Below are 72,089 nucleotides of genomic sequence, written 5' to 3' on the forward strand. Positions count from 1 at the left end.
AATCAACCAATCAACCATACCAACCAACCAACCAACCAACTATACCAACCAACCAACTATACCAACCAACCAACCAACCAACCAACCAACCAAACCAACCAACCAACCATACCAACCAACCATCCAACCAATCAACCAATCAACCATACCAACCAACCAACCAACTATACCAACCAACTATACCAACCAACCAACCAATCAACTATACTAATCAACCATCCAACCAACCAACCAACCAACCAAACCAACCAACCAACTATACCAACCAACCATCCAACCAATCAACCAATCAACCATACCAACCAACCAACCAACTATACCAACCAACTATATCAACCAACCAACCAATCAACTATACTAATCAACCATCCAACCAACCAACCAACCAAACCAACCAACCAACTATACCAACCAACCAACCAATCAACTATACTAATCAACCAACCAACCAACCAACCAACTATACCAACCAACCAGCCAACCAACCAAGCAACCATCCAACCAACCAACCAACCAACCAACCAACCAACCATCCAACCAACCAACCAACTATACCAACCAACTATACAAATCAACCAACCAACCATCCAACCAACCAACCATCCAACCAACCAACCAACCAACCAACCAACCAACCAATCACCAGCTATACCAACCAACTAACCAACTAACCAACCAACATTCACTAACCTCACCTTCAGCTCTCTACCCAGCACCATTAACACTCTTTTATACCCTGTGACTGGAGCCTAATTAATCACTTATTCAATTTACAGCATCAGCCACATCCCCAGGGAAGAATTTAACATCCTCCCTGCCAACCCAATATTCCCCACACACACCCACACACCTGTACACCGGCAGAGCTTTCACCCTGCCACAGCGCCTTATAATAATGTATGATTAAAGAGTTCATTAAAGTTTTAACTGAGTGCTTGTTACCAACACATTATTGCTGATTTAACAAATATAACAGACAACGATGGTCTCGCCTTCAAATAGGGGGCAGATTCTCCTCCAGGCGGTGATGCTCCCCTGGCTGGTGTACTACCCCAGAACCTCCCTACTGCAAGGCACTTTCCATAACCATGGGCAAAAGATCTGACAGCGTATCATCAGTCTAATTAAAAAGGTAGTAAGTTAGTCAGGACTAACACCCACAGGGTTAAATGATCATTAATAAATCCGCCTCACACCTACCTCTTCTTAAGGGATAACAGCATTGCTGTGGTGTGTTATGAGGTAAGAATGGCACTCTCGACTCAATAAAGCCTGCAGAACAGAATGGAGAGAGCCATTGCTGTTGTATGATACCTCCATGATATCTTGGTATTATTGGCTTATCTACTTTATCTTACTGCGAGGTACAGCCTTTTCTTTTTGTCTTTGTTGGATCATGTGTGCTGCTCTGGGCCAGCCTGGACAAACACAATGTTCATACAATTCATAAATAAATTAAATGAATAAATATATAAGAACACAAATCACTCGGTGCATTGTTTACTAAATAACTAAGAAAAGATATATAGCAACCCCCCCCCCCCCCCCAAAAAAAAAAAAAACTAATGGCCCTTTAGAGAGGTGATGTAGTAGGGTTTAAGACACTGGAAACATTTATAAAAAGACTAGATTCTGTGCTTTTAAATGAGCTCCCCCCAGTAGGGAGAATGGTGAGCTAACAAGGGATGAGCCTTGATGGGCCGAATGGCCTTTTCTCATTCGCAAACTTTTATTTAGTTCTTATGTTCTTTCTGTGTAGCATGAAAGAAAGCTGGATCCACCTAAACCAACTGAAAGCGTGCTCATTCATAAAACTAGAAAGCGTGCGCATTTATAAAACTAGCTTCCTAGATTACTTTCACTTCCTGATTGAATTTCAATTGGATATGTTGCCACCTGGTGGCTACATTTAGTGATTCATTTCACACAACTAAAACAAACAACAGGAATTTAAGTAAAGGAGCCCTCGAGTTGTTTGTTGTATTATTTTATATTAATTACATACATATGGACACCCAGTTCTTAAAGCTGCTCATGATTATTCAGCATTTACTAAAACGAGAGAGTGTCAACGAGGGGCTGTGCACAAAGAAATAAAAACACTTCACATTATATAGTATTAAATACAAATACATGCATCTCATTCAGTACTTTTCTGAACCTGTATTCATCTAAAAGAATCCTTAAAATTGTTTTCGTTTTCTTGTAGAGGTGTATTTTAGGTAAAATACCACTTTTTTTTCTTTCTAAATGTTTTTTTTTTTATATCAGTATACTGATTTTTTTTTAAAACAGGTTATGTCTTGCAGTCCAGTGACAACACTGATACATTGTTTAATCATCGTATAAAACGCGGGGACAGACCCCCATTCCATTATTAGACAGGTGTGTTGCTCAGAAGAGGTGACCTGCATTGCGAGGCTAACTCAAACATAAAAGAAACTCCGCCAATCTAACGCTATGGAACTGGAAAACAGTAAGTATGACCGCCGGACCGATGATTATATATATTTAAAATACATGTGAATGATACGTATACGTAGGCGTTTAGTAAGACTTGACTTAATAATGACCTTACTTGTAACATTTGACACATTGTGTATGTAAATATTGTACAGTTTTCACGTTGGGTGATTTGATGGTGTGTACAATTGCGAGTAATTAAATGTGTCTTAATAATGAAAATGCGTTATACAGATTATCAGAGTTGGATTTTACACAAGTATACTAACGACACACCGCGTGTGTGCGTTTAATTATCATCTCAAAAACGACAATTATTTCGGTATTGAGTATCGCTCATGTTGTTAGTTTTTAAGATTATGAATTTATTGTCATTGCACGTTGTCTTTTGTTCATGGCGGGTTACATTATATAAAAAAACAGGGATTGGTTTTCATATTACGAGTAAAGCCAGTTTTATTAAAAAATAAAAAAATTGAACGGGCAACACCGCGACAATGGATTTGATATAAGTGATACCACAGGTGCAGAATTCAAATACATGTCGAACATTCAGAGCCTGATATATAAATCACACCGATGAGAACCGTCTTAAACCTACATTAGCTGTATTTGTTTTAAACGTATTGCAGCCGAGAGCAGGTCTCAGCATGTTTATACTGCAGGCACGCTAAACTCAAAAACAATAACAAACCACGCCCCTTTTTCATATGGTCCGATCCAACTTCAAAGGCGAGAGAATATTTAGCCGCTAAAAAGCGGGATTATGTTGACCCTTCCGTGACCTAACTGCAGCTTTCTATAAAGTCGAGAGAGGTCACGGTTAAGCAAGGTGTGTGCATGCTGCTGCTGATAAATTGTGCTGGTGATATTTAACTTTTTTTTTTTTTTAAACTGTCCCTCAGCTGTTGTTTATATGCGATTAGAGGATGTAATGTTTAGTATATAAGGAACAGTATCTCAAATGATACACGTTTTAAAAGTCCACTCCGATTCGACATCTCATATGTAAGAGAGTAAGACACTGGGCGGTTTGGTCGTTGACTTCAGCATTGAGTCACGCAACTAGACAGCAACGCCAGTAATGCCAGCGATTTCATGTTTATTATATCGAAGAAAAAACAACTTTTTTTTTTTTTTTATGGTGCCCGGTTATTAGGTGTAATTACAGACGAAACTAAACAGTTATGTGTAATTATACAGTATAACTTAATTTCGCATTTTTCAGCTTGACAAAAATTGACCCCCCCCCCCCCGTGGTTTCAGGCGGCCGTGTCTGCGACTCCCCGGACCTGGCTGTCTTTGACGAGCAGCTCGACTCGCAGGCGGCGCGGTCCGTGGGCCTCGTCCTGTCGCAGATTGGGGACCGGCTGGACTGGCATGTGAGGGAGGCACAGCAGGCTCGGCGAGCGGGGCCCAGGCTGAGCACCTCCATCGCGGCCTCACTCTTCACCTTCACCGTTCGCGCTGTCGACAGGTCAGCGGATCATCATTAAATGCTGTGTTGACTTTCTAATGAGTCTGATACTGTTCAAAACTCAGTATGTTAGCATTATTTGAAATCTATTCCAAACATAAATATACCAGGGTACCCCCTTTTCCATGCTGATAAACGCACATATTATGCATCTTGTATTATAACTTTACCTTTGTTTGTGTTGCAGGCTGATCTGGGGTTTCTGAAGACTGCAGCCTGTGGAGTTTTTTTTTTTTTTTTTACAGTGTAAATACAGTATGCAGTATGCACTTGCATAAAATTTACTTTAAAATAGAATTTACTTTAAAAACCTCTTAAGTTTTCATCAGTATTGAAATATTCGTTTTTTCACTTTGTGATTATGATTTTGTGATTTGTTTGTTGTCATTGTTGATTAATAGTTTGGTTCTTTCCAACCCGAGGCACCTGCCATAGCACTGTCAACAGAGCAGGGGCTGGCGACTCAACAGGTCTCACTGAATGATTTAGTTTCTGTATATCCTCATCAGGGCTTTATTGAATTCATTTTGATGATCACAGTCCTGTCTTGCCCTTTGGGACAAAAAACTGACTTGCAACAGGGAGATGCATCTTCTATAGAAAACACAACGCATGTCAGAGATGCCGCTTGCATAACACATCATTATTCAGTCGTTACACAAGTTTGTGCTGCATATGAAATGGGTTTCTTATATTCTGTCCTCGAAATCCGAGTACCTGTAATGCAATTCAAAAATGAAGTTTATGTTGCCATTTAAGAAAATAAAAGAGGCCACCATCAGTCTGCCAGTCTTGGAGTGGATCTGCTTCTGTGTTTGTCTGCTTCCACTGCTCAAACTCCACAAAGTGGCCCAGTGACTATTGGGACTATTGGAGTGGAGTTCCTTTTCTAGCCACTAGATGGCACTGTAGCACTGTGAGTTCACCTCAGCAAATTCCAAAGTAGCTTTAACCTTTGAAAACCTGCACACATCCACTCCCTGAGCCATAATGATTTGCATTACACGAGAGTAGATGTTAAAACTTCATGCTGATTTGAACTCAGCTCTCGCCAAGATAAGCACAAACTAAGACGTAGCTTTACAGTAAACTAATGTGATCCATCTGCGTCTCCATCCATTTGCGCTTCCTTCCATATGATGATGTAGATATCCTTCTGCGTGGTGTTAATGGCTGAAGTGTAATGCTGGCTCCAAGGATCAGCTTATTTTGCCTCCCCAGCGCATCAGCACACAATGGCTGCAATGCTGGCTCCGGGGATCAACCACAGTGCGGCCTCCCCAGCACATCAGCATGACAACCGTCTGGATTGAGCTAAGTAGGGTACATCTGTGGGGTCTTCAAGTGGGCACCTTCCATCCTCAGTGTTTCGTCGTCTAGCCCACGACACCTCAAGAGGGCTCGACGGTGATTCTGGCGTCCCAGCATCACCCCCCTCCGTCCCCCACTCAACTCAGCCCAGCTTACTTACATGTACATCAGCGTTTCTTTCTTTCTATTGTGCTTGAGATCCCCAGCCAGAATCTTTCCGTCTCAACCACAGCCAGTTGCTGCTCCTCTCTGCTGCTTCAGATAAGTTCTTCACTGTGCGATGCAACTCTTGGCCACTGAATTCGACGTCTCTGAGAAACCGGGTTGTAGACCATATTAGTACGAGATGTGTCACAGAACCTGGGAAGGCTGTGCTCTGCTAATGGCTGTGCAGTAGGGCTTCGTCAGGGTAATACACTGCAGTGATACTGGCATCTGAAAGGAATTGCACTTCTCTAACAACACTTACAGCTTGTTCAGTGTTTCCCCACAGTGCTTATATTTTGCATGTATTCTTTTAAACGATTTAATGTATTTGTGTGTTTTATTTGTCAGGGACAACATGCAGTTATAATATTGATGGCATGTTAACATGACATAAAATGCACTGTATACTAGATTCAGCCAAATGGATAATTTCCATACTAAAAACAGTCCATCAAATGTGAAGAGCATGTGATATACAATAATACACACAGTACAGCACACAGAGTGCGTACAGCACGTCCATTACACTGGGTATATACAGTGCACACTGCAGGAAGTGCAAAACTAGTAAAGCCACTATTCATCATCCATACTGTGAAACTGACTCCTCACTTTACCACAGGTATATCATGCCTTACTATACTTTGCAATGCATGCTTTTTAAATTATTATTATTATTATTATTATTTATTTCTTAGTAGACGCCCTTATCCAGGGCAACTTACAGTCTTAAACAAATACATTTCAAGAATCACAGTGCAAGTAATAATACAATTAAGAGCAAGATAAATACAATGATGAATACAATGACTGGATCAATGATGACCCTTTTCTCTTTTAATAAGACTGGGCCCTGCCAGCTGCAAGACAGTGATTCGATTGCATTGAGGCATGTGAAACTGCATGTATATATACTGGGTGTATATGAAGCCCTCTTCACAATGCTTATGTAAAGTCTGTTTCTACAGTATTAATAAAGCACAGTTTGACAGATACCCTTGACACAACACCACCGTCTAGAACAGTGTTACGAGTAACAAACTGTTTAAACACTTTTTTCTCAATAACTCTTAGGGTCCAAGCTATTTCTGCCTTTTTTTTTTTTTTTTTTACTGTTGTTAGATTTGTGGTTATAACGCTTTATAAAGGTTACAGGTACATGAAATGAAAAAAACATTTATTGCTTGTAAAATTTCTTTTAGCATGGCCACCTGAAATCTGACAGTGTACAATGAAACTTCAACATGTAGGGAACATGGAAAAAAAAGTGAACAAACTGGATAATAAATAAAGGAATTAGGGTGGCACAGTGGTGTGGTGGTTAGCGCTGCTGCCTCACAGCTCCAGGGTCCTGGGTTCGATTCCCGTCTATGTGGAGTTTGCATGTTCTCCCTGTGTTCGCATGCGTTTTCTCCAAGTACTCCGGTTTCCTCCCACAGTCCAAAGACATGCTGGTTAGGTGGATTGGCCTCTTAAATTGTCCCTTAGTTGCCCTGCGATGGACTGGCATCCTGTCCAGGATGTAGTCCCGCCTTGTGCCTCTATGTCTGCCTGGTTAGGCTCTGGCTCACCGTGACCCTCTATAGGATTAAGCGGTTACAGATAATGGATGGAATAAAATAATTATGGCCATATATACATCAGGGACCAAAAGCAACCAAAAACAACCCAACAACTGAGAAATGTGTTAAAGAAAAAAAAAAACACAGTCAAATGATTAATTCCAGGGACCCTGATCATATGGCTCAATGTGGAGCTATTTACTGTGGCTTGGATGACCAGCAAGGTGGTGACCATGGCAACCTAACTCTAACAGCTCTTGTCACGTGCATCTGATCCACAAAAACGAAAAACAAATGTGTATGAATCGGTAAATAGGTCCTTGTGACTTCGATGTCACCATTTCTCTTACTTTGTAAAGATTTTGTGTGAAAACAGTGAATTTTAGGAAAAATCTTTTTTGCTTTTGTTACTACCACCACTGTGGCAGATGAGGAAAAAAAGTTTACCATACCTCTCTGAGCTTTACGATGCTTACCTGTGCTTTACCAGACCTCTCTGTGTTTTACAATGCGTCCCTAAGCTTTACCACACCTCTCTGTGCTTTACAATGCGTCCCTAAACTTTACCACACCTATCTGTGCTTTACAATGCTTCCCTGTGCTTTACCAGACCTCTCTGTGCTTTACAATGCTTCCCTATGCTTTACCAGACCTCTCTGTGCTTTACAATGCTTCCCTATGCTTTACCAGACCTCTCTGTGCTTTACAATGCTTCCCTATGCTTTACCAGACCTCTCTATGCTTTACAATGCTTCCCTGTGCTTTACCAGACCTCTCTGCTTTACAATGCTTCCCTATGCTTTACCAGACCTCTCTATGCTTTACAATGCTTCCCTGTGCTTTACCAGACCTCTCTGCTTTACAATGCTTCCCTATGCTTTACCAGACCTCTCTGTGCTTTACAATGCTTCCTTATGCTTTACCAGACCTCTCTGTGCTTTACAATGCTTCCCTATGCTTTACCAGACCTCTCTATGCTTTACAATGCTTCCCTGTGCTTTACCAGACCTCTCTGTGCTTTACAATGCTTCCCTATGCTTTACCAGACCTCTCTATGCTTTACAATGCTTCCCTGTGCTTTACCAGACCTCTCTGCTTTACAATGCTTCCCTATGCTTTACCAGACCTCTCTATGCTTTACAATGCTTCCCTGTGCTTTACCAGACCTCTCTGTGCTTTACAATGCTTCCCTGTGCTTTACCAGACCTCTCTCTGCTTTACAATGATTCCCTATGCTTTACCAGACCTCTCTGCTTTACAATGCTTCCCTATGCTTTACCAGACCTCTCTGTGCTTTACAATGCTTCCCTATGCTTTACCAGACCTCTCTGCTTTACCATGCTTTCATTGTGCTTTATTACACTTTGCTGCTATGCTTTTACTGTGGTGATCTTTTCTAAGTGGGTGGGTTTACACAGTATCAATATGACACATGGCTTGTAAACAGGATGTAGTTGGGGTTTTCTGTGGGAAGGGGTCAGAAGTTATTGGAAAATATATTCATCTGTGTAACGAGTGACGCAGGCGCCAAGCACAAGCTAAAATGATAAATTACAAAGCATTCAAAAAATATATATTTTTAATTCAAATAACATCAGTTACTGGTACTTAGGAATAAGGTGGGAGTACATTAAAAAAAGCTCAGATAAATGAAGTCAAAATGTTCATTGATCGTGTCTACAGTAATGTGTGGCTCTGTTTTCATATTTTGCCCAATAAACTTTTTTGTTTTCCTCCACTGGGCATGAACACCTGTGTGGGCCCGGGACACAGAAAGCCAGTGCAGCACACAGAGGAGGGTCACTGTCATCGCTCCTGGAAGGGAAGCACTGTATAAAACTGAGAGTGAATCGTATTACAGTTCTGAAACATCAGTAGAAGGCTGGAAGTGGAGAATCAATGAAGTCATTGTGATCACCAGGAGTAGGACAGACAGACAGACACGCTCAGCCTGTAATCATGTGGCAAGCATGTTAAACTGTACATTCACTGTGGTGAGCTTTGGGTAAGGGCTGTGTTTGAGATGTTACTGTCATTGGCCACTTCATTCTGCTTACTCATTGCCCCTTCCCCTTCTTCCTCACATCCTGCCTCTCTTACAGTTACATTTATTACCATATTTGTTCTTCTTTTTTAAGCGCACCTTTCTGTCTCTGCTTCCGTTTTCAGTACCCCCCGGATAGAAAAAAAAAAGAACACAGAATGACCAGAGGCTCAATAAATGAACAGGAAACAAGCGCTCCAGTGCGAAGCACCTCCACCACACTGCCCACCAGCCTGAGTCAGGAGCATTTATTAAACCTGGTCCCTCTTCAAATCACCAGACAGCAACCAAATGCAAGAGCCTTTCTTGGATTTACTGGCTACTAAGAGCAGGTGACCAGTGGTTTTCCAAACCTTCAATAACACCTTTCTACAGTGCATCCCTTATAAAAGCATAGCAAAGTGTAATAAAGCATGGTATAGAGTAAATAGCTTTACTGTGAATTCTAGAGACATGCTAAATGCAATGGGAAGGGCATGTGAAAATCACATAACGGATATGCCTACCCTCTGACACTAAAGAGTGACCTGTATGACCTTGCCCTTGTTTTCAGTGATCGACAGCATTTCAAAGAAACACGTCGATCACAGTTTTTTCAACATCACAGAGGAAGCCAGTGTGTTGACTTTTATCGCTGTTATTAGCAGGAAGTGAAATTCACCCAGACAGGAAGTGTGCCTTTTCGTGGTTGCAAACCCATCACTTCCATCTCCAGGCCGCCCCCGTAGCAACCGCCTGAGTACATGACCCGCAGGAGCGCAATCTCGCTGCGATAGGACTGTGGTTTACAAACTCGCATGCTAATGGAAAAAATAAAGTGAGATCACAGAGATACAGGCAGCAATCACATCCGAACACACAGCTCGCCTGCAGTCCCCAAGTAAATAAAACAGAAATAGAAAGGAGCCTGCAAGCGACTAACGGATTCATTAACAAAGACATTGACATCAAAGCTTTGCAGCCACTATCGAGAGCAAAAGAAAGAAAGAAAGAAAGAAAGAAAGAAAGAAAGAAAGAAAGAAAGACAGCGTTGCAAAATAACTCTGAGTTGTTGAAAATAGAAAAACACACTCAATGGAAGAAACCACTGGGGGTTCTATGCCTGGCCTCGCTGTCGTAATTGAAGTTTGATTCTTATGAAGTTTAATTATGAAATGCATTCTAGTTCTATCCAAACTCCATCTGAAATAACTGCAAAAATCAAAGACAGTTAAATGAATGAGCTGATTTTGTGTACATACGAAGCTGGAGCCACGAGATCTCCTGCATTCATTGTATGCACATGTAAAAATGTAAGCTTGACATCCAGATGCCTCCCTTTCTATAGCCCCTTCACTCTGATCCCCTCACTGAGCTGAAGAAGATCCTGAGCGAGATTCCTCACAATGGAACGAGTGCTTCTCTAGGCAGATGCAGACCTGTGTAGGGTGGCATACGCACGTGCATACGGCCACCTACACTGTCTCCCTTTGCAGTGTTAAAAGCTGTTGGGGGATGCTGAGGACTGGTTGGTGGGGTATGGGGTTGCATTGAGAAGCACACACAGCCCGACCCTAACTGTGCGTGTGCCGCTCTAATAAAGCTTTTCAGTCTCCGAGGCTGTCAACACACAGCACTTCATTAATCCCAAATGGAAACAAAGCAATATTCGTTTTTCAATTGTAAAGTTAATAATGAAAAACAAGCTAATTAACATTTTAGATAAGCGAATCCATTTTGATGTTGGTGTTGTTTTTAATAGGGGATTAGGGATTTGCTTTATTTCTTAGCTCATTGCTGTAGGAGAAATTAAAAATGCAAACACTCACACACTCACACACACAAATACAAAAACACACACACACAAATACACACACACACACAAATACACACACACACAAATACAAAAACACACACACACACAAATACACACACACACACAAATACAAAAACACACACACAAATACACACACACACAAATACACACACACACACTCTCACACACAAATACACACACACACATACACATACACACACACACTCGCACACACACACTCACACACAAATACCCATACACACACACATACACACACACACTCACACACAAATACACATACACATACACACACACACACATGCACACGTCCTCTCACCCACACACACTCTTTAATGACAGAGACACTGCAGGGAAGAAATTTCATAAAAACATTTTTGCAATAATAATGTTTCATAAATCAACCAGCCCAACACAGTTAGCCCTGTGCACGTTCTCCTGTGTGCAGCTGTCATCCTTCACAGAGCGGAACATTGCAGTACTATGTGAAAGTTTAAAAATACATTTCTTAACAACACGTTTTCTGTTCATTAGCAATTCCTCATAATATTCACTGTGATAATCGTCGTGATTTCAGTTCAGCATGTCATGTGAAGGATATCAGAGATAGTTTTGGCGACACAGCTGAGAAGTGAAGCATCTGGCTGCTCAAACTGTGCGAAATGTATTCATTTAGGAAATCAGTCTAAAGAAGTTTACAGAACCTACAGAAAAGCTTGTTACTTTATTACTGCTCTAGGGATTTCTTCCCCTCTTGTTTCTGGTTTTGTTTTGCTTCCCTGAACTGCAGCAAAGCTGGTAGAAATCCTAAATGACCGCCCGCTGCTGCATGTCACTGGTGTCAAGAAGGAGGAAAGCAGCTTGCCTGCCTGTAGCTGAAACTGTTAAGGGGGAGAGTGCAGCTCTAGCTATCGCCCTGATCAGTGTGTGTCTCTGAATGATCAACTTCAGTCACACAGGCTGCCAAACGATCAGCTCCAGCGAGTGTTAAATCACAGGAATAAATTCGGCATGCCGACATCTCATTACTTTTTACTCTCCCCACTGGTATTTCCTCGAGAATGTCGATTAGCTGGAACATTGATTGGTTTTTTTATTTCTGTGCAGCGCTGCCAATTCCACCAGAGCTACGGGAGAATGAAATGAACCTCTCTCCCACCGCTCTCCCACTCTGTATCAACTGCTTTATACAGTCGGCTAGGAAGGGCTGTCTTCCCTCTTCGCCACCTGTAGTATTGTTCATTACTCTGAGTAGGCTGTCTCTGCCCTTTGCAAAGCAGGCTTTACCACACCTCTGTGTGCTGTACAGTGCATGCCTATGTTTACCTTACCTTTATCAGACTTTGCTTGCACTATTACAGTTGTTTTCTTAGTTTTACAACATTTCAAGTGACCTCTCACCCCTGTGTATGTACAGAGTTCAGTGTGATTTTTTCTATTGTTTTATTACACTACCCAAAATGAAAGTACAAAAAAAGTTGCATGGTATAAAGTTTGAATGTAGTACACTGTGGCACTGTAACAGGCTGGCTGCACTAATTCCCAGGACCCTTCCCTGGGTGCCCCCTCCCTGGTGAAGGTCCTGATCTCTGGGTGGCTGCTAGGCTGATCCCCTTGTTACAGTTCAGACAGCAACAGTGCTGGCTGGAGATACTGTGGTGTACGTGGGCCGGTACGTGTGTGGGTGGAAAGGGGAGGAAGCAGCTGAGAGGCAAACCAGAAGAGCCTCTCATCAGATCCGCAGCTTCCTGAACATTAACAGTGTACTGCTCTTTTTTTATTATTTATTACAAACATATTCAGTTACAAAACACATCACTGGCTTCCGAGTCAGGCTGGAAAGACCCCACACTCAAGGAGCACAAAGCAAGCATGGAGAGGAGCCCCCCTTACACCAAGCCTTAGGTGAGTCTGGAACTCTGAGCGCAGTCAGTTGGGCTCCGTGCTGCACGGGGGGAGCTAGCCTTAGCTTTGTCAGTTCAACCAACTGATCTATTTGTTGAGAAAACAGGTAAAGCGATAATACATTATTGTTCTTGCATTTTGGTATTCAAAAAAATTGCTACCGGTATTTAAAGGCTGTTGTAACTTTTATATCTGACTGTTGAGTGCAATTCTTTTGTTTTTTGTAAACTACATGAAGTATTTTGTGTGTGTATGTGTGTCAGTGTGTGTGTTTGTGTCAGTGTGTGTGTAAATTAAAAGTAGGGTTTTATCCGCTGATCTGACAGAGCACAATAGCTGCCTGTCCTGAGACAGTGCTGTTAGCCTGTGTTTTTCTTTTTGTTCTGAGAATTGAAGTGGTCTCAGCTTGGGTCCTGGTTTGTGAATCTCGCTGCCCGTGTATCACGATTGGGTGAGGTAGCCGTGGTTCTTGGCATTACTTCCAGACAGGAACAGAACCGACAGTGCAGGCTGTGAAGGGTCATTTGATGTTAAATATAAGAAGATAGAAGGAAAAGCGTAAGATTTTCAAACCCAGGCTGTGCTCTACTTTGAGCATCTCGACAGCATGTACGCTTTGAACGATCCCGAAGTAAAATCAGGCAACGCTGCAGAGGAAATCGAGATAGACATAGTGTGTATATGCATAAGGTTGTCATTTAACTGTAGATATTCTGTTCATTACATCTCAGGTTGATAACGTGGCTTATTCTAAGCTGATATGAACATGCAGCAAATTAACACTGCTGCTAGCTACTGAAGTCTAGCAGCTTTCACAAAGTAGTCGTATTTCAAATGAAAAGTGTAGCCCTCTGAAGCAGTTTTAGCTCATAGCATTTCATGACTACAGGTGGTCCAAGTAACAGCCGGAGCCCTTCGACTGTGGTGCTGCAGGATACAAATGCCACGCAGCAAAGAAAATACAACATAAAACTTAATGAACTTAATTAGAGTAATACATCCCAATTTACCAGTTAAAAACAGCTATACTCTTCCATGTATAAATAAGCCCCACTATATATAATATATAACAATAACAATAACCCTAATATTGGCACATTTTTAAAATGTCTCTTCTTCTCCAGAGTGACAAGGGGAGTTTATTCCACGCTTCTATATATATTTGGATTTTATTTATTACTGGAATGAAGTTAAGTTGAACTTTTTAACTGTAAGCAAATTATTGTCTGCATAAAGTATAATATTTTGAGGTGACTCTGGATATCCAGCTCCCTGAATCACTTTATTCTGTCTAATGCTGGCTGCTCGATATTGCTAGTGCTGATAAAGGACAGCCTTGGTCCAGTTTAAATGGATCGGATGTGTTTTCACCTGTAGCAATTGTAGCTAGAGGATTCTATTCTGTCAAATGCATTTCTGCATCTAGTGAAATGGCCACTGTGGGCTTCAAGCTATCTCTGTTGGACAACATTCTGCCTTTAAGAAAACCGACTTGATTTGGATGAATTATTTTACCAATTACAGTTTGAAGCCGAATTGCTAAGATTCATGATCATATTTGAAAGTCACCTTGCAAAAGTGAAATAGGTCTGTAATGCTTTGAACCCACAGGGTCTTTGTCAGGTTTTGGTATTAGGGTGACGTTTGCCAGATGCATTAATTCAGGAAGATGTTTAGTTTGGAGAGCTATTTATACCTATCCAACAATACTGGGGACAAAATGGATTGGTTCATTTTGTAATATTCTATTGAAAAAACATACTGTATATGTACCCTTGAGCAAGGTACTTTACCTAGATTGCTCCATTAAAAACCCAACTGTATAAATGGGTAATTGTATGTAAAAATAATGTGATATCTTGTAACAATTGTAAGTCGCCCTGGATAAGGGCATCAGCTAAGAAATAAATAATAATAATATGTATATGTATATATAGTGGTGTAGTGGCATGCAGGCAAGGTTAACGGCAGGAACAGCAAACACAGACCTGGAAAGATGCAGTTTAGGGCTTCTTTACACCCTTTCATTGTTCAAACCAAACCAAACATGAGGACAAAACACAAGGGTTAAACAAAACACATCTAGAAACCTTTCAAACCTGAACAGGACCACCCAGCAGCCAAGCACAGCTACCCCGGTCAGTAACTAATCTCCCTCGTTCCTCGCTCCCTGTTCAGACTGGCTCACACCTTCACTGAACTCTCTCTACAGCAGAGCTTCCTAATCCTGTGTCATGCCATCCCACTTCTCAATTACTTCATTAAACCCTTCAATAGCTTCATTAGACCTTTTTCATTGTTTTCAGCTTTTAAACACTTGGAGATTTCAAGTTAACTATACCATTTTATAAATAGCTTGAAATCGGCAACTTTTTAGGATCTGAGAACAATTAAAAAGGTCTAATTAAGCACACTATTAGTTCAATTAAGGGTTTAATGAAGTAATTGAGTGCTCAGTTGGAATGAAAACCAGAAGACACAGGGGGTCCCCTCCAGCACACTGGTCACATGAACAAACATTTCCCTGGTCTTTTACAGCATGTGACCAGGGTTAATGAACAATCAGCAGATCACTCAGCACATGACCACATTCCCCACTTTTACAATTTAACACTCAAACATTCCACACTGTTCAATAAAATAATAACCATTCAACAATTAAACCATTAACCAATTTTTATTGTGTGGCTGTGCAAAGGCGGCCAGCCATAAAACGCATACTTCTAAGTGTGCTATATATATATATATATATATATATATATATATATATATATATATATATATATATATATATATATATATAGTTGTAGTCAAAAGTTACAAGAAATAGAAGTCTACAATTATTTATTTCAGCAATCTTTATATACTGTATATAAGAAGAGGATGAGACTGCCCTGAATTGTTACTGCGATCAGGCCAGAGGAACTATGATGGTCCAAACAGTGTTCCGGTTTCCATCATAAAGAGCTGTCATCTTTTCATTATCTCCAGTCTCCTAACAGGACAATAGCAATAATATTCTGTACCCTACACGTGTGATTCTTTTTCCTGCATTTATTTATTTACTTGCTTGTTTTTACTTATCGTTGGGTTCCAGATTTGTGATTTAGCAGCCAACACATCTCAGCTTCCTGTGCTCCGATACACAGTTACTGTGAGGGGGCTTGATCAATAGAAAGCATTGGGGTGACAGTAACTGCAGCAGTGGAATAAACACACACACACACATATTTGGGGTTTTAATCTTGGCATTCTCTTTTAATCGATTGGTCACACCATCTGGATGATTAATTAATCGATTAATCAAACCCGTTTGCTATAATATGCAATTGTAGTGAAAGAGAACTAAAAGGAACACTTGGTATTAATGCTATTTTTTGCAAGCATTTATTACTGACACCTAACAGTTAACAGGCAACTTTAATTTAACAATTGGACAATAAATAAAAATGTTTACTTGCATGTAATCTGAAGTTAGCCTAAGCAAGTCCTTTAATATAATACATAAAACATGTAAATTAGCAGCGGTACTACGTACAACCAATACTGTGTTGAATATGTTGGCCTGTTTTTTTTCTTGAAACTAACAGGTAATTTCTTTTAGTTTAATTTAGTTAGCTGAGTATGTCATAATTAAGACTAGGCTATTGCTGTAAATGTCCAGATTTAAACTAATAGAATACATTGTTTAAAAGAAAAATCAACTTACTTGCAACACAGATGAGAAGATAAACTCATAGTACTGCCGTGAAAGGAAAGCATCGAAGAGCAAATTGTTACAACTTGTTACAATCACTATTTGTAATTGTATTAACTCCATCACAAAAAACTAGTCAATTATTAAATTCTGCGCTCTCGTTTTCTCGTTCTTCATTCCACTTTGAAATGAGAAAGTAAGGACATGGAGGATTTAAAAGCTCATTTAATTGTTTCACGACAAAGCCCCTTAAAGGAAACAAATTTTACTATTATTATTATTACAGTACACCTGTGACTAGTCTTTAAATAATGTTAATGCAATTACAAATAGTAATTGTAATGTTTGTCCAGCTTATTTTTTTTTTATTATAACTTTATTTAAGATTGTATTAAAGATTTGTTTAATAAAATGTTGCACCCGTTTGTTCGTTTTCTACATTCTGCACGCAGCAAATCCCATTAATTTAAACAAAAAGCTAAGCCCCCCTCCATATTTATAAACTGAAACTATATCTAAATCTAGATTTGTATTTTATTTTATTTGTGAACAAAATGTATTTGATATTAAAACAAGCCGCCACTACACTTTCAAATGAAGGAGGGCTGAGCGACAGAGGCGCTGAGCTACGATAGGTCTGAAACGACACAAGCTCTGTGGACGGGGTTGGTCAGATTTAACAGGGGGCTGGTCAGATTAAACGTGATCCCTGCCTGGCTGGACAGCTGATCGAGTCAATCATCCTGGAAACCCACCGACTCTGACATTTACTGTGGAGCTTTTATAATCGCAAGGAAGTCAGAAAAAAATGGCCCCCCTAATAACCTGAAAAACACTGTTCTGAGCTATGGCAAAATGTTGGGTATATCTCCCTGTAACCCGTTTGCCACCGTCTTTTGAAGTACTCTCTGACATCTTTCTAGATTTCTTTCTCATGTGCAGCTTTTTGCTACAGCACGTGGCACGTGGGTAGACTAGATTAATCGATCAATGATTTTTTTAAATCGATCAACACCCACAGATTAATCTTTAATCGATTAAAACCCCTAATATATGGTCCAGTGGTTAAAGAAAAGAGCTTGTAAGTAGGAGGTCCCCGGTTCAAATCCCACCTCAGTCACTGACTCATTGTGTGACCCTGAGCAAGTCACTTAACCTCCTTGTGCTCCATCTTTTGGATGAGATGTTATTGTAAGTGACTCTGCAGCTGATGCAAAGTTCACACACCCTAGTCTCTGTAAGTTGCCTGCTAAATAAACAAATATATATATATATATATATATATATATATATATATATATATATATATATATATATATATATATAGGTAGGAAGCAGGGTTTGAAACATCCCTGAATGTTTAATAAGAAGATCCTCTTGTATTCCATGGAAGTGGTCAAAACCCAATAATGTCCAACCGAAGGAACCTGCCTGAGTCCATTGGATTGGAACTGTTGAGGTCAGGTTGAAACTCGTAGCTTCGGTGATTCGCATTTTACTACTGGGCAATTCTGCATCAGAGAGCTGTGGAAGTATTCTGTGTGTGTCTGTTCAATTCTGCATCAGAGAGCTGTGGAAGTATTCTGTGCGTGTCTGTTCAATTCTGCATCAGAGAGCTGTGGAAGTATTCTGTGCGTGTCTGTTCAATTCTGCATCAGAGAGCTATGGAAGTATTCTGTGCGTGTCTGTTCAATTCTGCATCAGAGAGCTGTGGAAGTATTCTGTGCGTGTCTGTTCAATTCTGCATCAGAGAGCTGTGGAAGTATTCTGTGCGTGTCTGTTCAATTCTGCATCAGAGAGCTGTGGAAGTATTCTGTGTGTGTCTGTTCAATTCTGCATCAGAGAGCTGTGGAAGTATTCTGTGTGTGTCTGTTCAATTCTGCATCAGAGAGCTGTGGAAGTATTCTGTGCGTGTCTGTTCAATTCTGCATCAGAGAGCTGTGGAAGTATTCTGTGTGTGTCTGTTCAATTCTGCGTCAGAGAGCTGTGGAAGTATTCTGTGTGTGTCTGTTCAATTCTGCATCAGAGAGCTGTGGAAGTATTCTGTGTGTGTCTGTTCAATTCTGCATCAGAGAGCTGTGGAAGTATTCTGTGTGTGTCTGTTCAATTCTGCATCAGAGAGCTGTGGAAGTATTCTGTGTGTGTCTGTTCAATTCTGCATCAGAGAGCTGTGGAAGTATTCTGTGCGTGTCTGTTCAATTCTGCTTCAGAGAGCTGTGGAAGTATTCTGTGCGTGTCTGTTCAATTCTGCTTCAGAGAGCTGTGGAAGTATTCTGTGCGTGTCTGTTCAATTCTGCATCAGAGAGCTGTGGAAGTATTCTGTGCGTGTCTGTTCCTGTTACTCTGTCAATCTGGTGGGTTTGCATTCCAACGACGTCCTCCCAGCAGCGCCCCACTACCCTTACCTGAACCCGCCCCTATTAGCAGAGCCGAGACAGCGCAGCTAGAATAATGCACACAGTGTGTAGGTACACCATGGTCTGTTGGTGCTCTTTCACAGGTGAGTGTCTTTGCCTGGCTTGCTCTCTGTATTAAATGCCTGAGATAGTGGTGCGTACACTGTACTGTACACACTAAGCTAGCCCTGTCGGTCACAGCTGGCTGCTCATGCTTGAAAGTTTACTAGACTGCATCCAGAAGCTGCTATGCTTAACTTCCTTAGGTGCTGCTGTATATTAAGGGAGAGGAGTTTCATGTGGTCTTGTTGGTGTGAATATTTCTGCAAGCTCCTGTAGGTGTGTGTCATTTTTAGATTCAGAAACGGGCTTGGTCATACCGGGAAGTGGGTTTGTTGTTGAAAGTTTCATTTTTTTTTTACACAACTTCAGTTTCTTGGAATTGGCCAACCGGAAGTGAATCAGAGTCAAATGAGAAGTGGGGGTACTCACAATCAGGGTCCTCTTTGGATAAATAAATAAATAAATAAATAAAATGTCAGTTAAAGTTTTGTATATTTCTTAATAAACCTATTAAAGGGTTGTTTCCTGTCCTCTCATCCAGACGGTGTTGTGCTGAGTTGTCACGCTGTAGTAGGCTTGCCGGTGGAGGTGTCCGGTGAAGTTGGCCATCCCTGAGGTGGCCTCTGTGGGTGTGGACACAAGCACAGCATGGTCCAGCACTGCCCTGCCTGCCTCCCACTCCGCCCCACTGACTCTCCGCTCAGCTCCGTCGCCATGGAGCACACAACACCACAGCCACCGGCCACCAGGAAACAGGGCCGGCTCCAGGAACGGTAAGACCAGGCCAGCTGCTCTCACACCACAGCCCAATTCAAAGGGGCTAACGCACAGCTGACCTCATTGCTGCCATGCTTAGATAAGCGTGCCATGTTATTGTGACGTGCACGGGGGGGACAAATTTCTTTTGGTGTTTCTAAACTCAGTACTATTGAGTGTTGACTAGTCATGGCTAACATGACAATACTAACACCACAGGTAAGGATGCGTTGAGTTATGGATTCCTGCGTCTCATTCCCCTGTTAACCAGCTGCTGTTCCATCTCCAGCTGTTAAAGACAACACATTCCTTCCAGTGTGTAGGGAGGCTCTCCCACCCCCTGTTCCTCTGTCCCTCCCTCCCGCCGTCCCTCCACACTTGCCCTGCTGCCTCTGCAGGTCGTAGCCTGCTCTGCAATCGAAATGGAATCTAACCTAATCCGAGGCACAACGAGACAAACATGGATTTATTAACTAACAGCAATGAATATCTCTATTCTATACCGCATATTCATTTTCCTAATAATATACAGTAACTTGCTGTTTGTGTGTTGTTGTTGTGTATGTTTCTCCACTGCTGGTTCTGTTTAGATCACAAGCCACAGGCTTAACTATTCTAACATAAAATCCTAGCTAAGCTAACATTAGTTATTCCAGGATTAGTGCTGATAAGGTTCTGTGAAAGCAGACGGATTTGAATCAATGGCTAATTAAGTGACATAAAAAATAAAAAACAGGCACATTACATACTGTTGGCTTGTGGTTCATATATTTGCTTTATTGCATTAATACTTTGTTCAACAGCAGGGAACTGTTTTAAAAGCTTTTTTTTATTAATATATATATTTTTATTTTACATACCGGTATAAAATAAAACACCTGTTGATGTTACAGAAGAAGAATGGGAAAAAAACACCTGCTACCCTTTGGAGTAAAACACTATCAACACAGCTCTCCTGGATGCTAAATGGATGTGAAATGACCTTTCTCAATCCACAGTCACGACTGCAGTTTTGTTGTCAAACTCAGTTAAATATATACCGTGCTTGTTCTTTACATTCATATGGGAGTGGGAGTTGTTTCGCCAGTCGGCTTCCTTTAGTTCTTTATGTTTCAGTGGGTGCTTCAGTGCTCATGAAGGGTGAGGGGCTGTCACATTGGTTGAAGTCAGGCATGGTGCTTCCCTGGACTAATGCTCAATGCACCGATCTCATTGCTCTGACCCCAGACTCCCCATAGGGAAGAGGCAGGCGAGACCAGCGAACAAGCCTGCGGTGTGTCTGACCGTCTGTCTGTCTGTCTGTCTGTGCCACAGTGCTATTAAAGGTGAGCTCTCCAGAAGGTGGGATGAATACATCTGGACCAGCAGTGTGGGAGGACCATAAAGAGCAGCCAGCCATCCCATTGGCACAAAGCAGAAATCACTCCTGATCTGATCTCATAATTAGCTGGGTAGCATGTGTGGAGGGATGCTCTGTGGGTCACTAGACTAATAGATGGTGTATTTCTATATATAAATATAGATGATTGCATTATTATCTTCGTAATGAACAGTCGGCTTTGTGGGGTGTTAATCATCCTACCAGGGGAATAAAAGCACCCAGTTCTGGTTGAAATAATCCAGTGGAAATGGGAGTGGGGGTTCCTTTGCCTGTTTATTGCCCGTTCAGATGATTGTTTTTGGATTGTCTTGTTGTAACACATCATGTTGCTACCGTAAAGAGAGCCCCTGCGAATCGGAGCTCGCATCTGGATGTTTGTCTGCTGGACTGAGTTTCTTCTAGTTTTGCCAGTGTGTGTATACCGTGCTCAAACCCTGTCTCAGCCTGCCTGGCCCTGGTGCCTGATCCCTGTGTCACCCCCTCTTTGCTTTCAGGAGGGGCTCCAACGTGTCCCTGATGCTGGATGTGAGCTCCCTGGGAAATGTGGAGCCAATCTGCTCCATCTCCACGCCGCGCGAGATCACCCTGCACTTCCTGCGCAATAGCAGCCACCTGCTGTCAGGGGAGAGGCTGCAGGACGCTGCCCGGGACACGCAGGCACTGGCTGCAGAGTTCTCGGTACGGTGGGGACTGTGTTAAAAACTAGACTAAAAGTTACAGTGTTTTCTCAGGTAGTGCAGGTGTAATTCAGCTTACAGTAGGTATGCAGACTGCTGTTTTTTGAAGGATGCACTTATACATATTAATAGGTACAAGCTTTGCTCTGAATAAATCTGCTTTGTTTGACTGCTTTGTTTGACATTGTTTGACAGTTTTTTGTATGTATATAAAAACTGTTACTTCCTTCTGATCTCTTATAACGATGTTGGAGATTTTAATGGAAATCTGTGCTGTCCTTTGTAGAAAATCCCCCCCAATTTTGTGGACCAGGCTGAACTGGATATCCCTGGGCGTGCCTTAAAGGACCGATACAAAACCATCTTACCCAGTAAGTACAAAACCAGTGAGGTGAGCACAATATAAAGAACTTAAATCAACAAGTCTGAAAATATTTGCAGTTGAGGATTTTAAATAATAAAAGCTCAATTTACCATATTGGGATTGAATATATTTCTGTTTAAGGTGGATCTCTATAGTTTTGTAATTTGTGTAATTTTATGTATGTAGGATAATGCATAAATAAGAACTGTAGTGGACCACCTTTAGTGAGGTTCACTATAAAAAATTCCTCATTTTCTTCAGACCCCCAGACCCGAGTGTGTCTCCAGAAGAAGGGGCATGACGGTGATTCCTACATCAACGCTAACTATATCCGGGTAAGCATCCCCCCAATGCAGAGAAAGCACTGTCAATGCACAATACAGAGCTTCTGTGCTGAACTGCCTTCTCAATTCCTTTTCCCCTTGCCTCTGTCTCCCCCTATAGGAGTAGAACGTGAACTACCTTCTCAACTCCTTTTCCCCTTGTCTCTGTCTCCCCCTATAGGAGTACAAAATGAACTGCCTTCTCAACTCCTTTTCACCTTGCCTCTGTCTCCGCCTATAGGAATACAAAGTGAACTGCCTTCTCAATTCCTTTTCACCTTGCCTCTGTCTCCCCCTATAGGAATACAAAGTGAACTGCCTTCTCAATTCCTTTTCACCTTGCCTCTGTCTCCCCCTATAGGAATACAAAGTGAACTGCCTTCTCAATACCTTTTCACCTTGCCTCTGTCTCCCCCTATAGGAATACAAAGTGAACTGCCTTCTCAATACCTTTTTACCTTGCCTCTGTCTCCCCCTATAGGAATACAAAGTGAACTGCCTTCTCAATTCCTTTTCACCTTGCCTCTGTCTCCCCCTATAGGAGTACAAAGGTACTGAGAAGAGGTTCATTGCCACCCAGGGACCCATGGTCAACACAGTCTCTGATTTCTGGGAGATGGTGTGGCAGGAGGATTCCCCCATCATCATCATGATAACCAAACTGCAGGAGAAGAAAGAGGTACAGTACTGTGTGTCAAAGAGGGGTGCATCACTGTGGAGCAACAGCCAAGCAAATACTCCCTTAAGAAGCACCGTGAACAGAGCTGGATGTGCTATTTCTATTGGGAATCCAAAGGCATTCATTCATAATGAAGAGCTGCTTGTGTTGGGTTAAGAACAACTACATTCCATTTCCAGTCTTTACACAGTCAGTGGTGTCAGATAGATTGCACAGATGGGTGGGTTTTCACAGACAGTTGAGTAAAAACAAGAACCAGTACATTAACTGGAATTGTACTGGTTTACAAGACTACATTGAGAATTGAGTCAACGTTATGAGAGACAGCATGCTGATTATTTTCTGCTGCACAGGGTTTTAGTATCACTTAGTGCAGTAGATACAATGGGAACATATCCAGTTCCATCTCTGATTCATTCTCTGTCTTCTTTAGAAGTGCGTCCTCTACTGGCCAGAAGAGGAAGGGCAGTATGGCAGGTTCAGAGTTTCTGTGGACAGAGTCAATGACTGTGAAGGGTACACTATCCGAGAGCTCAATGTCAAGGTACGCACAGCAGAGTCAGTGGGGGGGGGGGCACAATGTCCTATAGGAAAAAAAAGCATCAAAACTGGTGTCCCACTTTAATTCATTTTTAAATGAAACGAGAAAAATTATGTGAATATTCTATCAGTTCCTCATTGGTGACGGTTCAAGGTGGTTGATAAATTCATGCTCAATGATTCAGCTTGAAGAGAAAATCCGCCATGTGAAACATTACTGGTACTCGTCCTGGCCGGACCACCAGACCCCCGCCTGCGCCACACCCCTGCTGCAGCTGATCCAGGAGGTGGAGGAGAGCCGGAGGGGGCTGCAGAGTCAAGGACCGGTCATCGTGCACTGCAGGTACTGTCCGCACTGCACAACACGCTTCTATAGAGTGCCTTAACACAGCGTCCAGCCAGCCCCCTGCACTGCACACTGCACACTGCACAGTGGTATAGGGTAGTTGTGAGATGTACGCTAAGGTTTAGAATACACTGCAATGGCATTGGAAGAACACACACACACACACAGACACACAGACACTCACACACACACACAGACACACACACACACAGATACACACACACAGGCACACACACACACAGACACACACACACACACACACACACACACACATAGATACACACAGACACACAGACACTCCCACACACACTCCCACACACACAGACACAGACACACACACAGACACACACAGACACACACAGACACACACACACAGGCACATACACACACAGATACACACACACACTCACACACACACTCACACACTTGTCCATGTGTGCACTGCAGCTTGACAAAAAACAGTTGCTTTGAATCTTCAGCAGCGCAACACTTTAATATAGACTTTAGCCTCCAGACATTCCAGAAGACTAAGTTAGTTTCCCCCGATCACAACTGGAAGTGTGAACCTTTTCTAAAGGGGTTTTAGGAACCAGATGAAGATACAGTGAATCTCAAACAAAGAATAATCTTAAGTCTCACTCGATATGGCTTATAGAGGAAAGCAGCAGTAGTGAGTGGGTCGCAGGGTGGCAGGGTGGCACGGTGGCGCTCACACTCGGTGCCTTGCTTGTGTTTCAGCGCTGGGATCGGGCGGACAGGTTGCTTCATCGCCACCAGTATGGGCTGCCAGCAGCTGGAGAGCAGCGGTGAGGTGGACGTGCTGGGGATCGTGTGCCAGCTCCGCATCGACAGGTCAGAACCTGGGGCTGATTTCTCAATGCCTTTACTCCAAAAACCACACCCAAAACAACTGAACCTACATCACTCAAGATCTGCGAGCAGATCTCAGTCTTTTAAAAGAACAGGAGTTACTTGGACACTACTGGAATAAGCTATTTAAAGAGTGTTAGGGGAGGAGGTGAGCAGGAAAGGAGGTGTGTATTTGAGATGGAATGGCTGATTAGGCTGACCCCCCTCTCTCTCCCTCTCTCTTCACAGAGGTGGTATGATCCAGACCTGTGAGCAGTACCAGTTCCTCTATCAGGCCCTGGCCCAGTACAGCAGACAACTTCCACAGACCCCCCCGGACCCTGAGCAGTGAGGACCTGCCCCCGGAATCAACAGCACATGAATGTTTTACACAATTTATAGAATCTCTATTTTTCCATTGAAGATTTTATCTCATGTCTTTTAATACAGTAAATACGTGCGCCTGCCCCCTGGCCTTACAAACCTGTTCTTCAGCATACTATAAATTAGGTTTGATGTATATAATGTGAGATTCCATAGGAGATTTGCACATTATTTTCTACAGGAATCTTAAAGAATTCACAACCTTTTAGCCAACGTGACGAGAAAGCACTGGATAGTCTCACAGTGATGCTGCCAGAGAGCTCCACAAAAAGCACCTGTGACGAAAAAACTTCATAGAGATCGGCAGAAAGAAAAGGGTTAAATTGCTATGGCAGCTATTAAACACTCAATTGTTCTGAATTTAGAAACATTAAATTCAATGACAAACGTTCAGAGAAGTCTTTCTCAGTGTCGTCAATAGAAACGCCTCTTCAAAAGAAAATGTCTTCTCATTGAAATGTTTTGTCATTGAAGTTATTACGTTTATTTTTGTATTTTTTTAAGTTTACTAAAACTGCGACAGAAAAAAAGTCCTTTATTATTATTTTATTATAAAAGTACAATTGTTTATGCCTTTTGTTCCTGTCAAATATATTAAGACAAGCTTGATGGGTGGTACACTGCCACCTTGCAACAATAAGCGGTATTACATCATTGAGAAATTGAGAATTTGAAAATTGTGGTCCTCCCGTTCCACTGCTATCTTGAGCTCCTGTACTGTGTATAAATGTAGTGTGACACACCAGGACATTCAAGACACATACGCCGGCTAGGGCTTGAGCTGAGCTCTTCTCCAGTCCCGATTAATACTTCAGCTTTTCTACTTCTTTTTCACTTTATACAAGAACAGCAGACAGTCGCTAAAATTTGAAACAGCGCTGTTAGCAACCGATAGCAGAATCATCAGTGTGCACATAGGTGTGTCCTGATGAGGAACCTGTTGTTTTTATAAACATGACTTTCGCTACACTAGATTTCTCTTTGATGCTTTTAGGTATGCTTTCTAGAATTCAAGCAGATGTTTTCTGAGGTATTCTTGCTTTCTGCCTTTTTTTTTCTAAGTGTCATTGCAGAACAATTAGATTAAATCAACTTGGAACTCTTCCTGCATGTAGTTTGGGTTGAATAAAGAACCACTGTGGATTGTTGAAGCATAGATAGAACTATTAGGTGTTCCAGGACCCTTATTCTAGAACCCCTGGGGGTTAAACCCATTGACAATAAAGAACCCAAGCAAGGTTCTTTATCAAACCCGAAGAACACGATGGGGTCCAGAGAGAAAGTCCAAAAGAACCATAGAGCTTTGATACAGAAAGGAGAGAGATAAGTGTCGGAGAGCTCACTGTGCACACATAAGCCCATAAGAGACACACCTGGCCAGGGTCAGGCTTCATTTAGAAAGTCTTCACATGGCTTTGTCCACTGAGGTCCTGGCAGCTGTGCCGATGAGGGATTCATAAAACCATGTGTGTGATGTTTTGTAGTTTTAATAAAAGCCCTTTTATTTAATCAAGTGGGCATTGTGGTGTTTCTTTTAGGGTCATATGTGGTATGGATGTTACTGTATGTCATGTTAATGAATCTTTGCATGTTGAAGAGATAACAACCTTTGACCCATCAGCGTCCCTTGGAGCTTCCTATCTTGAAACCAAGCCTGAGCCTTTGTGGAAACGACAACCAGGCTCAAGAGCACAATGCGCAACAAGAACACATCATAGGATGCACCTGGGAGCAGCAACACAGGGCAGTGGAAACACAGCTTCATAACTGTGCAAAGAGTACATCCCAGGGAAGTATGCAATCAGCTAATCATGCTGAAGGGGAATAAGGGCACAGTACACTGAACTGTCAGCAGGTGAAAAGCATGAGAAACCTAGCAGTCCTGTAACTTGATGTATTGAAAAGTGTACAGAATACACCTGTAAATAAAAGTAGGCTCGCCAGATTATAAAATGACATCTTAAAGCATAGCATCATTATTTTGAAAACTGAGCTGTACCAGCCTTAGGTTTCCCATAGTAAAAGCCAAGCAAAATGTAATAAAGCACAGTGAGAGCATGGTACAGAACAGATAAAGCATTGTAAAGTCCAGAGAGGTATGGTAAAGCATATTAATGGTCCTGTTCTGTAGTCGTCCTTGTCTGCTTGGGGCGTTCATTCTTAAACAACAGGAATAATGTCCTTTCTCTGCTAGAGGCCGCTATAATTTGAAGCTTCCGCGTTAGATAACGCAAGCATGCCTTCTTTACACGGAGACATATAAACCCAGTGCTTTGTCCCATCAGCTGGAGTCTAAACCCCACCCATTGACGAAGGGCAAGTCTTCGGGGAAAGACAGACAGACAGAGAAAGAAGGAAGGGAGAACGCTAGATACTAGAGAGACTAGGTAAAATAAAAAACATTACTCAGCGACAACAAACAAGGCGGTGTATACGGTATTCAAGAAGCGGACACGGTGACGAGCACAAAGGCAGGGGGCAGATTGGTTTTTTTCTGCAGTCATTCCAAAATCTTAACAATAAGAAAAAAAGAAAGGAGCAAGAAAGAAAACAAGCGTGCCAAGATGATCGCTTTATTTAACAAACTGCTCGACTGGTTCAAGGCTCTGTTTTGGAAGGAGGAGATGGAACTGACGCTGGTGGGGCTCCAGTATTCAGGAAAGACCACCTTTGTCAACGTGATTGCGGTAAATATTTAAACATGCATCCATTTTTATAAACACGTTTGTGAGGTTAGAAATACGTGGATATAGATATTATGTATCTCGCCGTCTAAATATTTCATGGATTGCTGCAGATGTCATTATGGAAAATTGATGTTGTGATTGTTATGTTTATTTATTTATTTATTAGTACCGTGCAATAAAATATGATTTATCGAGAAAAAGGTCGTTATATACGTATTGTGGTGTAAATCGCAGTTACACGATGCTTCAGATGTGATGCGAGTAATATAATAATATTTCTGAGTGACGACACTACTAGCTACATTTCAGCACCGTGATCACGATACTACGGTACTACCACCAGGCAGTCATATGATTTGTAAAAGCTGCAATTTCGAATGTAATATTCCACCATTAAAATACAGGTATTTGCGTAACTAAGCAAATATATATTCCTTAAAACACTCCTAATACGTGCTTCCGGGTTTTTAATTCTGAAGCATGTTATACGTACATTTGATTTTTAAAAAGTCTGTGTTTACTGAGCTAGGCCCATCTTGACATAGCCGGTTTGGTGGAGGTTAGATGTTTAAACCGAAGCAATACGCTTTAGAAAATGTTTTTTCGACGCCTATGTGTAACGACAGTTTCATAAAAAAATAAACATATTTCCAAAATAACAAATTGGCCTAACAAGAGTAGACGCGCTGGCTTCCAAACATACGTTTCTACAATATAGCTGTCTAGCGAGATCCGGGTGGCCTTCAGGTGGGTGGGGTGCAGTTGTAGCCCGATGTGTGCCCACTTATTAATGGGGTATAAAAATAAAAAAAAGGTCTGTTGTATGTTTTTCACTGAAGTTCTCACTGGACATGCAGTCACCCTGGTCTACATAAAACAAGCACCACAGGCCACTGCCCTCCGAGTCTTACCTGAAGAACTCCTAACCCAGACCAGTGCTAATCGGGGTCAGTGAAACGAGCTGTTGAAAATGATGTTAACAGCTGTAGGTGACATGTTTATTGTACATGTATTTAAATATACATACTGGACAGGACTGTGACCGCTCTTGCAGCTGCACTAAACATTATATCGTTATTTTGTATTTGTTTCCTGTTCTACACATAGTGCTGTATATAATGTAATTCTCACCAGTACTTCATCTGGCAATCCAACTGATCATTTACAGATCTCTCAAATTGCATTTTAACATATATCTTAATATTTCGAGATATCTTGAAATTATTTGCAGATATCTTTTACATGAATTTGAGATATCTGTAAGTAACCCAGTTTGAAGATACCTTATTTTCATCTCTAAATGAAGGAGTTATCTCAAATTGATTTACAGATATCTTTAAATAATGTTTTGCTAGCATGTAACACCAGAACTTCCTGTTCATTTAGAGATATCTCTAAATTTTTTTAAGATCTCAATATGACTTCCTGTTCATTTTTTTTTCAACCCCGGTTTTCTCCCCAATTTGAGTGCCAAATTATTTTTTTTATCCCAGTTCACTGCTGCAACCCCCCCGGTGACTCGAGAAACGGAGGCTGAAACATGCGTCCTCTGAAACGTGTTCCTGCCAATCCGTCATTTTTCACGCTGTGGATCCACAGCGAAGCCACCAGACCTATAGTGCCGGAGGACAACACAGATCTGAATGGCTGCACTGCAGACCTGCAGGAGCCCTATCAGCCACAGGAGTCGCCGGTGCGCTGTGAACCGCGGATTGCCCTGCCGACCTAAGCCCTCCCTACCCGGGCAGCGCTCTGCCAATTGTGTGCCGCCCCTAGTATCCCCCGGTCGCAGTCGGCAATGACATAGCCTGGGTTCGAACCTGCCATCTCTAGGCTATAGGGCGCATCCTGCACTCAACGCGGAGCGCCTTTACTGGATGCGATTTAGTAACAGAACCACTATGAAATGTACCTTTTTTATGACTTCCGGACACTTGGCACTTCTGTTCTCTCACCAGTGTCTTGATATCTTGCTGTATATCCTTAGCTGTGGCCACACACAACACAGCAGCCATGTGTTCATCCGTAAGCCTTGATCTGGACTTTGATTTAAGGTGTATTATTGAGAAGAGCTGCTCACAAATGTAAGTGCTTCCAAATAAACTCCTGGTTTTGAGAAAAAGATCTGACAATTTGGGGAACTCGTTGACTGGAACATACTGGTAGAAATCTTGCTGTGGCACTTCGTTGAATGTATCCTTGAGATGTTGTTTGCACTGAAAATTGATCAGCTCCATTTGAAGATCTGGCAGGGCTGTTGTCACATTTACAGGTAAATGGGTTTGCAAATAACCGAAAGAGGTTTTGATTATTATTATTATTTATTTCTTAGCAGACGCCCTTATCCAGGGCGACTTACAATCGCAAGCAAATACAAATACATTCAAGTGTTACAATACAAGTCATACAATAAGAACAAGAAATACAATAATTCTCAAGTGTGACAAACCACAATTCAATAATACAGCAGATAATAGTGAAAGTTACATCAGGATATGATTAAGTAGTGATAGTTACATCAGGATATGATTAAGTACAAAATACTACAGATTAAACACTTGGCAGATTACAATATTCTGAGGTACAGGATTAAATGCAGTAAAATAGGGGGCAGATAAGAGCAAAATAAAGCATATTTAAATGAAGGGTGATAGTGTCCCAGGATACAACAGAGGAGTTCTACAGGTGCTGTTTGAAGAGGTGAGTCTTAAGGAGGCGCCGGAATGTGGTCAGGGACTGGGCAGTCCTGACATCTGTAGGAAGGTCGTTCCACCACTGCGGAGCAAGGGTGGAGAAGGAGCGGGCTCGGGAGGCAGGGGAGCGTAGCGGAGGTAGAGTCAGTCTTCTAGTGCAGGCGGAGCGGAGAGGTCGAGTGGGGGTGTAGGGAGAGATGAGGGTCTGGAGGTAGCTGGGTGCAGTCTGATCAAGGCATCTGTAGGCTAGTACAAGAGTCTTGAACTGGATGCGAGCGGTGATCGGGAGCCAGTGGAGCGAGCGGAGTAGTGGAGTAGCGTGGGCGAAGCGAGGTAGAGAGAACACCAGGCGAGCAGCAGAGTTCTGGATGAGCTGGAGCGGACGGGTGGCGGACGCAGGGAGGCCAGCCAGGAGGGAGTTGCAGTAGTCTAGGCGGGAGAGTACCAGGGCCTGGACCAGGAGCTGGGTAGCATAGTTGGTGAGGAAGGGTCGGATTCTTCGGATGTTGCTCAGGAAGAATCGGCAAGTGCGTGCCAGAGTGGAGATGTGCTGGGAATAAGAGAGGCAGGGGTCCAGGGTGACTCCAAGGTTCTTAGCTGAGGAAGAGGGAGAGAGTGTGGTAGATTCCAGAGGAACAGAGATAGAGAGATCAGAGGAGGGGGAGGAGGAGGGAAAGAAAAGGAGGTCAGATTTAGAGAGGTTGAGTTTGAGGTGATGCGAGTGCATCCAGGAGGAAATAGCAGACAGACAGGTAGAGATACGGGAGGAGATGGTGGAGTCAGAGGTGGGGAAGGAGAGGAAAATCTGAGCATCATCAGCATAGAAATGGTATGAGAAACCATAGGATGCGATGAGGGGGCCCAGGGAGCGGGTGTAGAGAGAGAACAGGAGAGGACCCAAGACTGACCCTTGGGGGACTCCAGTCAAGAGAGGGTGAGGTGTGGAGGTTGCTCCACGCCAGGTTACCTGGTAAGTGCGGTTGGAGAGGTAGGAGGAGAACCAGGCCAGAGCAGTGCCAGAGATCCCCAGGTCAGCAAGAGATGATAGTAGAATAGAGTGATCAACAGTGTCAAAGGCAGCAGAGAGGTCGAGGAGAATTAGGACAGAGGAGAGAGAGGCAGCTCGGGCACACTTAAGTGAGTTGGTGACAGACAGAAGGGCGGTTTCAGTGGAGTGAGCAGAGCGGAAGCCAGATTGGAGAGGGTCAAGCAGAGAGTGGTTGGACAGGAAAGCAGAGAGCTGGCGGTGTACAGTCCGCTCGAGGGTTTTGGAGAGGAAGGGTAGGAGGGAGACAGGACGGTAGCTCTGGAGGGAGGTGGGGTCGAGGGTAGGTTTTTTGAGGAGGGGAGTGATAGAGGCTTTTTTGAAGGCAGAGGGGAAGATGCCAGAAAGTAGAGAGGTGATGAGACCGGAAGTCTTGAAACCGACAATCAAATTATTTTATCAGGTTTGCTAGGTTTTCACGGCAGCGCTTGTAGTCTTCATCATCAAATTAATCTTTGTGTAACTCTTGACTCTCTTGGCACGCAGTGAAGTGAACACAATTTCGGTTTGACACATGTTGCTGCCACAAATCCAGCTTGGCTTTGAAAGCTCTCACCTCTTCCATTAGTATTACAATCTGCTTTGGCCCTTGGAGTTTCTTGTTTAAAATGTTCATTTGCTCGGTGAGGTCAACAAGAAATGCAAGATCCAGCAGCCATTTGGGATTACTGAGCTGCACAAGATGTTTCCTCGTTGTGACATGAAGTCCTGTATTATTTGACACAAGTGAAAGAACTGCTTCAGCACTGTCCACCTCTCAGCCATCCTAAAATACAGTAAATCATCATACTGCGAATCCAACTCATTAACAAGGCACGAAACTGCTGATGCTGCAAACCCCAGCTATGGGTGAAATTCACACCCTTGACACCCTTAATGCTCATCACATGTTCTAATTCTGCAACTTTTCCACATGCCTGTCAAATTGGTACTTCCGCATTTCTTTCTTTCATTTCTTCCAGCACTCTGCCAGCCAGTCCACTTTCCATGGCTTCTTTGAGTTTAAAAAAAAATAGTCCTTTCCTGTGGTTGTGTTGGTCATGCTTGATAAACTTAAAATGACATTAGTTAATATTACCTGCCATTTCGGTAATTCCCTCAGCAACCGTGTTACGAGAAATTGTCTCTCTTCAGGGCATACTGCATTGGCTGTTTTAAGCATTTACCTTTTAACAAATTCACCATCTGAAAAAGGTTTGGCAGCACATGGAATCTCTTTAACAATAAAACTGGCCTCCACAGCACTCATTTTTTTTCTACTCATTTTCACGTTGAGACTCCATAGCTTCTTTCATCTTTGTGACTTTGTCAGCACAAGCCTTTCCAGTAAACTCAGAATACGTTGCTTTGTGCAGCGTGTCATAGTGCCGTTATAATCTTTCATAACTGCAACCGTTGCACTGCAAATCAGATATATTGCCTTGCCGTCAGAATCTGGCCAACGATTTTGGAATCCTCTGTGTTCCTGTGGAATCTTCTTTGGCTGCCATAACGTCAACCCATCTCCGTCCAACCAGGCTCTTCACAAAACATGAATAGTTTTTTTAAGCATTTTAGGAGATGGGCTTAACAGGAGTTTCGCTATGGAGCCCTTAAACTGGCTTGTCTCAAGTTTAGAGTGGGTGCTCTCTGCCTAGTTCTGGGTTGATGGTGTGCCGTGTTGCCACACCTCCACTCAGTTTCCCAGTGTGTTCATTCTGAAGTTTTAAGTGGGTTTTTGTTGTAGTGCTCTATAGCCAAACCTCGCTGTCATTTTGAATTGTGTTTTTTATTTCACACTGTTGTGGACCGACCTGGGCTCACTTATAAGTACAGTTACAATGACAGCAGAATTGTTTGCTGAAATTACAATCACAATTACAAATGCTACTTCAATTACAATTAGTTACAATTATACTGCAGTAATTACAATGACACTAAAAAGTAGTGCTGGGATGAACGCAAGATTTTCATGTTTGGATATTCGCTCATAATTTAAATATTTGTTTGTTTTCAAAAAGTAATAAAAGCCATTATATTGCTCTGAACGCAGGCAGAGACAGCATAGCAGCAGGGGCAGGGGGGCGTGGCCAGGGCCCCTGTGTGTGTGTGTGCCTTTATTTTCAGAACAACAGGCAATAAAATTACAAAAAGGTAATTCAATTAAATAAACGCCTGATTTTGATTTATTTAAAAATCCAGCACTTGGCTGAATAATGACTGTTCCAAGCTGACCAGCACACACACTGACGTTTTGAGACTTGGGTGTTCTTGTGTTTGCCTGGATTATAAAAACAGACTTCCGAGTTCTTCAGGTTCATCTTTGCTAATTCTAATCCTGTACATTTTCATTTTAATAGATTGAACATTTAAACCTGCGTTTTTTAAAATCATCATGAAAAAGTAGCCATGAGTTATTCATCTTTATATTGTGTGTTTGTGTTTATTTCCACACTCTGGATTCAGTTACAGCACTGTTTGATACATCAAGACATTAGTTGATGAAGCTTGTGAAAGTCAATGCAGGATCCTGATTAATCTGTTTTCAGTTCAACGTTTCATGAAATAGTACAGCTCTTCGGTTTATCTGTTTAAACCTCTATTCGTTAATTGTTATTTATTTATTTTACAGTCTGGGCAATTTAGTGAAGATATGATTCCAACCGTGGGATTTAACATGAGGAAAATCACCAAGGGAAATGTGACTATCAAGGTAAGTGCAAGATAGGGTTTGTAAAGTGGAGAATGAGGCAGCGTCTGAGAAGAGCCCCTCTGCTAGGTACAGAAGTGGACTGATCAATAAATATGATCAATTAAAAAGGAAAAAACACGAAGAAATTTACATTGTTCACAGTAAAAGGGCAAGGCTTGCCTTCAGAAAAAAAATACTCAGTATATTTATTTTGCTAGGAATTCCCCCAACTTCCCTAAATAATCTGTTTTTATAAGCATATGTTGTTAAAAAAAAAAAAAAAAAAAAAAAAAGCACCTAAAAAAAACTAAAAAATAAAAAAAAACCCAGAGCAGATTCCCCCCCCCCCCTTCCAGGATACAAATTATTATTATTATTATTTGTTTCTTAACCGACGCCCTTATCCAGGGCGACTTACAATTGTTACAAGATATCACATTATTTCACATTATACAGATATAACATTATTTTTACATACTATTACCCATTTATACAGTTGGGTTTTTATTGGAGCAATCTAGGTAAAGTACCTTGCTCAAGGGTACAGCAGCAGTGTCCCCCACCTGGGATTGAACCCACGACCCTCCGGTAGAGTCCAGAGCCCTAACCACTACTCCACACTGCTGCCCTAGATACAAATAGATACAAGCATTGCTTTGAATTAGCAAACACTAATGTACATCTGTCTGCCCATATCCGTGTGAAATTACATGTAGAGGACTGGTTCTCCAATCGAGACCAAGCCTGATCGGGACATTCATTAGCAGAAGTTGAGAGGATCGGAGTGTTGAGCACATGGAGCATCAGTCTGTCTGTGCATGTCTGCATGTCTCGCATTATTTCCATGTGGGTACACTAGATCAGTGGTTCCCAACCCTGGCCTTGATCTCCATTCCAGTCCAGATGTTTATTCCAGCCAGCTACTGAATGAGGTTATTGAACTGGCTCCATGAAATTATTTAAATGTGATTGGAGTGGAACAGACCTCGAGTGCCAGGGATGGGAGCCGCTGTGTTCGATGTAAGTCTGGTGAGTCTGATCATGCTGGTCGGTGTGTGTGTGCCTCGTGTGACACTGACGTGCTGGTCTGTGCGTTTCCTCCCTCCAGCTGTGGGATATTGGCGGCCAGCCTCGTTTCCGGAGCATGTGGGAGCGGTACTGCCGAGGAGTCAGCGCCATCGTGTGAGTACCGAGCCTGGCTGCTGCCTTCGTCATGGCAACCTGTGTGTGTGTGTGTGTGTGTTACTGGAATCAACGCGTTGCAAGTTTGTACCAATTACCCTCCAGGATCTGCCTTCTAACAGGGATGGCAGTAAGACTCCTGTTGTATAATAGTTTGATCCATTCCAGGTTTTGCTACGAGTTTAATAACTCACACCTGAGCTTACCTGTACACTGGTTCTAATCAAGCTGGTAGTAAAACCTGGAATGGGTAGAAACTGCTGTGCAATAAGAATCTTATTTTCATCCCTGCTCTAAACTTGTTGTGGAATGCTCTGAATTGTAAATCGTTCTATAATGATAGAACACTTGACAAACGCAATCATTGGTTCACGTAGCACTTTAAATGGGTCGTATTGTAATATTATTTAATATTTTTTTTCCAGATATATGGTGGATGCGGCTGACCCGGCTAAGATTGAAGCCTCCAAGAATGAACTGCACAACCTGTTAGACAAACCCCAGCTACAGGGCATCCCTGTGAGTATACCTGGGGTTACTGATGAAGGGGTTTGCAGAGGACTTTAAAAACTGAGAGGGCTTCACCTGCATACACCACAGTCTGGGCATCTCTTTCTAATATGTGGGTTTATAGGAAATGAGAATCCCTCTCTGCATGACGAGGGTGGCAGCAATCCTAAACACCTCGCAGTACTAAATAATACAAGCTTACAGTTTTACATACATACAGGCAACCGCTTATCCCATTGTGCACAAGTTATCAAGAGCCTTAAAGAGTAAGTAGCGGGGTTCTGAATAAATCTAGCGTTGTACGTCCCCACGTGCTGCTACAACTGTTTAAACCTTTGCAGTCCATTTATTAAGTGCGTGTCAGGCACGTCAGGTCCAATTTATTTTCACACGCGCAGTTAATTTTAGACACGCTGTTTAAAAGTATTTTTTTTCCTCAGTCAAACGGGTTTAAAAGGCCCTGCATATCAACAAAGCACTCACTAGGCATCTCCAGCCCCGCCCCACCCTTTCGTTCGCTATAGCTTTCACATATGCTAAGAAATAAATAATAATAATAGTCGTACATACCGATCAATCATCTCCTGATCACTTGTTTTTATCACCAAACGCCTCAATAATGCGATCCAAGTCATTATTTTATTACTATGACATCTGAAAAAAGCTCTGCAAATGTCCGTGATATTCTCTGAGCGCTGATGCAGTCAAGGCCAGCTTGTTTCCTTATGGCCTCCATTATCAGATGCCAGGGGCAAGTATGACTATTCATGAGATACGCCCTTTTTTTTTCGGCTTGTCTCGGCTCCTGTCGCTCCCACTCAGCCATTGAATGGTTTTCTCGGCTTTTTCCGGAGAAAAAACGACTAGAAACCCGTTTTTTGCGTCTTTTTGATGATGTCGGACAGGGTCCGACATTGGACCGGATAGGAATAATTGCAATGTCAGACCAGGTCCGACATAGGACCGCAAAGGGTTAAGTAACTTACCTGTGCTGTGGCTTTTCTGTTCCGTACCACATCGTTATTGCTGTGTTACCTGTTTGACAACGTGGGCAATAATCCTTCCACTATCAGTGTACTAGAGCGGACATTTAAAACAGACATTAAAGTTATATAGTTGTCAGGATGTTAACAATGAAAAGCAAAATGACAGGTACGTGATATAAACAGTTGTAGCAACACGTGGGGACGTGGACCACTGTTTTTTTTTCAGAACCCCGCTACTTACTCTTTAAATCATGGGAGGTATCTGGAGGAAGTCTCTTCCTTGCTTTCACAGGCTACTGAAGTGAACTGGCTGGCTCACGCTGTCGCTATAGCAACCTCCCTGCTACTGCATTCTAATAATTGATCTGCTATATGTCTCCATGTCCTTGCTGCAGAAAATACAATGGGCATTCCACCACTGCACATCCTACAGAGATGTTAATTGCACAAGAATAAGTGCTGCTTTATTTGGTACATTTATTGGAAAATATATAACTTAAAGCAACTGAGTTCTTGGGTAATATATAATATATAGAATTGCATCATATTATAGAACGTAATATATTTACTGTATTGCTATTTAGATGATAACTGAGCAAGAAACAGCTTTTCTAGAACAGTACAGCTTTTCCTTTGTTTTTATAGTACTGGATGGGATAAATGTATTTTAATATGTTATGAGCAATATATTATTTATCCCACTTGAGTGTATAATGCAGCGGTTCATAGCGTGTGTGTATGAGAGGGTGTAAAGGGAGCCTGTGGGGGACTCCTACAGTTCTGTGTTAATAATAGATGCTGCTCCTTCAGTGATGGGGGGCCTGGAGGTTCCCTCCCCCATTCCCAGCTCTTTGTCTCCAACTCCTTATGCTGTGTGATCGCCACTCAATTGATTGGGAGCATTGCAATGAGTGTGTCTGTGTGGGCAGGTGGGGGGCGTGGCAGGGCAGATGGTACCACATCTGGTGACGTTCCGGTCCCCTGGGACAGGAGCTCATTAAAACAAAGATGTCTATCTGTCTCCATTGACAGGGGCAGTGCTGCACAGCACGAGTAGTGGCTGCAGGTATTGATTGCCTCCAAGACCGTGCTTTCAGAACAAATGTGTGACCTCCCTGCTCCAGTGGTTAGAGTGAATGACTGGTGGTTTAGAGCTGTGGGACTGGGAGGCAGTTTGGCCGACTCCAGTGGTTAAAACTGAGATACTGGGAAGCAGTGTGGCCTGTGGTTTGTTGTGGGTGGAAGGCATGCTGTATTTAAAGGTTTTGCCTATTAATATGACCAGGAGTCTCACAAATCTACTAACTGATATATATATCGCCAGTACAGTCTTGGAGTTCCTTGCTTGTAATGTGTCTCTGGGGACAAATTGAAAACAAGATGTCAGTGATCAGAAGGCAGTGGCACCAGACATCAGCCTTTCTGCCAGTTAAGAGCAGTGTCGTAATAAACGCTGGAAGCTTTTAATTGGTTCATTGCAGTATAAAAGCCTTTTTAATTGTGGTGCTCCTGTCTCATCTTGTTACAGGATTAAAAGATTTACGAGCCCCCCACGCACACACGCCCCCCCCCCCCCCCCCCCCCATTGCAGAGCAGTTTCACTGTGAGTTTGGTCACACCAGATCTTATTTCCTGTGCACTGTGGCTCATTGGGTGCACAGTAAAACCTGAATGGCATCATAATGCCATCGTTGGACAGGATTTGAACCAATGTCTGTCTGGGGACACGTAGAGCACCCAACAGTGTCTACATTGGCTTGGGCATGTCTGGATGAATTCCGTCGTTGTTTTAACCCCTATAGGTCCTAGTTCTTGGGAACAAGCGAGACCTGCCTGGTGCCTTGGATGAAAAGGAGCTCATCGAGCGAATGTAAGTTGAATGTTTTAAAGGGCAGTCTGCTGTACGCTGGTCAGCTGGTTTCTCGCACTCTGTCAGGAGTATCCGATCAGGCTTGGACCTCCGTTGATTGACCATCCTTGGTAGAGATGGGAAGCATGTCACAGAATAATTCTTCTGTTTCCCTCACAGTGCTGTGTTCTTGTGTAACATGTGCAGATTAGGCAGTCACATACACACAGTGTTGACATTCAGAAAAATGGTTTAAAAAAGCCTGCAACTTTGCAGTGATGAAGTACATGATCAAAGATGCTCATCATCTGAATATGTGCTGCATGAATTATTATTAATCTTCTTGATTTGTCAGGGACAATGTACAGTGTTTAACATCATGACAAGTCACCAGATGTATTGTACCCACACTTAGCTATAAACTCATTTAAATCGGAAGTCCCTGGGCTCGTGCGAAACCAAAAAAGAAAAAACTAACACATACAAACAGCACAGTACAATAAATACAATATGATTAATAAATTGGTTCATAGAAACCAAAATCCCGTACTTAATTTCTTTTTACTGTATTATAATTATACATATAGTAGATATCAAATACCAGTACTATTATTAACATAATAAATAGAACTAAAATGAATTCCCTTAATAAATACCCACCCAACCCGTATAATATATTAAAATCGTTGTCTTATGGATATTATTCATTACAATGCATAATATATTACAAAGATATAAACATTACCATTGTATTAAAAATAAAAACTACAGAACTACAGTTCATGATCTCAGACTTGTCTTTGTTTTAACCACATTATTTATTTAGTTGTAAAACTGTTCTAGTCATAAGAACCTTTTATATCATCCAATAGTAAATTTCAAAACATGGTGCCCTTAAATGATTCGATCCACTAGGAGTGGACAACAAAACAAATAGCCTGCCGTGGCTGTAGGGTCACCATGGGTCACCCAATAGGCTGTAGGGCACCGTGGGCAGATGGGCTATTTAGTTATTTTTGTCCAAACTCTGCAGGGAAGTAGTTTTTAGAAAAGAGGAAAAGCAGCAGACCCCAAAGAAGCTCTAGATCAGCCGTTCTCAAGGTTGGCCCACTGGAGAGGAGTGCAGCGAATAAAGGCGATTTTACATTTAGTATGAACACACACTTTAATGTGAAGACCCTGCAATGAGTAAAGCCTGGGGATTTGGGTTGGTTGTTTTCACTGTACTGTAATGCTTCCCTGCTTTGCTCCCTGTGCAGGAACCTGTCTGCGATCCAGGATCGGGAAATCTGCTGTTATTCCATCTCCTGCAAGGAAAAGGACAACATCGGTAAGTAACAAACTTCCAGCTCGAAGGAGGACAAAAGTAACCGTGACATACTGGGTCTCTGCTCGTAGTTCTGTAATTCAGTTTGGAACGTGCAGACGTCTCCTGGTACCTGGCGAGTTCCCATGCTGTACTCTCCAGCGGTCTTGCAGCAAACCGCACCATGTGATCTACCGCACAAGTACCAGGATGAAGCAGTTTATCTATAGCATGTGTATGAAATTGGTGCAAGGACAGAACCAAAAGGTTCTCCAGAGAGTGTAAGAATTGATTAACACCCAGCTAGGTCATTAAAAACTGAAAGAAAATGAATTATAACATGGAAGTAAGACTTGCATAGCAGTTTGATCCATTCCTAGTGTTACTTTGAGTTTAATAAGACACACCTGAGCTGGTTACCTACACACTGTGCCTAATGAAGCTTGTAGTAAAACCTGGAATGGGTGAAACTGCTGTGCAATAGGAATCTCATTTCTATCCCTGTAGATGGGAAACTTGCCATGGTACAATTATGCACGCAGTGACCGAAGGGGATATACAGCAAGGGCTGGTCTTTCAAATCGCAGTGAAGGGAAGGCTGTGGCCACTCAGGCGAGCCCATTTAGAGGTTTCTGTCTCTGTCAGTTTAATTGACCTCGTACTGTGCAGGGAATGTGAGTTTAATGAAACAGAACAGCTGTGGGCAGAGCTGAGAGCAGTTCCAGTTGGAGTTGTGCAATTCGTAATGAATCGTAATCAGTGTCATTGTAACTGAACCTTGGTGCACATGTGTTATTGTAATTGTACCATATCAATTACAGTGCAATTACACATTTATTTGTCAACAAGCACAGAGAAACATCATCTGTAATTGACAAACCCAGGACCAGGAGTGACAGTACGAAGGTCACTCTTGAAATCAGGAAAAGGATGTGTTGCAGTAAGAATACCCCTGTTAAGGAAGGGGGACAAGACTAAAAGGCTAAAATATGCACAAGAACACAGACATTGGACTATGGAACAATGGTCAAAGGTGCTTTGGACTCTTGATGGATGGACAACGACATCTGTGCCTTCTGCCAGTTCTGTTGTCAATTCAACACTTGTCTCCTTTTTGTTTCTTAAGGATATTATCTTCAAGTATTGCTCATCCTTGTTAGACAGCTTTTTGGGTCTTCCAGCCCTGGGTTTGTCAATTACAGATGATGTTTCTCTGTACTTGTTGATTATGCTTCGGATACCACATTTTGAAAATCGATTGACGCGAGCTATTTCACTCAATGTTTTTCCTTCTTTATACTAGTCCAGGTTGTTATAATAGTAGAAAACACTAGTGGAGGCTTTGAGTAAATTGTCGATGCTCATAATGCAATGAGTAGTATGCAATGAGTAGAAAAATGCAACATGTCTAAGACTTTTGCACAGCTGTGTGTGTGTGTGTGTGTGTGTGTGTGTGTGTACAGAGCAGTGTGCTAGCGGCTGTGTGTTTGTGTTTGTAGAACATCTGCTTCTCTCTCCTCTTCTGCAGATATCACACTACAGTGTGTGTAACGTCTCCTCCTCTCTCCTCTTTTTCAGATATCACACTACAGTGTGTGTGTGTATTGTCTGCTCCTCTCTCCTCTGTTTCAGATATCACACTACAGTGTGTGTGTGTGTGTGTGTAACGTCTCCTCCTCTCTCCTCTGTTTCAGATATCACACTACAGTGGCTCATTCAGCACTCTAGGACCCGGAGGAGCTGAGGCCTGGACATCTTGGACCTGCCATATTCTACCCTGACCTCTCGCCATCATTCTTAAATATCCCTGTGTCCCCCTGAGGTCAACAAGCCTGTTTTTTTGTTCTTGTAAAGAGGGTTTACACCTTCATTTGCACTGTTTATTATAATGATTAGTATTATTATGATTATTATTATTTTTATTATTATTAATTATTATTATTATAAAATATTGTTTACGCGTTTATTTTTGAGCATTAATTATGAGACTAGTTTTTAATTCCAAACCTGATGGTGTTAATGATATTACTGGAGCTGTCCATCTAATCTATATCAAGCAGAAGCCAAGCCATGATTAATTCTCGGCCATGTCTTTGGAGAAGTGGTGTAACCTGCCTGTGTCAGAGGAGCGTGCTCCATGTAGCTGGTTCACACATACATTTCAAGTACTGTTTCTTATTTATTGTTTTCTAAACTGTTACTGGTGTCTCTACAGTAACATAAGGACCAGGGAGGGGAATATTGACCAAGGAGAAATCAGGATCATTATTTTCCTATCCTGGTTGATTTTAATACATTTTAATGCAGACTGAGAGTGAGAGATTAATATATGAGCCAGTGTGTTCTGTCCGTTCCAGAAGTATACATTCCAGGGAGCTCGAGGTCTGAGTGTCGCTCGTAAGAGGAATTTATCAGATTGCCGGAATTGTAAAGAATCCAGGATTCTCCATTGAAACTCCTGAATTGTATTCCTGGTTCAAAGTTTTTGGAACAACAGTAGTTTGTAAAATATGTGTTGCACCTTTCTCTTTCCTGTATGGAGATCAAACAGCCTGGGGGGAGTACTGTACTGTACAGTAGGAAGGAGCAAGCTGTATATTAAAAGAATGGATTGAAGAACTGTGGCTATGCCATGGTGAACGACATGCAGTGAAATCACAGGGGATCTGGAGCAGAGAGGCAGTTTTGTGACCCTTTGGGGCAGAGGAGTCTATCCAAGGAAAGGGACGCTATACATCATAGGAAAGGGTTCCTGTTGAGTCACCTTGAACGAGCTTGTGGGTTCTTGCATTTCACACTACAACTGCAGGATTGCTGAAGATATCTCTGAATATCTTGACATGGCTTTTTGATTTCTTTAAATATATTTGGAAAAGCTTGAAATGTATCTGGGATCGTCCGGGTGCGCTCCTCCAGCTCACTACAGCCCTGAAATCTGAACCCCCTTCTTGCAGGCTATGAAAGAAAGCGAACTCTTTCAAACGTTTAAATAAATACTTAAACACAGGAAGGGCGCATCCGCTTTGTTTGTTTTTTTTCTTTTCGTCGTAATTCTCTGCATAATATTTGGAACACCAACCTTGTTAGTTTGGTGGACCTTTTACTGAAGAGTAATCCTTCTCCAAATAGGCCATTGCTGACAGCTACCCTGTTGTAGCAGCTTAAAGATACTGCACAGAAGAAAGCAGTCATCTGTGCAGGATCAAACCTGGAGTGCTCCCGGTATAACTGTTTCCTGAAACGATACTGGCCAGTACTTACTGTAGTCTTGCACCAGCTATTTATGTATTGCATGCACAGCTATATACAACGTGTTTTATTAAACACCCCATTTCTTAATGCTTATCACCTGAGCTTGTATTTTAATCCCTAGGACAGCCGCTGTACCAGTTTTGTGTGGAATAACATTATCGGTTCAGTTCACTGCAATGAGACTCTGGTTAATGTTGTAGAATGGTTGACTGGACCACTACACTAGCCGAACTGATCAGGCACACACTGATGGTGTCTGGTCCAGATCGGAGGTCTTTCAGAATCTTAAGACTGCACTAAATTAAAATTCCAAGTTAAATATCAAACTACTGATCTCTCAAAGCAAACCAAGGCTTCAACTTGTAACAAACGCAGACCGTCCTTGCATTTTAATCTTAGAGAAGGTATCCTTATAACAGCTTCAGAGAAGTACCAAATAAAAGCTGTCTGAGATGGATGCTTGTGGCACTCAGCAGTTTTAGCAGCATAACATAACTGAAATGATCTTTTGTAACGCTTTCTGTTTATTTTCCGCGAGTGGCGGAGCAGAATTAAAATTGAACCCGTCTTGCAGCGAGCGCTTTGTTTTTAAATATAGTTCCAGAACCAGCAAAGAACTTTCTGATCTCTCTCCGCTTCTTAGATAAAAGTCAAGAAAAACAACTCTTCCCACTGTTACTTGATCCATCTCCAAACCAAAAACTGCTTCGCTGAACTTCATCAGATTGCTTTTCTAACAGTGAGCCACATGACCTTTATCACTGTCACATTTCAAGCCCCAACAGTTGTTACACTGCTTAAAAATGTTGTGTTTTTGTATGTACTGTACCATTACCTCTGTGATACTGAAGCCAACATTTGAGTCTGTGTTGTAGCCTGGAAGTAAATGAGAGTTTGGGGTTTGAGCAACGACACATTCATGAAAGCCACCACCGTTTGCCAGCTCCTGATTTTATTTAAAAACTCAGGACAGTTAAAACCTGAAAGTCGCACTGCTGTCTCTTTTATCTGTTGCCTTTGTTTGTTTCTCTGTCCTTGTTTTGCATGTGTAACATATATTTAAAAGCATCTTTATTAAAAACTTGCAAAACAAACAACAACAAAAATATGGTCAGATCTTATTTTGCTAGGTACTGAATAACGGTATGTTATTATAGTAAATATTATGTATATGTGTTTTTTTATGTTAATAAATAAATAAATTGTGTTTTTGATGGACTTCCTTGTAATATAGCAACTTTAAACCAAATAGTTAAGAATGTGTAAGAGGTACAAAGGTATGTGGTGATTATTGTGCTCAGTAGTAACTAAAACTGACCAGAGGTATTTGTTTTTAACCTGTGTGTCTGTGTGTGCAGGATCGGGGAGAAAGGGGGCATTTAAAATGATCGTTGTAACCGCTCTTGCCCCACGTAAGGGTATTCTGATTATGCAGTAGATGAGAGGTACTTGGTATTGCAGATGGGCCTCTGTGTTTGAAATGTGATCCTATTATTTCAGGAAGGGAAGATTCCTGTTGCATAGCAGTGGTGTTGGCTGAGAGCTAGTGACACTCAAGCTTACACAGGCAAGTCATGTCTTAGTTCTAATGGAAAGGCTCAAGCAGCGAGCAATGGGAGTCTTTATGACTCTGTTCAAGCACCTAATGATTTGTGCAACGCAGCTTAGCAACAGCGTTAACAACATACAGCAATATGGCAAGCAAGGTCTGTCGGGCAGAAGACGTGCTGGAATATCCTGGCAGCTGTGTGTGTGTCTCTGTGTATGTGTGTGTCTCTGTGTTGGTGGGGGGGGGTCCTTCGGGCGCCGGTATGTCTTGGTCAATTCAGAGTGCCGTGGCAATATTCAACCTCCCCAGAGTAGTTTATAGCATTAACTGGGTTAGGGCTGGATGATCTTGAAATTAACCAGTTTCTGACATTAATACTGCTCTATTACGTCTCACGTTACTGGAAGGCACACGAAGGGGTTATATGAAGATTATCTTTAACATTCCCAGTGTTTTATATTATCTGAAAGTTACATTGTGTCCCTTCTCTCAAGGCCCAATGGCATTATGACAATGTGTAAGAGATGTATGTATTTTTTTGTCCACTAGATGGTAGTGGCGTGCTATGTAGCCTTTAAAATGATTTCCTTGGCAAAAGCAATTATTTTTACCCCCTTGCTACCTTTTGGTTAGTCATCAGTCATTAGTTTTTAATTGGAGATGCAGCCTGTTTCAAGTGATCCCCTCTCCCCTTGTCTGAAGCATGTGTTTTTGCCTCGTCCCATATATGACACGTATCATGTACCCTGCGGTCAACTCTCAAACCCACCAAACCACAGGGAGGATAATTAATAGCAGGTGAAGTTCCACAGGGCTCTGTTTGTTTATTAAAAGCTAATGGGGATGCATGCAGCTGGGTTCAGAGAGCTGAGAAGGAAGAAGAAACAGTGCTGAGGAAGTGTCAGATCTTTAAAGACTACAATTACGTGTCTTGTGAACTTGGCCCTTTTTTTTTTTTTTTGTATGTCAAAATCCACGCACAGTGCTCTAAGCTGGATATCCAGACTGTAAATGTAAAGGCATCTCTGCCAGCCCCTGCAGGAGTCCTGGGTGCTGTACACCGGGATACACAGAACAGCCCAGACCTCCTGGCATTATGCAGGGCTGTGTCTGTATTATAGTGTTAATTCATTTTCATAACTAATATATATATATACACACTCTTGCATTCAATTTTTATGAATTGTTTTGTTTAAATTATGAATATCTTGGTCTAATATTATGAAAGAAGCTGTATTGTGTGTTTCTGCACGTCAGAAAATCAAACAGACAGACAGACAGACAATACCCTGACAACAACCATGAAGACGATTGTGTCTGAACTGCTGTTTCTATATATAACTTTCTGTTGTTACGTTGACATTATTTAACATGGTAAATAAATAAACGGTTTCCCGCACACGAGGCCTTTTCGTTTAACATTCAAGCAAGGTTGAGGGTCCTGCTGTGGGTTTGTCTTCCTCATACCCTTCATACACATTTAGTAGGATATTTCAATGGAGCAAATGAAGGAAGTTGTGGTACAGCAAACATGCACCCACCCACACACACACACACACACACAAAATATTGCACGTAGTTCTCTACTTCTGTCACCAGATGGCAGTGAGTAACCATCAGAGAGAGACAATGTTCTCTTGTGCGTGTCTGTTTCATCAGCGCATTGGTGTTTAAATACCCAATTAAAGATAACGAATGTGTGTAATGGTTTAATTCTGTTAGCACTCAATTGCAAAGGAAACACTTGCACAACAAAACACGCAATACCTCTATATCTTACATTTTACCAAAAGCTTGTAAATAAAATACAGTACAAAAGTTTTTTAAAGAAAATTCCAGCATCTCTTCTGTAATTCAATAGCTCACTGTGATAGTCTCTTTCTGTTTAGTTATTCAATTATTTTCATCACATGTTAAATTAGACCCTTTTGTTTGAAAACAAAGTATGACACACTCCTTTTACATTTCACAACATCAACTTTTCAGCAAACACAATTTTGTACCTTCCCAAAGTATAGTTTTCGTAATTCTCTGTTGGAGAAGATAATTTATGCAGATTGCAGTGTTGACACACAGTGTGTGACGACTCGGCCCGGCAGTGTCCCTCAGAGTTATTTAATAACAGCAGATTATTCTTCCAGTAAAATCGACCGATTCCAGGTAGACCAATTCAGGCCATTGATGAAGTCTTTAATTTTTCACGTTCATTTTCTTCAATGGCAATTCAGTTAATAGAGCTCCTTTTGAGTCCTTTAACAATATTTGAGTTTCTTTCCAAGTTTCTTGAAGCATTCCAGGTCCTGTCTCGATGTTATTTGCAGTTGATAGTTCAAGTTGTTAATCGCTGCTCTTTCTTTTCCTCAACAAAACTAGGAATCAAAAACAGGCTCTTTCAAACTTACAATCTATCTTATTACTTCCAGTAGCTAAATTGAATTAGCAGCGGCAGCACCTGGGAATGAAGGAGTCACTGTATCCGTTTCTATGGTTACCGAGCTATCTGACTCCTTTCTCGTTACAATTTTGAAGGTACAATGCAATGATAAATAAGTAACTCAAAAGAACAGGGGCTCCACTCCTTATCTCCATGTTTGTCATAGAGACGATGCTGGATTCTTTTTACCTGTGTTATGGTCCTACAGCACACAAATACCAAGCGCATGTGGACAGCACACTTTGCACTTTCACAATGCAAATGTAATGCTCTGTGATGCTGTGATTTATTAGTAATTAGTAAGCATGTATTTCCATTAATTCTGTTAATTATTTTTTTATTTCCAGTAATTCTTTTAATACCGTTTTTTATTTCTCTCTCTCTCACTCGCTCTCTGGCTGTGTTAACACAGAAATGATTTTTACCCACGTGACGCGTCTGAGGGTCATGCCTTACTAATCTTCGCTTTTGCTTTTTGCTCCCGTAACGAATGCGATTCCCCAGCCTGTCCCCTCTCTTCCTGGGCCCGGCAGTTCCAGCTGAGGTATTGTTGGCAGCTCTTCATCCCGACCCAGTCTTTCCTGCCTCTCAGAATGGCACAGGCAAGCTCCAAGCTCCAGGGTCCAGGGAAAGAACTGGGCACACAGCCCTGACAGCACTGTCCTGTCAAGAACGCAGCTTGGGTCTGAAACCAGGGGGATAAATGATTGATTGATTTGCGTGTTCCTTTTTTGCACAGTACAGTACACAGTACACACATGTCCAATTTGTGGACTATCGCAGCAATAAAGGTACTAAACACTTGGGTAAAGTTATTTGGCACACTGTTCACTTCGTGTCTGAACCCCCTCTGGGAGCTGGCCCTGGCCGTTTGATACCTGACAAGTAAAAACTCTCTGGCCCTCAGCAGGCTGTACTGTTGATGCAGCAATGAAACTGCAATTATTTGTGCACTATAGGTGATGTTTGTAAGCTCATAAACGTCAAGCCCTTCATTGTGAGCAAACAAACAGCAGCCAATAAAGTTATGAGCTGGCAGGCAATGTAGTGGAGGCAGAGCGGTCAAGTGCAGAGTTAGTCAGTCTCAGAACAGCGGGTTCCAGCACTGCTGTCTAGGGCAGTGTTACAGTCTCATAGCACAGCAGGTTCCAGCACTGCTGTCTAGGGCAGTGTTACAGTCTCATAGCACAGCGGGTTCCAGCACTGCTGTCTAGGGCAGTGCTACAGTCTCATAGCACAGCGGGTTCCAGCACTGCTGTCTAGGGCAGTGTTAGTCAGTCTCAGAACAGCGGGTTCCAGCACTGCTGTCTAGGGCAGTGTTACAGTCTCATAGCACAGCGGGTTCCAGCACTGCTGTCTAGGGCAGTGTTACAGTCTCATAGCACAGCGGGTTCCAGCACTGCTGTCTAGGGCAGTGTTACAGTCTCATAGCACAGCGGGTTCCAGCACTGCTGTCTAGGGCAGTGTTAGTCAGTCTCATAGCACAGCAGGTTCCAGCACTGCTGTCTAGGGCAGTGTTACAGTCTCATAGCACAGCGGGTTCCAGCACTGCTGTCTAGGGCAGTGTTAGTCAGTCTCATAGCACAGCGGGTTCCAGAACTGCTGTCTAGGGCAGTGTTAGTCAGTCTCATAGCACAGCAAGTTCCAGCACTGCTGTCTAGGGCAGTGTTACAGTCTCATAGCACAGCGGGTTCCAGCACTGCTGTCTAGGGCAGTGCTACAGTCTCATAGCACAGCGGGTTCCAGCACTGCTGTCTAGGGCAGTGTTACAGTCTCATAGCACAGCGGGTTCCAGCACTGCTGTCTAGGGCAGTGTTAGTCAGTCTCATAGCACAGCGGGTTCCAGCACTGCTGTCTAGGGCAGTGTTAGTCAGTCTCATAGCACAGCAAGTTCCAGCACTGCTGTCTAGGGCAGTGTTACAGTCTCATAGCACAGCGGGTTCCAGCATTGTTGTCTAGGTATGTGGACCTCATCTCTGTATTCCTCTGTCAGGCAGGAGAACAAAATCAGTCTGCATGTGTATGCAGGGTGGGGCTGAAATAACACACCAGAGCCACACACACCAGAGCCACACACACCTGAGCGTTCATGATAAGACAAGCAGAACTTTTCAATTAAATTAAGGTTACAACTTAAAAAAGGAATTAAAGTTGTTATGTTTTGGCCTTCTGTAGTGTACTGTATGGGTTTCTTCTGGTGATGAGTGGATCTTGAGATTACATTTTGTACCATGCCTTTAAAATTTACTAAAACTTCCTAGGCTCTCGCAATGGGGTACCAGTAGGTCAATCTCCCATAACTAGGTCAAGTTGACAAAGGTTTTGTCTGGTTCCAATTGCAGGATATGAATACAAATGAACCTTTTCAGTCCTTATCTTAGCACCGTCTGAAATCACGTTGGAACCTCACAAGACTCCTAGCTCCCAGTCTGAGGTAGCATTTTTGAATGATATAACTTCATTTTGCATTCTTCAGCTTGAAAAAAATAATTCAGGGCTGAAAGTGTTAAAGGGGGCTTGGTTAAAGAGCAAGACATGAAAGCACCGTTCTTCCAGCCCATGTGACTTGGGTTTGGCCTGTCTGTGGTTTTCATGGACACCTCTGCTGCACTACGAGCACTTTGCCAAAGACCTGCATGCATGAACACTGAGTCCACATACTCACCTGTACTGGATCTGTTCCTGTCAGTCAGGACTGACTTTGTTTCTGGGTCTTGGTATGTTTGGAGGTCCTCAGAACACATGCTTCCATGTCTTTAGATCTCTATGCATAAGTGTGAGGTTTGCTGAGTTGTATTTGCTTATGCTTATAAGTTAACATGGATTACTTTTGCTGGCCCCCCACCTACCAGCTGCCTTTCAATAGATGTTGATTGCGGTGATCAGTGGATCTTGGCAAGTTCCCAGCACAGCAGGGCCTGGAGCACCCGGCCCAGACGACAAGCCAGTGTTGAATGAAAGCTAACAATTGTGCTCTCAGGAGACGATAGCTGTGCATTGCATGCATGAAATGAGCTTGATGATGTTAAGCTACACCAAGTGTGAGTGCATCAGTCACAAGCGCTGGCTTTGCCCCATGTTGAAAAGCCTCCTTCTTTAATTTTGTAGTGTGCCTTTAAAGTTGACTAACACTTCCTGCTGATGTAAATGAAGCGCATTGTTTGTGTTTCTAAGTCTCCATTATCAGAGCTGTTTGCATGCTTTAGTAAGCTGGACTTCACTCCTAGGCTCTTGCCATGGCGACACAGCGCTGTATTCTCTTCATGGACCCCATTCTCCTTCCCCCCCCCCAGAATGAAACAAGACAAACATTGTCCTTGTGCTGGAACCGTCTCAAGGGAAACAAACTGCTCTATATTCACTGCCAGACTGAAAGCCATGGTGGGAGTGTGAGGCACCCGAGTCACATTAGTCCACAATGACTGAACCGTCGATGGGGGTGACTTCATCCAGAGCCCGCAGGTACAGAAGGGCTGGGGTACTTGGAATCAGAGGTGCCTCCCCTGTAAACATGGGCCCTGGAGGAGTTATTTGAAGCAGCTTGTTCCAAGAGTCATCTGTTAAATCAATCAAATCCAGCAGCAAGCAGACGCACCTGAAAAGTGAGGTTTGAAATACCTGTTGAAGGCAGGAGCAGTGTTGCATTTCACTGGGCAGCTGCAGGTGCATTGCAAAATTCCCAAAAAATAAATACAGTTGAATTAAATGATGTATTGCTTTTGTAAAACGCTGAAGAACAAGTCAGAGCAAAAGCACCTTGCAAGCCAACTGTGCAAACTCTACAGACATAGTAGGACATAGAATAAGAGGTGGTAAGAGTGTGATGGAAGGAATGTTGAGAAAAGGGGAAGTACAGTGTAGACATGAGAGGTGATTGTAGCACAGCATGTCAGCTTGTTTATCTGTCTGTAGAAATTGGAAGAGCTTCCAAGAGCTCCCATTCCCTCCCTGAACACTATGCTGAGGGTATGAACACTGTGCTGAGGTGTGAACACTGTGCTGAGGGTATGGACACTGTGCTGAGGTGTGAACACTGTGCTGAGGGTATGAACACTGTGCTGAGGGTATGAACACTGTGCTGAGGTTTGAACACCTGGCTGAGGGTATAACTATGTCCTCTATCTTTCATATAATGGAACTTTCATACATATAAATGAATCGAGTCCAGCTCTCTGCACTCTCTCTCCACCGTCTCCACCTCTCTCTCTCGGATAAGAAGGATTTGAAATGCCTCCCCTCACTGCCCATTTATTTACTTGTTCGTAAACTGTCTGGAGCTCAGGATCCCTTTGTTTGCTGGGCAGCCCTAATGCAGAGCGCTGTGTCCTCTGTAATGAGCACTGCATGGACTGGGTGTTTGTTTACTGCTCCAAGCCTCGGCTCCTGTAGTTCTGAATCCAGCCTGGTCTGCAAGTGTTGCGCCGCGCTGTTATTGAAACTCTGTTACTCTTTGGAAATTAGCCCCTGCTAGAGGAACCATGTCTAAATGACATAACAGTATGAACCAATACACGCTGTGAATCCATTAAGACATAGACCTTAAAAAAAGATTGCATTTTGACTGTAATTTCTACCAAAGATAACTGTCCTTGTAATCTTTTTAAAGCCATTAACAGCTCTAATCAAAAGAGTAGATGTCAATGAGCCATGCAAGGCTCTAGAGCCAGCAGTTAGACAGCTCTTAATACACGTGATCAGTCCAAATCCGTGTTTCACAAACACGGAGCTGTCACTTTAAACAAACTCTTGTTTTTCAGGGTCCGATACGTACTCACTCACTGCCCCGCTATAACGGGTGTGTGAATGGGGGTCTGTGAACAGACAGCGATGCAAAGACTTATCTTTCTCTGTTGGGAAAAGAACTGGGGGCCTCACTGCCATGGCAACGTGTCAGAGAGAAAGCGGTGGGTGTTGCACACTTGGCTAACCTTTCAAAAGATAAACTTGAATTTCAGGAGGTAACCTAGCAACCCTACTCCCGCTCCCAAGCATTGCTATTCAGAGTGGGCGTCCGGACAGGGCCTCGGAGAGAGAGGCACAACAATGAAAACAGGGCCGCAGGAATCCAGATGCAGCGCCGTGGGTGTGCAAACAGCTGAGCATTGTGGGACCATTCCAACGAGCGCGTTGCATTCAGCCACAAAACCAGGCATACTGAAGAAAAGCACATAAAAGGAGCAAACTAATTTCAAGTAGCTTTTAGACACTTCCTTAAAGCTGCAGTCCAGTCCCTCTTATGAAGCTTCAACATTATTCCTCTGTGTCTGCTTACTACACTGTCCCACTGCATTCTGTACCTTAAAGCAAAGCTGGTCCCCAAAACGTAGCCTGAAATCTGCATGCTGATGACCATTACTTTTGGAAAGAAGAATATTCTTTTTTCTCAATAGACAGGTAACAGAAGTTTGAGCTTTTACAATGTTAACTGAAGGCTTTTCCAGTACGTGCAGAGTCTTTTCTCTACCCATGAACGCAAATCTCTGTGTTTGTTCATTACTAAATAACAGTAGCACGCATTCACCGATCATTTACAAATGTTTTATTAAAATGTAACAACAATAATAAAAGAGCTCTAGTTTCCTCATGTATCTTGCCATGCCATTTTGTGTTGAATAAAAAAACAAACAAAACATGTTTTCCATAATCACTGAAGCTCAAAAACAGCAGCCTGAATAAACAGGGACAGTCCACTATATATATATATATATATATATATATATATATATATATATATATATATATATATTAGAGGTCGGCACGGGTACGGTAAAACCCCGGTTTTAAATTACCCGACACTACCCGGGTCTCTTTTTACTACCCGGGGGTATCGATTATTAATTTGAGAATTTAAGGAAAATGTAGAAAATATGGCAATGCAGTTGTAAGTGTGGGTCTCTGGCCGGTGTAATAAAGACAATGTTAAAACAAGTTTTTGCATGATGCCTTTTCTTAACTGACAGGATATCAATGTTTTACAGAAAACAATACCACAGAGTGGCAAGTACACCTCAATAATAACAACTGCAGTAACTATTCTTCTCAGGAACTAAATTGGAAACAAAACAACACAACAGGGCTCTAAGTGCCACTAATTTGGTTGCATATGCCACTAAGAATGTGCTTGCACGAACGTAAATTTTAATGTGTGCCTCTAGAAATTCCTAATGGTTGACTATACAAAATAAACATGATTTTTTATTTTTTTTAGCTGTTAATCACACATTAAAAACTACAAATCCCATACCCCGTCAATTTCACTGATTTATCAGTGCCATGGATACTCGTTTCCAGACAGTTTGTCAAAACAACATGAGGAAAATAACAAATGATGTTCATGTGATTGGAGAGGTTTCAAAAGAAAACCGCGATGAACAAAATTCAGATATGTCGGTGTCTTTACAAGAAATGAGCATTGAAGTTAGTATTATTATTATTATTATTATTATTATTATTATTATTATTATTATTATTATTATTATTATTATTATTATTATTATTATTTCGATGTTACACAAGTCTACAGATCTGAAGGGACTAAATGTATGTGTACTATACAGTATCATGCACTTAAAACATTAATATATGTGATTTTATTTTTAATCATTACCCAAAAAAGATCCGGGTAGCCGGTTCTGGTTCTGGATTTTCTATCCGTGCCGACCTCTAATATATATATATACATATATATTGACCGGAAATAATGAGGGTAGTTGTGTGTAATTTCCACTCTCTCCTTTCAAATCTTTCTCTCTCCTTTCAAATCTTTAACAGATGCTTCTGTTCCTGTGTAATACCAGTTTATAATGAATAGGCTAAGGTTAGGATGGAGGAAAGGAAAGAACAGACAATTACAAATTGTTATTACTGGTAGTTATTGCCATGTTAATATAAAGAATTATTAAAGTAAACCTGCTTGTATTATTAACTGAAAACACTAGAACTCTGTCCTGGTTCACAGGTATAAGCACTACATGTATTATTCCCTGTAAATAACAACCCCTGTCTCTATTGCAGCGGGTTCCTGTCAGCCCTAAACAAAACACTAAAACATCCCTTACGTTAAATGAAAGGTTAATTACAGAGAGCCCTTGAGGTGATATAAACTTCCACTTTCTCTTACTAGCTCTCAGCTGAAAAACACAGAGTGCTGTGAAACGATTGTCCAGAGGAAAAAAAACTATTAACTGCACCGTCTGGCTACCACACCGCCCTCCATTCCGACAAACTAAAAAATGTTCTGCGACCAGGATTGTAAATCATAACGGCATAAGCACATACATATATATATATGCTTTTGTTATTTCACAGTGTAATTGTACAGGCAATGTGTGTGTGTGTGTTAACAGAATAACTTTAAATCTAAAAATATTGAAGAAAAAAATAGTTTGAATGATCTGCTGCTCAGATCATTGAAACATACCTTTATCTCTGCTCTACTTGCAGCAGTGGGAGGTTATAAACAACATCAGTTGTTTCGATAATGTTAAGCTACTAAAGGTGCTTAAAACACAGCTTGTTTACTAGACTACGAGGGGAAAGATTCTACCTGCCCATGAGCTTTCACGGGCCAAATCTCTCCAACTCTCAAGAACTGTCTGGAATTGTGGTGTGGCAGCGAGGAATCTGCACTGGCCTTCTTTCTCTTCTCTTCACACCCTTGCTAACTCCTCTCTTTCTATGTGCTGAGTTAACAAGGGCTGCAAATATCAGGGGACTCCAGCACAAAACAAAGGGGGGGTGGGCTCCGGTACGATCCTCTAGATGATCCCTATTAACAGTTAACAGGGCGTCCCGATGGCCAGGATGGAGGAGGTCACCTTGGGCTTGTCAAAGAAGATGGAGGAGGACATCTCGGTGGTGCTGAGCTTGCTGTCGGGCCCCTCTCCTGGGGGGGAGTCGGGGCCACACTCCTCACAGCAGCAGCAGCAGCAGTCCACGAAGGCTTGTCCCAGCGGTTTGCAGAGACACAGCAGCAGCACCGGCGTCACGGACGACTTGAAGAACAGAAAGAAGTGGTCGATGAGGCCGAGCAGCTCGCTGGTGGAGCGGGACACCTCCCCCGACAGGTAGGCCAGGACGATGTTGGAGATGTTCTCAGGGAGGGTGCAGGCCCCGTAGATGATGGCCAGCCCCACCACGGTGCAGTTGAGCTGGTTGTCACGCTGCGTGTGTTGTTTTTTCGGGGAACCCCTGCCCTCCGGCTTCTTGACCCCAGGCCCCCGGATCCTGCGGGTGATCAGCTGGCAGGCCAGGGTGAAGAGGATCGGCAGGCAGAAGTAGCAGCCGAAGTACCACCACATGCGGGCGTCGTGGTAGGTCAGCACCAGGGAGTAGATGGACTCAGGGAGGTTGACGGAGGGCTTCATGGTGCAGGAGTCCACCAGCAGGCCTGTGAGGGGGGACGGATCCTGGCTGAGCTGCCACAGGAGCACCTCGGGCACCGCCAGGATCATGGACCCCACCCAGATGACAGCCAGCTTGGCGAAGATGGACTGGCACGGCTCAATGGGGCGGGACTTGGGCTGGGTGCTGGTGGCGGCGTGGAAGCGGTCTATTCCCAGAGCGCACAGGCTGAAGGTGGTCACGCCCAGCGAGGTCACCTGGGGAGAGGAAAGGAATCGGGTAGGGAGGGAGCTCTGCAGCTGAGCACACAGTCATATAACATCAACCTGGACAAGACTTTCACTGCGGAATCACACTTTAATGCAGGGGCGGGGGGTGGGGCAACGTTGACCCTTCCTGTCCTGGTCTTTGTTCCAACCCTGTTCTGAAATGTTTAATTGAACAAATTATACCTCTATCCAGACCCTGAAGTAGTTAATGATCTCATTTTACCTGTTAAACCTGGAGTGGAATAGCCCTCCAGGACCATGATTGGACACTTGAATGTCTCTAATGTTGTTTTCCACATACATTTAACACAAACTATTTATATTCAGCAGTAATAAAAATAACCTTTTTTTTCTTTAGTGTTATACCTTTCCCATGCTGGAGCTCAATAAAGTGAACCCTCCTTCCTGTGTGTTACTGTCTTCCACCTGTGCCGTCTCTTTGCTCAGTCTGAAGTAGTCTGTGCTTCATGGCATCGCATATTTTTCTATTCTTTTAGCTGTGGTCACACTCTTGTACTAAAATGAAAGTGCTGAGACAGAGGGATGAGTAAACCCTCACACAGGAGGAGCTGAAGCCCTTCCTTTGCTTTCTTTCCCAGTATGGGATTTTCAGTTGACTGCTTCCAATTGCTTCTTAATTGGGGGCCATTTAAGTCCCTTTTGCTTTCATTGCAGTCGTAATCCAACCCTGCTAAGCTGGGAGCACTCGCTACAGAATGAAAGATGAATGCATGCAAACACATTGGCCTCTCACACGTCTCAAATCTTAATTCAGTTGCAGTTTCACCATTAGAAAGCCAGTGATGAGGTAAGATGTGCTAACATCTTAGAGGTATGTCTATTGCAGGCTGTGACATGAGCATCACTCTGCTGTGTTACGCTGTGGAAACTGCCTTGACAGTCCAGTCTGTTTACATTCCCAAAGGCAGTTTGAGCTGTTTCTCTTGCCTTGAAACCTGCTTGCCATAATGTCACTTTATGAGCCTAAAATGCATGTTCCTGCTCTTCTTGCAGCAGTAGGGTTTTATACATAAGATACTAAAGCTGTGTTATATCAAAACATACCTAGGGGGTTGACTTTAACTACATATGGAAGCATGCACTCCTTCAAAGAAAGTGTGTGTGCGTGTGTGTGCATGCATACATGTGTGTGTGCTAGCTGTGTGTGCTGTATGCATGCATGCATGCTCTGCTCAGGATAGTTCAGCTCACTCACCTCCAGGTAAGGCACTATCCTGCAGGACACGTCTCCCAGGAGCCTGGTTTTGGTGAGCTCATTGAAGATCACCACCGGCAGGCAGAAGAACAGGACCACAAAGTCCCAGAACGCCAGGCTGGCGAGGATGGAGTTCCAGGCGCTCTTCATGTAGTAGTTGTGCCAGACGATGCACATCACAGACAGGTTCCCGATGATCCCGATAGCGAAGACAATCAGCGAGAGGAACATCACCGCGTAGGCGCTGTACGAGCTCTCTGTGACGGGGTAGAGCGGGTTGTGGATGTGGGTGTTCTTTCTGTCCGTGGAGCTCCCGTTCCCGTTGTCGGGCGCGTCAGCCTTGGCTTTGGAAAGGTCTAACGGTTTGCTCTCCGCTCCTCGTTCAGGTTCCTTGTTACCTGTGGACTGGCTGGTATGAGAGGTAAGCAAAGCCAGGTTAGGCGTGGTAAAGTAGTTCGTCGTGTCGATGGGTCGGGGGTACTGCAGGGGACCTTGTTGCCCACCACCTATACGAGGTTTGTCAGCATTTGCCCCTCGGGGGTGTCTTCTGACAAGCATGTTCTGTGTTAAGTGAAGGCGATTCCCGTCTTCCAAGCGCCTTGTTTCGGCTTCAGCATCGTCTTTTAAAACACGTTCTGGTCCAACACCTTTTAATTGTTCAGGTGAGCTCAGAAACGCACCTGCAAACGCGCCTCGTTGTGGTCTTACCTCTACGGGATTACCCGCTGCCCCTTCATCTGTGTCCCTAAATATCCTCGCGTCGAGGTTTTCGTTTTTCGATGCGATATACGTGGGTTCCAGTCCCGTAATCGAAAACACCAGTAACGCAGTTAAGGTTTTAAACATTTTTTTTTCTTATAAACTCAAACCAAAAACTTTTTTTAAAACCTGTAACTAAATGTTTTAATCAAAAAACACCACTCCAGTATATATTTCTTTCTTGGCTTTAGTTTAGTTAATTGCCCACCCTCGTTCTTCTGCACCGCAGAGTAACTGGGCTGTGTCTGCTGCTCCCTACAAACCAAGAGCGCTTCACTGCGCCCTTTCACTCCTACAAAACCGGACTACCAACACGCTGCTTCCTTTGGGAAAAGTGACAGGACATTTAGGCAACCTTGTGGACATAAACAGGAATTACATTGGCATTCTATTTATGTATGTATGTATGTATGTATGTATGTATGTATGTATGTATGTATGTATGTATGCATGTATGTATTTATTCGTGGTATGTTTCAGCTGATTGTATCAAATGAAAATCGCATCAGTAGTACATATAAGTCTAATAATTGCGCCCCACATCTTGAAGTCACAATGAGGAGTATGCATTAGCTTCAGGTCATTCCTTTCTGAAAGGGAAATCCTATCTTTGGCAAATTGTTCTCATGAAGCACACCTGTTTCTATTTTTATCCCAGCCACTCTAAATATAGCACAGGTACTGAAATACTGTGCCTGTGAGCTCACCTTCCTTCGGACTGCTTGAGAAAGCCCACTGCTACACAACCTGGAGCCCCATACCTGGTCTAATGCAGGCATTTGGAAACATTAATACTTGTACATGATCATGGACATTATTATTACTATGATCATTGTTATTACTATAACCATTATTATTATTATTATTATTATTATTATTATTATTATTATTATTATTATTATTATTATTATTATTATTATTAGCAGTAATAGTACCATTATAGATAACCTTGAGATGAATCTAAATATGACAGCACACTGGATGGTGCCAAGTACTTTTGCTTATAATTATTATAACTTATAATGCATGTCTGTTCTGTGAAGATGTTAATACAGAGCTTCTTATAGTCTAATATGAACAGGGAGCGTGGGTGCATTCACTGCCAAATGAAAACTACAATCTCTCTCTCTCTCTCTCTCTCTCTCTCTCTCTCTCTCTCTCTCTCTCAATTCAATTCAATTCAATGGTGCTTTATTGGCATGACTTACAACAGCAGGTGTTGCCAAAGCAATTATACAATACAGACATGTATATATACAATGCACCATGAATACATATATATAAACAAACTGATTTATAAAGTACAGTAAAAAAAAACAAAACAAAACAAAAAAAACATATCTCTACTAACAATAAACATGTATCAGGACAATAAGTATTTACATAATACATACATGCCTACATACACAACAACATACATACTGTATATACATAAGTGTGTGTGTCTCTGTGCAGAGCTCTCATTGTGTGTCCCTCAGTCTGTGACATGCAGACACATACTGGGCTGCTAGTTGGGCTGTGCTTCCCTCCTCTCCCAGGAGGATTGGGACTTTTTTAGGGTTGGTCATGTTTGGGAAGTTTGGGAGGGAATTTGCAAATTTTTTAAAATAAGTTTGTCTATTTTCTGAGTATTTCTTACATTGAAGAAGGAAGTGCATCTCTGTCTCGACCTCTCCTGTCTCACAGTGACCACAGAGCCTTTCTTCTTTAGGAAGCCAGGTCTGCCAGTGACAGCCTTTCTCAATGGCCAGGCTGTGGTCACTGAGCCTGTACTTGGTCAGGATCTGTCTCTGCTTTGTATCTCTGACAGTAGAGAGATACTCTGCCAGAGTGTAATCTCTTTTTAGGGCCCGATAACAATCCAGTTTATTTTGAGATTTTGTTTCTGTGTCCCAATGTTTCAGATAGCAGTTTTTGGTTAGTTTTATAATTTGGTTGACTGATTGGGGGCTGGTAAGCAGTGCTGACCTGAAGCTGGTTTGTTTTAGTATTATTAGTTGGGTTCAGTGCAGTGAGCTTCAGGGCCAGCTGGCTTAGAGGACTCTTTTCAGGGCTGAGCTCTTGGGTTTGCATGGCCTCATACTGGAGGGAGTCTGATTCACTTTTCTTTAGGTGCATCCAAAACTTTAGTGCTCTTTTCTTTATATTTATGAGTGTTGGGTAACGGCCTAATTCTGCCCTGCATGCATGATTTGGTGTTTTTCTTCGCACATTAGGATGTTTTTGTAGAGCATGCAGGGTTTCAATTGGGTGTTTGTCCCATTTAGTGTAGTCCTGTTGACTGAGTGGACCCCATATCTCACTACCATACAGCGCAATGGGCTGGATGACACTGTCAATTAATTTTAGCCATATTTTGATAGGAATATTTATTTTATAGAATCTTCTTCTCTCTCTCCCTCTCTCTCTCCCTCTCTCTATCTCTCGCTCACCCCCTCTCTCTCTCTCTCCCTCTCTCTCTCCCTCTCTCTCCCCTTCTCTCTCTCTCTCCCTCTCTCTCTCACCCTCTCTCTCTCTCTCTCTTTCTCTCTCTCTCTCTCTCTCTCTCTCTCTGGGTTTTTCAGGCTGCTTACAGAATGCTATTCTGGGTACAGAGGTGTGTGCAGGTTGATTGTATTATCTCTCAGATACCAGGAGATATACACAATTAGACGAGAGGCAAGAGATGATAAGGACTGGCTTCATCTTACTGCGGTTTCCTGAACAAATATTTAAAATAATAAATCAGCTACTAAAGCAAATAAGCTACTTAAATAAATACAATAATACAAGCAAGGGGTTAGTGCAAAGTGCTAATATTTACATGCACAGAAAGACATTCCTAAAGCGTGTGTCTGCTTCCAGTGCTGAGGAAAGCTCCAGGCTGTGTAACAGTGGGCTTTCTCAAGCAGACAGAAAGAAGCTCACAGTATTTCAGTTCCTGTGCTATATTTAGAGTGACTGGGATAAAAATAGAAACAGGTGTGCTCGATGTGAAGAATTTGCCAAAGGTAGAATTTCCCTTTCAGAAAGGAATGACACGATTGTGGCTTCAAAGTGTGGGGTGCTATTATTAGATATAATAAATATATACTAGTAAAAATAGCGTGGGGCCCTAGGGATTATTATTATTATTTTTATTTGTTTATTTAGCAGACGCCTTTATCCAAGGCGACTTACAGGGATCCGAGCTGAGCATGCTTTAACATTCTCAATTTTATTCTAAACATGACACAGAATGACACCGAGATTCCCCTGCCACTGTGCTGTCAATGGGACCCCTTGTGAGGTTAGTAGTGTAATCGCAGCAAAACAGGATTTGGGACCATGAACGTGAATGACAGAGAGATGCCACGTGTCGTCTCTTCTTCATCATCCTTTCTGTGAATGGGATTGATCGCTGTTCAGAGCTTTATGGCTTGGCTTTAATAAAAGAAGCAGCTTCTCAGAGCTAGGAATAGCTTCTTCTATCAGCAAGCACCCATGATAAAGGGAGCACAGAAGTGATCTCCTCTTCACTGCTGTATGTGATCAATACCGAGGTCCCCCAGAGTGCCAGGATATTACATTCACATGCCTTGCATTTAGACACCCGACTGACACCTTATCTAAGGAGGCACACACTGGCTGTGTGACCGGCCTCTCTACTGCTGGCTCCTCATTGTTTGAAAATGAAGCACAGGGCTCTGTCCCTCAGCACAATGCTAATCAAACATCCCTCTTGCAACACTGAGCCTTTGAAAAAGTGGGATATTGTTAAAATTGGGGAGAAAAAAACCTAAAAACGCTGGGTAAATATTTGGAGTAAACACACAGGCCCCAGCAGTTGTGAAATATTCAGGCTTGAGTATCAAACAGTTGGCCTCCACCAAATGACTTCATTCAGTTAGCTAAACAGTGGTCTGCGCTCTAAACGGAGTGTCTGTGGAAGGCGTCAGTTTGTCTTTGAGTCTGAAGAGGTGAACCCTGCCTTTCTGTGTCTGTAGTTCCCATGCCACAGTACGGTCAAGGGGCTGGGCTCGGAGTCCTGGATCCCCATGGCAACAGCTTCCATTCACACGCCAGGATAAAGGAAAGCTCCCCAGGTGACCTGAAAGGGCCGGGCACCAGACTCTCAAAACATTTACCAACAGGTTACCACCTTGTTTTTTTCTAAACAGAAAACTAAATGTGGGATGTTAAAAAGCTTCAGATAAATAACCCAGGAGGTTAATTTATGAGATCCTGTTTAAAAGCTAGTTCTGTAACATCAGCAGTTTAGATTTTTCGCTTCCCTAAAGAATGATGCACGGTGGTCAATGCTTTATTATGTGTAACCGGTTCCTGAAGTTCATGGCACATGCCACAAGGAGGCACTACAAGACCAAGATGACATTCCCAATAGACTCAGCTTCAGTCACAGAGCTGGTATTATTATTATTATTTATTTCTTAGCAGACGCCCTTATCCAGGGCGACTTACAATTGTTACAAGATATCACATTATTTTTACATACAATTACATTATTGTTTTACATACAATTACCCATTTATACAGTTGGGTTTTTACTGGAGCAATCTAGGTAAAGTACCTTGCTCAAGGGTACAGCAGCAGTGTCCCCCACTGGGGATTGAACCCACAACCCTCCGGTCAAGAGTCCAGAGCCCTAACCACTACTCCACACTGTATGAGATGTCAGGGTTGGGTGGTTGGGTTTATTTCAATGTACACTGAATGTGATACAAGAGCCATCCCTGCAAGTCCCTGTTATCGCTCAAGATTTGTAAGTTAGTGGCTTAAACAGCGTAGAGAACTGACGAGTCATGTGTCAAACTGTGAAATATCAATTATACCTTGTTAGCCTAAACCCATTGACTCCAAGCACTATAACAGAATTCCTGAACACATTGACTCCTAGCACTGTAACAGAATTCCTGAACAAATGGACTCCTAGCACTGTAACAGAATTCCTGAACAAATGGACTCCTAGCACTGTAACAGAATTCCTGAACAAATTGACTCATAGCACTGTAACAGAATTCCTGAACACATTGACTCCTAGCACTGTAACAAAATTCCTGAACACATTGACTCCTAGCACTGTAACAGAATTCCCAACCCATTGACTCCTAGCACTGTAACAGAATTCCCAACCCATTGACTCCTAGCACTGTAACAGAATTCCCAACCCATTGACTCCTAGCACTGTAACAGAATTCCCAACCCATTGACTCATAGGACTGACTCAAGCTGCTATGCAACAGGAGACTGAGAGGATTACTGTGGCAGGAGATGGGACTTGTGTATATGCAGCTCACAGCATACTGTATGAGATGGGACTCGTGTATATGCAGCTCACAGCATACTGTATGAGATGGGACTCGTGTATATGCAGCTCACAGCATACTGTATATAGGAGGCTGTGTGGTCCAGTGGTTAAAGAAAAGGCCTTATAACCAGGAGGTCCCCGGTTCAAATCCCACCTCAGCCACTGACTCACTGTGTGACCCTGAGCAAGTCATTTAACCTCCTTGTGCTCCGTCTTTCGGGTGAGACGTAGTTGTAAGTGACTCTGCAGCTGATGCATAGTTCACACACCCGAGTCTCTGTAAGTCGCCTTGGATAAAGGCATCTGCTAAATAAACTGTATGAGATGGGACTCGTGTATATGCAGCTCACAGCATACTGTATGAGATGGGACTCGTGTATATGCAGCTCACAGCATACTGTATGAGATGTGACTCGTGTATATGCAGCTCACAGCATACTGTATGAGATGGGACTTGTGTATATGCAGCTCACAGCATACTGTATGAGATGGGACTCGTGTATATGCAGCTCACAGCATACTGTATGAGATGGGACTCGTGTATATGCAGCTCACAGCATACTGTATGAGATGGGACTCGTGTATATGCAGCTCACAGCATACTGTATGAGATGGGACTCGTGTATATGCAGCTCACAGCATACTGTATGACCTCATTTTTGATTCCAAAGTACTGCACTGTTTCTGTTAAATAATAATGATAAAAATAGAAGCCACAACAGCTTGTTACCATGGTGCAGCAGAGAAGACAAACAAGCTGGCAGTCGCACCTCTGTCCTGCCCCGTCCCCTACCCACACACGCGGAGTGCAGGTTCAGTGTGAAGACCTCCGCTCGGAGAGACATGCTTACACTGATCAGACGGCAGTTGCACCACTAATGTTTTCTGAGGCATGCATTGGGACAATATTATTTTAACTGTTCGCTTTAATCTGAAACATGTTTTGCTGTCATATACAGTAGCTTATAATAAAATAAAATAAACAAGTACAAATCAACTTTCTGAGCACTTTAAAGAGCTTTTGGCATTTTTCATTAAGCACCTGTCAAGTAAACAGCAGATCTAATGCCTCTGGAATGCTGTTTATCGGAGTGGAATTTTACAATACAAATACACCTTACTCTTTGTTTCCCTTAAACTGAGCAGCTATTGTTCCCTCTTCCTGCTAGTGCCTGAACCAGTGTGACCAGGTTGTTGAATCATACGATGCATTTCACTCTGAGGTAAACTGCTTATTCAACACCAGCAGGATCCACCAAGCTCCTGTTTCACTTCTAATGCAAGGCTATTGGCAGTCGCTGTGCCGGTACTATTATCTATAGGCAGCAGTGCTGCAGTCGAGCCTGAACTTGCATAATAGGCAAGCTGAGTCACATGACTGACTCCTCTTGATGCAATGCAAAGAGCATTAGGAACTTCTTCTATTGCAAACTACTTCTGTAAGAAGGTTCAAATTGCGATAGCAACAGTGCATTGACTACAACTGGGGACCCAAACCCAAACGAAGGCCCTGACACACACAGCCACATAAATAAAGTAAAGCATTCTGACGAGATGGTGAATACTTGCAGAAATGAGAAGTTCAGGATACAAATAAAATGTGAATTCACGTAATCATTCTTGTTTAAGAAAATGTGTATTTTCTTGGCGATCTGGTCCTTTCAGATTTAGGACTAGCTCCTCTGGTTGTGATGTGCCTTAAACAGCAGGAGTTGAAATCTTTCTCACACCTGTGTTATATCACCATTATTATCAGATGTTTCGGAGTTTCAGAGCCACAGAGTTGTTCACTGCCACTGTAACGTGTGACACACTGTTGCTCGGATTCTGCTGCAGAGGAGCCCGGCTCTTTAGCATTGTAATTAAGACTCTCGCTTGTGGGTGCGCTGCTTCAATGGTTCGCACCCAGCCTACGCCCTGTACACCTGCCAGAAACTTTAATTAAATCAGTCATGTTTGTTCATCATTACTAATCAAAAACCCCACCTGATTAAGGTGGGGGACACTGCTGCTGTACCCTTGAGCAAGGTACTTTACCTAGATTGCTCCAGTAAAAACCAAACTGTATAAATGGGTAATTGTATGTAAAAAATAATGTGTAAAAAAATCAAATAAAAAAAAAATCATGTAATTGTATGTAAATCTTGTAACAATTGTAAGTCGCCCTGGATAAGGGCGTCTGCTAAGAAATTAATAATAATAATAATAATAATAATAATAATAATAATAATAATAATAATAATAATAATAATAGATGGTTTGGCAAATACATAAAGCACTACTGTACAGCCACGGCACTGAAGTTAGTCACTTTGTGTCACTGTACCTGTCAGCTGAAGCTTAAGACTGGAGTTAAAACTAAAGCCAGAAATCTTACACATGCCAGTTATAAACTCCAGTACTTAGCTTTACTGTACATGTGTAACAATGAGCATGCAAACTATATACAACAACAATTCCCATTTCTATAGCGCCTGTCATCACAAGGATCCCACTTCACACACACACACACACACAACTAACAATTAAACCATTCAATTAAAAATACAGAATTTGATAAAACAGAGATTACAGATGTGGTTTTAATTGTAAAAAAGCTAGTTTTTAGAAACAGAACAATTAAATGAGTCTAAAAAGAGTCTATATACCAGCCTGTGCTTTCCAACAGCTAACCCATCCCTAACTCTGGGTTTCAGAGTTTAAGCCTCACAGCTTAATGCTTGATATTGGGGTTTGCTTGAGTACACATTGGGTCACATCAGTGGGCAGCTAGACTTTCTTCCATGGCAGAAACACCAACTCCTTACTGGGTCAAATGGCAGTGAACACAGAGACGTCTGGATTCTGACCTGTGTCAGGGATGATATCATTATTTATAAGCCCTATCACTGCTATTGCAAACTTCATAGTATGTGGTACCCTCAGTCTTGTAGAGATTCCATCATTATTACCAGCCAATGCCCAGCACACTAACCCCTCTGCTGAGCAGCAGATGGGCAGGGAGGGACCCACACTTGTCTCCAGCTGATCTCTTCTGGGTTGTTCAGGATAGGGCTGTGAACCCAAAGCTCCCAAGTAGGACGGAGCAGCCCTGATAGCACCCCCAGGGACTCTGTGCAGCAAATGAGAAGGAAATGTCCAGTCAATACCAATGGAGCTATCTGTATGTGATGATACACACAGTGCAATGGGTTTGTAAACTTTCAAAGCTATTGAACTACAGAGAGCATGTATTGAATGCTATCTGTTGAACTAGATCCAGTCAGTGACAGTAATGAAGCAGAGAAAACCTCTTATCTATGTCTCTTATCTTGACATAAAGCCGCTTGACTGCTCTGCTGCCTCTTTCACTAGCAGGGCAAGGCATTGTGCAATGCACGGATTCAACAGGGTTACTGTCTGTCTGCTTTGAGGGAACTGCAGTGGAGCTCCCAGCAACCACAGCTAAAGCCATTCCCACATGTTGTGCACAGCGACACCATGGACTGCCTCAGAGCTCCCAACACAGAGACACCATGGACTGCCTCAGAGCTCCCAACACAGCGACACCATGGACTGCCTCAGAGCTCCCAGCACAGAGACACCATGGACTGCCTCAGAGCTCCCAGCACAGAGACACCATGGACTGCCTCAGAGCTCCCAGCACAGAGACACCATGGACTGCCTCAGAGCTCCCAGCACAGCGACACCATGGACTGCCTCAGAGCTCCCAACAGAGCGACACCATGGACTGCCTCAGAGCTCCCAGCACAGAGACACCATGGACTGCCTCAGAGCTCCCAGCACAGCGACACCATGGACTGCCTCAGAGCTCCCAACACAGCGACACCATGGACTGCCTCAGAGCTCCCAGCACAGAGACACCATGGACTGCCTCAGAGCTCCCAGCACAGCGACACCATGGACTGCCTCAGAGCTCCCAGCACAGCGACACCATGGACTGCCTCAGAGCTCCCAGCACAGCGACACCATGGACTGCCTCAGAGCTCCCAGCACAGAGACACCATGGACTGCCTCAGAGCTCCCAGCACAGAGACACCATGGACTGCCTCAGAGCTCCCAGCACAGCGACACCACGGACTGCCTCAGAGCTCCCAGCACAGAGACACCACGGACTGCCTCAGAGCTCCCAACACAGAGACACCATGGACTGTCTCAGAGCTCCCAACACAGCGACACCATGGACTGCCTCAGAGCTCCCAGCACAGCGACACCATGGACTGCCTCAGAGCTCCCAGCACAGAGACACCATGGACTGCCTCAGAGCTCCCAGCACAGAGACACCACGGACTGCCTCAGAGCTCCCAACACAGCGACACCACGGACTGCCTCAGAGCTCCCAGCACAGAGACACCATGGACTGCCTCAGAGCTCCCAGCACAGAGACACCATGGACTGCCTCAGAGCTCCCAGCACAGCGACACCATGGACTGCCTCAGAGCTCCCAGCACAGAGACACCATGGACTGCCTCAGAGCTCCCAGCACAGAGACACCACGGACTGCCTCAGAGCTCCCAGCACAGAGACACCATGGACTGCCTCAGAGCTCCCAGCACAGAGACACCATGGACTGCCTCAGAGCTCCCAGCACAGCGACACCATGGACTGCCTCAGAGCTCCCAGCACAGAGACACCATGGACTGCCTCAGAGCTCCCAGCACAGCGACACCATGGACTGCCTCAGAGCTCCCAGCACAGAGACACCATGGACTGCCTCAGAGCTCCCAGCACAGCGACACCATGGACTGCCTCAGAGCTCCCAGCACAGAGACACCATGGACTGCCTCAGAGCTCCCAGCACAGCGACACCATGGACTGCCTCAGAGCTCCCAGCACAGCGACACCATGGACTGCCTCAGAGCTCCCAGCACAGCGACACCATGGACTGCCCCAGAGCTCCCAGCACAGAGACACCACGGACTGCCTCAGAGCTCCCAGCACAGCGACACCATGGACTGCCTCAGAGCTCCCAGCACAGAGACACCATGGACTGCCTCAGAGCTCCCAGCACAGCGACACCATGGACTGCCTCAGAGCTCCCAGCACAGAGACACCATGGACTGCCTCAGAGCTCCCAGCACAGCGACACCATGGACTGCCCCAGAGCTCCCAGCACAGAGACACCATGGACTGCCTCAGGGCTCCCAGCACAGCGACACCACGGACTGCCTCAGAGCTCCCAGCACAGAGACACCATGGACTGCCTCAGAGCTCCCAGCACAGAGACACCATGGACTGCCTCAGAACTCCCAGCACAGAGACACCATGGACTGCCCCAGAGCTCCCAGCACAGAGACACCATGGACTGCCTCAGAGCTCCCAGCACAGAGACACCATGGACTGCCTCAGAGCTCCCAGCACAGAGACACCATGGACTGCCTCAATGAACATTGCTTTTTTTCTATAATAAAAGTTCTGTCTCAATCAGTTTAGCATTTACTTACTAATTCCATTCATTAATTCTATCATATAACATCGAAGTATATATCTTAAGTATAGAACCCACGTAGAAAATGATGTTGTATCAGCTGTCAGCCTTGTGAATAAACTCTTAATATCATGCACTTTGAGTCATTTCCTCTAACCCTTTACTAAACAGATGGACCTCATTTTAAACTCTTCTTAATTACCTCCCTTATTCATTTGCTCATATCCTCTGATTTGGGTTCATTTATCCACGTTATCAGTTGTTAACGCACTAAAAGAGATTCCAAATAAGCTTCTTCAAAAGCCCCTGGCTCCTTTACAATAAAAACAAAGCATATCTATTGGCTCACAGTGCCTGGTAACAGTTCTGCTGCACAGATCCACAAACAAGCCACTGTGAACCACAAAGCATGTATCCATGGAAGCCCAGCAATGATCACTGTCACAGTCCAGTCTGGACACATGAGGGATTAGATCGCATTCTGTTTGGTCTGGTTTCAAGCAAGGCGTCATATGCTGTATGCATATATGAATTGACTTAATCCTTTTTACCCTTCGCAGGTAATGTTTCCACTGTAGACAATTGAGGCACCGCACATTGCAGAGTCTCTTCTTTCACCCAGACTGTACACGATGACCAATATACAGAGGGGACTCTCTGCACAGTGTGCTAAATGAAGGAGTGGGATAATGAAAATACAGAAAGAGGAATAAATCACAAGACCTGTCAAACATTGCAACAGGCTTTACAGAGCAGGTCCCCTCAGCAGCTACACTTCAGCTGGGACTGCTGTCTCTGGAACTCAAGGCATCACAGTTCTGCAGAGTCCTGCTTAATTACCAATGGAGTTCTTTCTTCTACACTCTGGGTTTCATTTCATGGCACCTATAATTAGACATGTCTGTGCATGCCCTACTACCTCAAATCAATTATTTATAGTGTTTGTTTGTGAGAAAGTATCAGGTCTGATCCACTTTTATTAGTAGTATTATTTTTACTATATGTTTTCCCTCATTCATACTGGGGCATTCTGAGGTAAAGCAAAGTTCAGAAAGGCATGGTGTAAGCATGGTAAAACATGGGTAACCATGGCAGAGCATGGTATGAATCATGCACATGTAGTATGTGCATCTCAAGGCCAGGTCAATGTTATACATGGGAACTTGCTCTATGTGGGTTTCCTGGTGAAATACAGGAATTTAATTGAATGGTGAGAGCGGTTCCTCTTCCCTGCTTCGGTTACAGCAGCAGAAAATGTGCAAGGAATAACCCTCCATTATTAAAGGTATCTGACTAATACTTACAAATGCATGTAATAGTTAAACAAACACCAGTGAACCCAACTGAAACAAACCCAACTCCAACCGCAAGTGTGCTAGTGAGAAACAGGGGCCTTGTAGATTGCAGAGATTGTAATGTGCCAGACACGACAGGGGCCCACGGGGTTAATCCGTCACAAATGCAATATCAAAATGCACCTGATAAATTGGTTGTATGGAAAAGGTTTCCTTGGTGAAAGTACACAATACAGGAGCTCCAATAAAATAACTGGACAAACAGCACGTGATAGGAGCGTGGAATACAGGAGCACCCTTTACAACTACACTGCTTCAGATACAATCGGGATGACAAGAGGGCTTGCAGGACTAAGCGGAAAAGCAAACACACACAGCGACCTCAAAACAAGGAGGGCAGGGTGCTGACCAGAGCCTCATAGCATATGTGTCACTGCAGCTGCAAATCACAAATGAGCACGCTTTTACATACCAGTGGAAATGCAAGTCAAGGCGAGGGCATTGCTGGTGCCGGGCACAGTGGAGAGTGATATGCTTGGCATGTGAATGGCACAAGGAGGCCGACAACGCCTCTGCTCCTCCAGAGCTCTTTATCACATCAACAGCAGCAGATACATAAACAATTACTTGGCACAGGCGTTGGTTTTGCCATGTGATATTGTTTTGTTACGGCACATTAACATTCTTCTCTCTGTCAGTTTGTTCTATTCGGGTTAAGGGAGAATGTTTTGAAATCATTTTTAAATGAGTAATATTCTCTGTATGCTATTCAATGTGTGGCTGGTCCGAGAGCATTTAGTTTATAGTAGTAATTTGACAAACTGCTCGTAAGAGTCTGAATCACTCCATTTTATGGCTAAAAAATGCCCTTAGCAAGTTTCATTGCAATTAGACAAGCAGTGCTCTATTCTCAAAGACATGCACCCGGCCGGGGAATCCTTTCTGAAGGCTCTGTGTTCTGAAGCAGCTCTCTGCATGTTGAACCCCAGGTATTACACACATTCTCTCTGTGCTGAATCCATCCATTTCTGAGGTGCTTTCAGTACTTTCAGAGAAAATGTATCAGTTAGGAACAGATTCACAGGCTGTAAGGGTGAAACAGAGGCAGTAGAAGACTTAGATTTCAATACAGATTTTTCAGAAATGCAATGTTTTAACCTTGCTGGATGTTTCCTCTAGTTTCAGGAATCTCGACTGCATTTACAAGCATGTACAGCACAAACTCTTCTACAGAGCTCTGCTCTCTGCCAGTCAGGTCACAACTGACCTCCTTCTTTTATTCCACCTGCTTATATACCTGCCCATGCATCACATGACCCATCTGGACAGGTCACGAGTCAATACGAATGTAAACATAAAATAGCTATTCAGTATACATATATAAATATGGACGTATACAAATAAAAATTTTTTATATTAAAATATCTAAAAGCAAGCAACTAAATCAACAGCCATTTATAATCTTCTTTTAATCCTTTAGTAATGCTATCTGATGACAGGGAAGTGTACTTACAGATAGTCACAAGAAATGTGTTATATCAAACATTTCCCCTTTGTTTTACATTAGACCGCAAGTGGTCATGTGACTTGCAAAACACAAACAGTAACATTAAGAAGATGGAAACACAGTATGCTTTACACATAGACATGTGTTAGACAAAAGCAGAGTGTATTTCCATCAGTCTCTAGAGGGCCAGTCACCCTGTAGGACAAGAAGCGGGGATGCAGACAGCTACACTAATAAAGAGCTGGGTTTGGAAACCTCTGGAACTCCAGGTTTTGAGTCCTGGTGTAACCAGACACTGCGTGGATTATATGAAGGCAATTCAAGACACTGGAGATGGGGTCTCAGGTATCACTTGCTAACAATGCTCTGTCAAAGGCAGGGTGTGACACTGATAAACACCTTGATAAACTCACAGGGAAACAGGAGCATGCACAAAGAAAAGCACAACTCTGTTTAAAACACTGCTGCAAATGCAGGAATGTATTGAACAGCCCCTGAGGGGACAGGATTACGTTAGTTCAGACATTGTTCAAAAGTGAGAGATGCCTGGAGAATTGTTTTCAGGGGAGCCACTTGTTTTTCAG

General features: G+C 42.9%; 3 protein-coding genes and 1 long non-coding RNA gene across 6 annotated transcripts; 3 read left to right on the forward strand and 1 right to left on the reverse strand.

Annotated features, from left to right (window-relative positions):
* The first annotated feature begins 3,205 nt into the window (after window positions 1-3,205).
* LOC131702137 (uncharacterized) lies at window positions 3,206-4,715 on the forward strand. The gene is made up of 3 exons (XR_009309300.1): window positions 3,206-3,295; window positions 3,730-3,940; window positions 4,128-4,715. It is a non-coding gene; the product is annotated as an uncharacterized LOC131702137 (long non-coding RNA).
* A 7,867-nt stretch (window positions 4,716-12,582) lies between these two features.
* On the forward strand, window positions 12,583-26,746 carry LOC117965948 (tyrosine-protein phosphatase non-receptor type 7-like). Of its 3 annotated transcripts, none has more exons than XM_034911073.2 (10): window positions 12,583-12,782; window positions 19,480-19,711; window positions 21,570-21,753; window positions 22,039-22,123; window positions 22,378-22,451; window positions 22,981-23,118; window positions 23,552-23,662; window positions 23,844-24,001; window positions 24,743-24,856; window positions 25,103-26,746. In XM_034911073.2, the coding sequence occupies exons 2-10, from the start codon at window positions 19,587-19,589 to the stop codon at window positions 25,203-25,205; spliced, it is 1,092 nt and encodes a 363-aa protein (XP_034766964.1). In that variant the 5' UTR covers window positions 12,583-12,782; window positions 19,480-19,586; the 3' UTR covers window positions 25,206-26,746. The 3 variants fall into 3 exon arrangements, with proteins under 3 accessions (XP_034766964.1, XP_034766966.1, XP_034766965.1); XM_034911075.2 differs by lacking the exon at window positions 12,583-12,782 and adding an exon at window positions 12,837-12,888; XM_034911074.2 differs by lacking the exon at window positions 12,583-12,782 and adding an exon at window positions 18,811-18,979.
* Window positions 26,747-27,468: 722 nt separating this feature from the next.
* LOC117432248 (ADP-ribosylation factor-like protein 8A) lies at window positions 27,469-44,636 on the forward strand. The gene is made up of 7 exons (XM_034053879.3): window positions 27,469-27,924; window positions 34,274-34,354; window positions 35,442-35,515; window positions 35,941-36,034; window positions 38,814-38,881; window positions 40,120-40,190; window positions 41,861-44,636. The coding sequence occupies exons 1-7, from the start codon at window positions 27,802-27,804 to the stop codon at window positions 41,908-41,910; spliced, it is 561 nt and encodes a 186-aa protein (XP_033909770.1). The 5' UTR covers window positions 27,469-27,801; the 3' UTR covers window positions 41,911-44,636.
* An 8,289-nt stretch (window positions 44,637-52,925) lies between these two features.
* LOC117964406 (G-protein coupled receptor 37-like 1) lies at window positions 52,926-58,308 on the reverse strand. The gene is made up of 2 exons (XM_059004154.1): window positions 57,230-58,308; window positions 52,926-56,001 (listed from the first exon to the last, which is right to left on the reverse strand). Exons 1-2 carry the CDS (start codon window positions 58,073-58,075, stop codon window positions 55,180-55,182), a joined length of 1,668 nt encoding a protein of 555 aa, XP_058860137.1. The 5' UTR covers window positions 58,076-58,308; the 3' UTR covers window positions 52,926-55,179.
* Between the last annotated feature and the right edge of the window lie 13,781 nt (window positions 58,309-72,089).

The sequence above is a fragment of the Acipenser ruthenus genome, chromosome 29 (assembly GCF_902713425.1).
Source record: "Acipenser ruthenus chromosome 29, fAciRut3.2 maternal haplotype, whole genome shotgun sequence".
NCBI classification, from domain to species: Eukaryota; Metazoa; Chordata; class Actinopteri; order Acipenseriformes; family Acipenseridae; genus Acipenser; species Acipenser ruthenus.

Excerpts from the sequence above, each read along its gene's own strand:
- LOC117965948 (XM_034911073.2), top strand. The coding sequence starts at position 19,587 with ATGGTCCAGCACTGCCCTGCCTGCCTCCCACTCCGCCCCACTGACTCT. Across the intron at positions 22,452-22,980 it reads TCAACGCTAACTATATCCGG|GAGTACAAAGGTACTGAGAA; the intron begins GTAAGCATCCCC and ends CTCCCCCTATAG. Across the intron at positions 24,857-25,102 it reads TGCCAGCTCCGCATCGACAG|AGGTGGTATGATCCAGACCT; the intron begins GTCAGAACCTGG and ends CTCTCTTCACAG.
- LOC117432248 (XM_034053879.3), top strand. The coding sequence starts at position 27,802 with ATGATCGCTTTATTTAACAAACTGCTCGACTGGTTCAAGGCTCTGTTT. Across the intron at positions 34,355-35,441 it reads AGGGAAATGTGACTATCAAG|CTGTGGGATATTGGCGGCCA; the intron begins GTAAGTGCAAGA and ends TCCTCCCTCCAG. Across the intron at positions 36,035-38,813 it reads CCCAGCTACAGGGCATCCCT|GTCCTAGTTCTTGGGAACAA; the intron begins GTGAGTATACCT and ends TAACCCCTATAG.
- LOC117964406 (XM_059004154.1), bottom strand. The coding sequence starts at position 58,075 with ATGTTTAAAACCTTAACTGCGTTACTGGTGTTTTCGATTACGGGACTG. Across the intron at positions 56,002-57,229 it reads GGATAGTGCCTTACCTGGAG|GTGACCTCGCTGGGCGTGAC; the intron begins GTGAGTGAGCTG and ends TCCTCTCCCCAG.